The sequence below is a fragment of the Oncorhynchus kisutch genome, linkage group LG17 (assembly GCF_002021735.2).
Source record: "Oncorhynchus kisutch isolate 150728-3 linkage group LG17, Okis_V2, whole genome shotgun sequence".
Lineage (NCBI taxonomy): Eukaryota > Metazoa > Chordata > Actinopteri > Salmoniformes > Salmonidae > Oncorhynchus > Oncorhynchus kisutch.
The window spans coordinates 56,580,519-56,641,466 of record NC_034190.2 but is presented as its reverse complement, the minus strand read 5'-3'; the positions used below and the strand labels follow the sequence as shown (position 1 = coordinate 56,641,466).

General features: G+C 42.5%; 2 protein-coding genes across 7 annotated transcripts in view; one reads left to right on the top strand and one right to left on the bottom strand.

Annotated features, from left to right (window-relative positions):
- Positions 1-6,382: 6,382 nt before the first annotated feature.
- Positions 6,383-36,593, bottom strand: klhl17 (kelch-like family member 17). 6 transcript variants are annotated; one of them, XM_031794127.1, is made up of 13 exons: positions 36,062-36,593; positions 28,458-28,722; positions 27,949-28,017; positions 27,263-27,384; positions 23,824-24,045; positions 19,484-19,600; positions 19,069-19,312; positions 15,824-15,968; positions 12,921-13,088; positions 12,699-12,787; positions 10,641-10,714; positions 10,100-10,281; positions 6,383-9,223 (listed from the first exon to the last, which is right to left on the bottom strand). In XM_031794127.1, the coding sequence occupies exons 2-13, from the start codon at positions 28,669-28,671 to the stop codon at positions 8,995-8,997; spliced, it is 1,875 nt and encodes a 624-aa protein (XP_031649987.1). In that variant the 5' UTR covers positions 28,672-28,722; positions 36,062-36,593; the 3' UTR covers positions 6,383-8,994. The 6 variants fall into 6 exon arrangements, with proteins under 6 accessions (XP_031649987.1, XP_031649989.1, XP_031649988.1 ...); XM_031794129.1 differs by having other exon boundaries at positions 19,099-19,312; positions 36,062-36,406; XM_031794128.1 differs by lacking the exon at positions 36,062-36,593 and adding an exon at positions 29,378-30,100.
- A 5,692-nt stretch (positions 36,594-42,285) lies between these two features.
- Positions 42,286-60,948, top strand: part of noc2l (NOC2-like nucleolar associated transcriptional repressor) — a 31,794-nt gene continuing 13,131 nt past the window's right edge. The window contains exons 1-13 of the mRNA XM_020506271.2: positions 42,286-42,558; positions 43,061-43,201; positions 43,329-43,515; positions 43,812-43,928; positions 44,291-44,405; positions 44,509-44,599; positions 46,719-46,797; positions 47,021-47,131; positions 47,621-47,734; positions 48,076-48,264; positions 52,776-52,915; positions 53,396-53,507; positions 59,253-59,366. Coding sequence (XP_020361860.1) covers positions 42,533-42,558; positions 43,061-43,201; positions 43,329-43,515; positions 43,812-43,928; positions 44,291-44,405; positions 44,509-44,599; positions 46,719-46,797; positions 47,021-47,131; positions 47,621-47,734; positions 48,076-48,264; positions 52,776-52,915; positions 53,396-53,507; positions 59,253-59,366 — 1,536 coding nt within the window. The 5' untranslated portion in view covers positions 42,286-42,532. The remainder of the gene's footprint in view (positions 42,559-43,060; positions 43,202-43,328; positions 43,516-43,811; positions 43,929-44,290; positions 44,406-44,508; positions 44,600-46,718; positions 46,798-47,020; positions 47,132-47,620; positions 47,735-48,075; positions 48,265-52,775; positions 52,916-53,395; positions 53,508-59,252; positions 59,367-60,948) is intronic.

Sequence of the window (60,948 nt, the reverse complement as noted above, 5' to 3'; positions counted from 1 at the left end):
TCTATGGAGATAACATGGCTGTGTGCTCAACGGGTGTGGCTGAAATAGCCAAATCCTCTAAATTGAAGGGGTGTCCACATACTTTTGTATATATAGTGTATGTCACAGAGAAGTTGTAACACTGATAGTGTGGGTTGTAAAAGTGTTGCCAGATATTACAACACCTGGAGCAGACAAGAGAAAGGGGAGTTGGTGTCACAGGAGGCTGCTGAGGGGAGGACGGCTCATATTGATGGCTGGAACAGAGAAAATGGAATGACATCAAACATATGGAAACCATATGTCTGATGTATTTGATACTATTCTACTAATTCCGCTCCAGCCATTACCATGGGCCCATCTAGTGTTTACAGCGTTGGGCAGTAACTGGATCGAATCCCCGAGCTGACAAGGTAAAAATCTGTCGCTCTGCCCGAGCAAGGCAGTTAACCCACTGTTCCCCAGGCGCCAAAGACGCGGATGTCGATTAAGGCAGCCCCACGCACCTCTCTGATTCAGAACACATTGTTGGACAACTGACTAGGTATCCCCTTTTCCCCTTTCCTCTATAAGTAAGAGGCCACCAACCTGACGGGTATAAAGCATAATCAGAAGTGATGTCTTGACTGTGCAGTGTGTATGTGTGAAAGATGAGTCTAATCATATGGTGTCATGGAAAAATGTATTTGCATACTCGTCTGCAACTGCACACAAAATGGTGACTTACCTACACTCAAGGCTCCAGTCACACATGCCTATCCTTGAAGAAAGTAGAGGAAGCGGCTACTTGGGAAAATAAACCGTTTGTGGTGATGGATGGGAAGTTTTACTGACTCTTTTTACTGACTCAGATCATTTCGACTCGTTCAGTCAAAAGAAAGAATCATTCTACTCATTTTGTTCATTCGAGTCAGTAATGCCCAGAGTATGCAGGATCCTACACCGGCAATGGATTCACTTAAACTAGAAAGAGTCATGATTCCACAAATCTCTTGTTCACATCTCATTCACAATAGGGGTCTTATTGGACCTGTAATTTGTGACTGAGACATGTAAACGTTTGCTTTAAACAATGTACATTTGTTGATTGCTAGGCATAGAAATACAATTATTTCTTGATACATTTGAAACGAGGTCTAGATGTAGCCGCAACCGTACTAGATTGTGAATGACTCTTGGCAGAATGCATAGCTTAAATGACTGCCGTGAGGGTGATAGGCACAAATCGCAAACTATTAAGAAAGAACAAATCTTTCACAAACTGCACATTACTAACAGTTTGGGAAAGTTCTCTCAGCCGTCATTTCGGTCTCTATCGAGTTTCCATGGGATTTGTCAGTTTGTTGGTGATGTGGACACCAAGGAACTTGAAGCTCTCAACCTGCTCCCCGTTGATGAGAATGGGGAGCAGGTAGTCCACAATGATCTCCTTGGTCTTGATCACATTGAGGGAGAGGTTGTTGTCTTGGCACCACACAGCCAGGTCTATGACCTCCTCCCTATATGCTGTCTCGTCTTTGTTGGTGATCAGGCCTACCACTGTTGTGTCATCGGCAAACTTAATGATGGTGTTGGAGTTGTGCCTGGTCGTGCAGTCATAAGTGAACAGGGAGTACAGGAGGGGACTGAGCACGCACCCCTGAGGGGCCCCTGTGTTAAGAATCCGCGTGGTGGATGTGTTGTTACCTACCCTTACCACCTGGGGGCGGTCCATCAGGAAGTTCAGGATCCAGTTGTAGAGGGAGGTGTTTAGTCCCACGGCCCTTAGCTTAGTGATGAGCTTTGAGGGCACTTTGTGTTGAACGCTGAGCTATAGTCAATGAACAGCATTCTCATGTAGGTGTTCCTCTTGTCCAGGTGGGAGAGGACACAATCTCTATTGCACTGCCATCTGTGGATCCATTTGGGTCGGTATGCGAATTGGAGAGGGTCCAGGGTATCTGGGATGATTGTGTTTATGTGAGCCATGACCAGCCTTTCAAAGCATTTCATGGCTACAGACGTGAGTGCTAGAAGGCAATATTCATTTAGACAGATTACCTTTTGGGCACAGGAACTGTGGTGGTCTGCTTGAATCATGTACGTATGTATGTATGTATGTATGACAACCTGGGTCAGGGAGAGGTTAAAGACAAAACAATGTCAGTGAAGACAATTGCCAGCTGGTCATCGCATGCTCTGAGTACACGTCCTGGTAATCTGTCTGGCCCTGCGGCCTTGTGAATGTTAACCTGTTTAAAGGTCTTACATCGGCTACGGATAGCGAGATCACACAGTCATGTTCCCACATCGGTTTTCGGAGATTGATGACTCATTACTTATTCCACATACTTTCGTATATAGTGTATGTGGACCCCCCCCTTCAAATGAGTGGATTCGGCTAGTTCAGCCACATGTTGCTGACAGGTGTATAAAATTGAGCACACAGCCATCTCCATAGACAAACATTGGCAGGAGAATGGCCTTACTGAAGTGCTCAGTGACATTCAACGTGGCACCGTCATAGAATGCCAACTTTCCAACAGGTCAGTTCGTCAAATTTCTGTCCTGCTGGAGCTGCCCCGGCCAATTGTAAGTGCTGTTATTGTGAAGTGAAAATGTCTAAGAGCCACAACTGCTCAGCCACGAAGTGGTAGGCCACACAAGCTCACAAAATTGGACCGCCGAGTGCTGTAGTGCGTAGCGTGTAAAAATCTTCTGTCCTCGGTTGCAACACCCACTACCAAGTTCCAAACTGCCTCTGGAAGCAACATCAGCACAAGAACTGTTCGTTAGGAGCTTCATGAAATGGGTTTCCATGGCCGAACCGCCGGACACAAGCCTAAGATCACCATGCGCAATGCCAAGCTTCAGCTGGAGTGGTATAAAGCTTGTGATGAATCACAACATCCAGCATCCGATAGACGAGTCTGGGTTTGGCACTATTTTTCATGGTTCGGTCTAGGCCCATTAGTTCCAGGGAAGGGAAATCTTAACACTTATGCATACAATGACATTCTAGATGATTCTGTGCTTCCGACTTTGTGGCAACAGTTTGGGAAGGCCCTTTCTTGTTTCAGCATGACAATGCCCCCATGAATAAAGCGAGGTCCAAACAGAATTGGTTTGTCGATCAGTGTGGAAGAACTTGACTGACCTGCACAGAGCCCTGACCTCAACCCCATCAAACACCTTTGAGATGAATTGGAACGCCGACTGCGAGCCAGGCCTTTATCGCCCAGCATCAGTGCCCAGCCTCACTAATGCTTGTGGCTGAATGGAAGCAAGTCCCTGCAGCAATGTTCCAACATCTACTGGAAATCCTGAAATCCTGCAGCAAAGGGGGGACCAACTCCATATCAATGCCCACGATTTTGGAATGAGATGTTCGTCGAGCACATACTTTTGGTTATGTAGTGTAGTGTATCATGTAGTGTATCAAATAACCAACAACCAATTTCACAATGACTTAACATCATTTTGTTTCAAGCGGTTTAATCCACCCAAACCTAGTCATGCTGCCACATCTTTTTCAGAAAACATCAAACAACCAATATTTACTTCAGTCTGGTTTTAGACCCCATCATAGCACTAAGACTGCACTCACGAAGGTGGTAAATGTTGTTTTAATGGCGTTAGACCAAGGCTCTGCATCTGTGCTCGTGCTCCTAGACCTTAGTGCTGCTTTTGACCCAAAGCAATCACCACATTCTTTTGGAGAGATTAGAAACTCGAACTGGTCGACACAGACAAGTTCTTGCCTGGTTTAGATCTGTTAGAAAGATATAATTTAGTCTCTGTGGATAGTTTGTCCTCTAAATCAATTGTACGTTTCGGTGTTCCTCAAGGTTGTTTTAGGAACACTTTTGTTTTCACTACATATTCTACCTCTTGGCGATGTCATTTGGAAACACAATGTCAACTTTCACTGCTATGTGGATGACACACAGCTCTACATTTCGATGAAACCCCAAAATTGGCTACCCTGGAAGCCTGTGTTTCAGACATAAGGAAGTGGATGACGGCAAATGTTTTACTTTTGAAGTCGGCCAAAACAGAGATGCTAGTTATAGGTCCCAAGAAACAAAGAGTTCTGCTGTTGGATCTGACAATTAATCTGGATGGTTGACAGTCGTCTCAAATAAAACTGTGAAGGACCTCGGCATTACTCTGGACCCCGATCTCTTTTTTGACGAACAAGAATATTTCAAGGACAGCTTTTTTCCATCTTCATAACATTGCAAAAAATCGTAACCTTTTTATCCAAAAATGATGCAAAAAAATGAATCCATGCCTTTGTCACTTCTAGATTAGGCTGTCATGCTCTACTCTCCGGCTATCCGGATAAAGCACTAAATAAACTTCAGTTAGTGCTAAACACTGCTGCTAGAATCCAGACTAGAATCCCAACATTGTATCATATTACTCCAGTGCTAGCCTCTCTACATTGGATTCATATTAAGGCTAGTGCTGATTTCAAGGTTTTACTGCTAACCTACAAAGCATTATATGGGCTTTCTCCTACCAATCGCTCTGATTTGGTTCTGCCGTACAAACCTACACGTACGCTATGGTTACAAGATGCAGGCCTCCTTACTGTCCCTAGAATTTCTAAGCAAACAGCTGGAGGCAGGGCTTTCTCCTATAGAGCTCAATTTTTATGGAATGGTCTGCCTATCCATGTGAGAGACGCAGACTCGGTCTCATCCTTTAAGTCATTACTGAAGACTCATCTCTTCAGTAGGTCCTATGATTGAGTGTAGGTTGGCCCAGGAGTGCAAAGGTGAACGGCAAGGCACTGGAGCGACGAACCACCCTGGCTGTCTCTGCCTGGCAGGCTCCACTGGGATTCTCTGCCTCTGACCCTATTATGGAGGCTGAGTCACTGGCTTACTAGTGCTCTTCCATGTCGTCCCTAGGAGGGGTGCGTCACTTGAGTGGGTTGAGTCACAGACGTGATCTTCCTGTCCGGTTTTGTGCCCCCTCGGGCTTGTTTCTGTGGAGGAGATCTTTGTGGGCTATACTTAGCCTTGTCTCAGGGTAGTAAGTTGGTGGTTTGTTGATATCCCTCTAGTGGTGTGGGGGCTGTGCTTTGGCAAAGTGAGTGGGATTATATCCTGCCTTGTTGGCCCTGTCCTGGCGTATTGTCGGATGGGGCCACAGTGTCCCCTGACCCACCCGTCTGTCTCTATGCTGCAATAGTCTATGTGCCGGTTGTGCTGCTGCTCCAGTTTCAACTGTTCTGCCTGTGGCTAGGGAACCCTGACCTGTTCACCGAACGTGCTACCTTGTCCCGGAACTGCGGTTTTTCGACTCTCTTTACCACACCGGCTGTCTCAACCCCTAAATGCTCATCAATGAAATACCAACTGACATTTACTCCTGAGGTACTGACCTGTTGCACCCTCTACAACCACGGATTATTATTTGACCCTGCTGGTCATCTATGAACATCTTGAAGAACAATCTGGCCTTAAATGGCCATGTACTCTGATCTCCACCCGGCACAGCCAGAAGAAGACTGGCCACCCCTCAGAGCCGGTTTCCTCTAAGCTTCTTTGTAGGTTCCTGCCTTTCTAGGGAGTTTTTCCTAGCCACTGTGCATCTATATCTGTATTGTTTGGGGTTTTAGGCTGGGTTTCTCTATAGCGCTTTGTGACATCTGCTGATGTAAAAAGGGCTTTATAAATACATTTGATTGATTGACATTTGAATGTGGGTGACAGTGACAGGGGACGGTCTCGGTCTCTGCTCCACTGTGTGACTGGCTACATAGCGGTGCCTGCGAGTGTGCGCCAGGCTGTAAACTCATTAACACCCACAGGACCACAGGGGACAGAGGGCTACAGGGCAATTGACTTGTACAGACTGCAGACACATCATTTAACCCACCCTTTAAAAACTGTCCACTCTATATGCCCCCAAGAGACATGAATAGGCTTCCATTTGACTTTTTACAGCAGAAACCTCATTAACAACAGAATTCTGACACGTTGCAGTGTACCAGTTTTTCTCATGGCTAACAGTAAGCTTTATCGTTAATATTCACTGCAATGCCTGTGTATTGAGTAGATGTTGAGAGTGTGTGTGTGTAGAGGTTTGTGTGAGTGTACTCTGTGTGCACACGCAAAAGCAGCCACAGGTGTGCATACTATGTGACTGAGGTCATGAGGGGTAAAGTGAGAGTGCTCAGCTGTCCACTCAGATCAGTGTGAAAGGAGAGCATACTGGGATGATACTAACCGATACCGTAGTGGGCATAGCAACACACACAAACACACACACACGCTGTTAGCAACGCAACCTTCAACTGAACTTAACCTATGAACACAAAATGTTGAAAAGACGTTGAAAAGTAGTCTTTTTTGGGGGGAAAGACGTTGAAAATACATATTTCAAACAATTTCTCACTCCAAAAAACAACCTGGGTTCTCACACCTGAAAGCATCTTTATTTATTTTCTATACAGTGTATTGCTCCATTTCACAATAGTGCAACGTTTCTCCATACATTTTCTCGATAAATATAACATATTAATAAACGATGCAGGTCACATTGAACAATAATGTGTTAACTAAAAAAGCTACAGTCACATCGACAATGCATTCAATCTGAGAATTTGGCCAATTCCTTCGTTACATTTGATTCAACTAAATGGAGGCCAAGTTCTTGTGTGGAGATTTCACTCATGGTACATTATGAGCTCACACGAACCCACCGTGTAAAATTTGGCATGGAATGTTATAATGACGTCATTTTCTGGTTGTAAATAGGTTTTCTGGTTGTAGAGACGCCTGGTTAGATACCAGATTACAACCAGCTAAATACGTTTTTTTCTGGTCGCTAAATTCTTGATTCTTGAAACAATCTATATACAACCTGACCATGACGTCACAGAAGACATCACTGCAACCACTTTTGCGATTTGGGGACAAAACACTTCACCATATCCGGGGGGGTGGGGTTCGGTAAAAACAAAACCAGATCAACAAAATCCTTTGAAAAAAGGAAAATAAATTACTTCTCAGAAGTTTTACATTTGATCACACTGCTCTACATAGCCTATTTATTGAACCTAGCTAACTGTGACGAGTCAAAAACTAAAATTAGGACATGTTGTGGCTGACACAGCTCTTTAACCTCAGGTAAAGTATCAGTATTGAGTATGTAGAAACAGCTTCATTTCCTTAACCAATCAGCCTTTGCTTTGATGTGTGCCATTTTGTGGAACTTCCAAAGAATGGTATTATCTGATAGTGTTCCAGAGTATCGTTAGAGCTCAGAGTTATACTACATGTTGTCACACGTTTACTATGTAAACATTGCTGTGGTAACTTTGGATCCTTTTCAACAATACAGGAAGAGGTATGATGAGGGAAAGTACAAAATGATGAGTAAAGTAACACAAAATGAAAGCACCATAAATGTTTCCACATTGACATTGCCGCAGCTAGTCTTAAGTTTTAAAACTAGTGTTGTGTTCATTTGCCTACACATTACTTGAACCTTCTGCTCTTTAGCCATTTCAAAGCTGTCATGATCGTGATACCACTATGTGTTTATGAATGATAATGATCTATACAATGGATTGGGGTCTTCTAATTAGCTAGCGGACAAGCAAGCTTGCATACCATAGCCTTCCATACAACCGCATTGGACATCAGTTGCCATAACTACTAATGACATCGGTTGTGAAATACATGTGGCAGTGACAAGGCTACTTTTGAAAAATATTTCAAATTTTCAGTCAAGGTACCAACCGGCAAAAGAATAAATACTGCATGAACAAAATAAACCTCTTTCTTTTAACTGTTGTCCTTTACAAATAATAAAGATATTTCAGTTGACCTCTGCCTGTCTTCAAAAAGTGTCTCAGAGTAGGAATGCTGATCTAGGATCAGTTTATCCTTTTAAATCATTATGAATAAGGGGGAACCTAGATCAGCATTCCTACCCTGAGACACTTTATGAATACGGGCCCTGATATCTTCATCAGTTGAAAAAATCCTTATCAATCCTTCACTCTGATATACTCAACGCTCAAACTGAACAACTTCCCACTTTTGACATCCTCTCGGACACACTTCCATCAATGATATGCACGACGTTAACACAACAAAATAAAAATAATACTGCACTCGAGTCGTAGCAGTGGTCCATTTGCTTTTCACAAAGCATCTTTGAAATTGTCGGAATATATTAGCTATATATATATATATTTTTTTTTTTACATTTAATAAATAATTCAACATCATATTATCTGTTCTTATATATATTTTTTTTAAAGAAATTAAACGAATTTACAGTTTAGAGTAACGATAGATCTCGAATCAATAGCTATTCTTTTTTTTCTTCTTCTCCATTGGTTGGTTGAAGTTTTCCTTAGGTACAGATCTACGATCAGCTTCCCCTCCTCAATACTAACCTTAACCATTTAAGGGGAAATGCTGGAAAATGTCTAGGGGCAACACTATTACACAAGGCTCGTCCGTAGGGTAGGACGGTAAACAACATTGCCCGTTAATGCCACCTAGTGTGACACATACAGCTGCACTACTCATTTTTATTCCTGCCTGCCAGGACACAATGTCAGTAAACATGCATGGCAGAACCAGTCAATAGCTACATTCCTAAGTTAAAATCGGTTCAGAGACGGTATTGGATTGCAAATGGTGTTTTTTTCCCAACCTCTTTATCTGAGGAAAACTCTCCTGTGTTCTTCAATAGACTAGAAGCTGGTATCTTTATGGTAATACAGTGAGACTTCAGGGAAAGAGACCAGATCCAGCAGTCCCCTCTGTGCATTTCTCTCTCCATCTTTCACTCTTCCCATCACCTCTTCTCCCTCTAACTGTACCCCTCCCAGTCTCTCAAGCCCTTCTCTCCACTCTCCCTCTCGCTACCTGATTCAAGTATATGCATCATCTCACTCCCTCCTCTTCACACAGAGCAGTTGCGTCTCTTGCTGGGGCCTGGCTGTGCGGTGGCAACCAAGGCCGAGGTTGAGGCTGAGGTCAGCCAGAGCTTAGCCCCGTGTCAAAGGCTGGTGGAGGACACAGACAGTGTGGGCGACGAAGGCGGCGGGAAGTTGAGCAGCTCTAGGACGGCCACCCCCACACTGCTGCGCCGCGTGAACATGCAGGAGGCCGCCACCCACTTGTTGCTGCGCGGGTTGTACTTCTCAATGGAGTTGAGGCTGGAGCTGCCGTCATTGCCGCCCACCGCGTACAGCCAGCCGTCCATAGCCACCAGGTCGTGGGTACTCCTGCGGGAGGACAGGACAACGTGCAGACTCAGTAGTAGCTCAGGCACACCACAAAGACTAACAGCTAAAAGCAGCGGGTGTGTTAGCGATCACCTGCTGGGTGTCGACAAACAGTGATCCAACATGTAGAAGAATTGTTCTGTGGTCAGAGGTGATAGGATGGCAACCCGCTTTTTCCCTATTGGTTCCATTGCAACAGGCAAGCTCAATCAAGCACAGTGTTTCAAATGAACTCAGATAGTATTTTAACCCAGTTGGTGGCCATTCATTAACATTAACTGATCAATTAACTACTAGGCAGAAAAGAAAACCAAAACGACTTCCCTGACTAGCCTGTTGCTAAAGACTGACCTCACTGCAGTGTAAATGGAGGCCTGTGGGGCATATTCATTAGTGCACAACGCAACAAAATGTTTTGTAACGGAAAGCGAAAAAAGGTGTTTCTTCTGTACAAACTAAGGTAGGTCCCTCCTTTGCTTCCATTTGGTTCCTATTGAATATGACTCTGCTGAGACCAGATCAGGCTCTAGATAAATATGAGCCATACTACTGATTACAGCAATGGTTTATTTATAGGGCCGGGAGCATCCACTGTTGTCAGGTTCCCTGCTCAAATCTCCCATTGTGTGCATGTTTGTGTGTGAGTGAGAAACTAATTTAATTTGAATCTTCAAGTCCTGGTCTCTGAGGCCCATTGTGTATGCCGGTTCCTCCAGAAACTCAGATAATTTGCTGAGCAAGGGCTGGAATGAAGGAATGAAAACCTGAAACCAGCCATTTATGAGGAGCGAGAAGGCTCTATGCATGCATTGACTATGCAGTTAGTTATAGCTACAGGTGATTGGTAGTAATTGTGACGTGTCTGGCGGTGCCCACCTGCGGATGTTCATGGGCGCCACGCCCTCCCAGGCGTTGGTCTTGGGATTGAATCGCTCCACCGAGTTTAGGCAGCTGGTGCCATCGTTGCCCCCGGCAACATAGAGCATGCCCTCCAGCACGGCCACCCCGGCACTACTGCGTCGACTCAGCATATTGGCGATGGCTGTCCACGCGTTACTCTGTTCCGACCAATCAGAGGGTTGTTGGTCAGTTTTGAGCAACTTATCAGTGCTGGTTGAGGTTGAACTCAAAACTTAGCTTCTCCTTTTTGATCTGGGCAGAAGTTCAGCTTCATGGTCCGGTTTTAACCAGATTAAGCCTACTCATGGACTTTAAATATAGCCTGGTGGAACAAGCCTGATCACTATGTTCACCATTCTACTTAACTGAATGGTGAACGCAGTGATCAAATTCGTTCCACCAGGCTACTGAAAACCATGCCTAGTTGAGATTCTTCTATAGGCTTAATCTGGGTCCAGGAAACTGGCCCAATGTCTTAATGTGCATATTGATAGAGATCTGTCTGTTTGTTTATTACCTGTGGTTCATATTTTTCCACTGTTGCTAGGTGTGAGGAGCTATCATATCCTCCTACTGCATACAGACTGCCATCTAGAGAGAGAGAGGGAGGGGGGAGAGAAAGAAAGAGGGAGGGAGTGAGGGAGGGAGCGAAAAAGAGCGCCAAAGAGTGAGAGAGTGCTGTGACAATAAGCTCAAAACTCTACATATCAGCTCGCAAATATAAAATATGTTTGATGTGGCCCATATTTACTAGGAAGCGAGTAGTAGGCTAGGGATGGCCATATTTGAAGGGGGTGGGGGCCACAAAAAATTTGAACTCATCATGAGGGGCCGCAGTGGCTCGTGGGTCTGCGTACCCACATCCATACCCATACATGCAGTCAGACCGGGCCTAGCCTTTTGGGGCCCCTAAGCGAAATTTAGTTGGGGGGCCCTCCCCACTTCGTGAGCAAAACATTTTAGCGGTCCCCTCTAGACAGCAAAGAGATCATTTCCTGCAATTCTATTCATTTTGCCATGGGGCGGAGACAAATGTTTGCAGTTTTTAACATGACATCTTTTGATCAATGGGGAGGCCCCCGGTCAGTAATTCGACCATGATTACTACAAGTTAAGCAGAAAGTTTAGATAGCCGGCTAAAAATGTTTGCCGAAATGGGCTAATTGAATGATTGTCAGTTATTGACATAACACAAGAACTGCTGATGCACAAGCACATTTTTAAATTGCACCATGTATATTCCATTGATGTCTAATATTAAAGAAGTCTCAAGGTATTGCTCGTCTGAGGTAGAGAACCTTATGATAAGTTGTCGCCCACACTATCTACCAAAAGAGTTCTCATCTGTATTATTCGTAGCCATCTATTTACCACCAGACCGCTCTCAAAACAACTCTATAAGGCTATAAGCAAAAAAGAAAATGCTCACCCAAAAGTGGCGCTCCTAGTGGCCGGGGACTTTAATGCAGGCAAACTTAAATCAGTTTTACCACATTTTTACCAGCAATAAGGGGGAAGAAATCCTAGACCACCTTTACTCCACACACAGAGATGCATACAAAGCTCTCCCCCGTCCTCCATTTGGCAAATCTGACCACAATTCTATCCTCCTGATTCCTGCTTACAAACAAAAACTAAAGCAGGAAATACCAGTGACTCGCTCAATACGGAAGTGGTCAGATGATGCGGATGCTACACTACAGGACTGTTTTGCTAGCACAGACTGGAATATGTTCCGGGATTCAGCCAATGGCATTGAGGAATACACCAACTCAGTCATTGCTTCATCAATAAGTGCACCGATGACATCGTCCCCACAGTGACTGTACGTACATATCCCAACCAGAAGCCATGGATTACAGGCAACATTCGCAATGAGCTAAAGGCTAGAGCTGCCACTTTCAAGGAGCGGGAGACTCATCCGGACACTTATAAGAAATCCCGCTATGCCCTCAGACAAACCATCAAACAAGCAAAGCGTCAATACACGATTAAGATTGAATCCTACTACACCAGCTCTGACGCTCGTCGGATGTGACAGGGCTTGAAAACTATTACGGACTACAAAGGGAAACCCAGACGCGAGCTGCCCAGTGAAGCGAGCCTAGCAGAGGAGCTAAATGCCTTTTATGCTCGCTTCGAGGCAAGCAACACCGAAGCATGCATGAGAGCACCAGCTGTTCTGGATGACTGTGTGATAACGCTCTCGGTAGCTAATGTGAACAAAACCTTTAACTTCTTATGGCTTGGGGACAGTATTTCGACGTCTGGATGAGAAGCATGCCCAAAGTAAACTGCCTGTTACTCAGGCCCAGAAGCTAGGATATGCATATAATTGGTAGATTTGGATAGAAATCACTCTCACGTTTCCAAACCTGTTAAAATGATGTCTGTGAGTATAACAGAACTGATATAGCAGGCGAAAACCTAAGGAAAATTCATCCAGGAAGTTGGATTCTTTTGATGTGGGTATTTTCAATTGAATGCCTATAGAGTATCTAATGGGTTAGATATAAAGTATATCCTTTCTCAATAGATTACATAATCACACAAGAGGTGGACAACACTTGCTCACCTAGAGTGGCCACACGGACGTATCTCCTTCGGGTGCTCATGGCAGCGATGGAGGTCCAGGTACTGGTGAGAGGGTCGTACCGCTCTGCACTGTTGGGGTGGAGGGGAGCATTCATTATATACAAATGTCATCTCAGTATTTGCATCCGTGACGGTCAGAATCTGTTGTGACAAAGCTCAAAAGTACACATGGCTCATAATTATCTATATATTTTTTATGTACCTGTTGAGACAGGAAGCTCCGTCGTAACCACCGGCGGCGTACAGGAGGCCGTGCAACACTGCCACGCCCAAACAGCTCCGTCGCGTCCCCATTGAAACCTCAGGCTGCCAGGAGTTGGTGACAGGGTCGTAGGACTCCACTGTGGCCAAATCTGAGGTGCCGTCATACCTGAGGGAGACCAGAGTATATCAGAAAGAGAAGTGTATCGAAGCCAGGTGTGGGCCACTGGTGGCCCGCGGATCAGTCAGACTCTCAACTTACTGTTGAGAGTTAGAATAATAGAATACACAAGGTGCCCTTTTGAAAATTGGCTGTGCATCAGCAGTCAATCAATTAGCCCATGTCAGCAAAACATGTTTTAGAGTTAGTCTAGCTATCGAAACTTAAACTAGTAAGCATGGTCGAATAACCACCAGGGTGGGACCCATTGATTATCAGTCATCATATTAAAAACTGCTAACATTTGCTCCACCCTTTGACAAAATGTGTAGAATTGCAGGAAATTAGCTGTAAAACTGCACATTTTCTCTCTGCCCCCTGGCAAATTGAGTAGAATTGCATGAAATGAGTTCTGAAATTGCTAAATAGCTTTCTCTTCACTGTCACGAGTTGGGCCACTAAAATGTTTTGCTCGCAAGGTGGGGGCAGGGTATATGGATGTTATATACAGACCCACGAGCCACTGTGGCCCCTCATGATGAGTTCTGTTTTTTTGGTGGCCCCACCCCCATCAAAGTTCCCCATCCTCTTATGATTGGCCTAACCATAAGAGGATGGGCTCTGTCGCTAGGGTCTGGGCACATATTCACAAAGGTATCAGAATAGAAGTGCTGATCGAGGATCAGTTTTGCTTTTTCATCATATAGAATAAGATGGAGGGGGGCTGATCCTAGATCAGCACTCCTGGTCTGAGACCCTTTGTGAATAAGGGGCCTAGTTCCGATTTAGGTTTCTTCCTTTAATCTCATCTCAAAAGGAGGGTTTCTTTGTTAAGCAAGTCTTCACAACTGTACTGTGTTAACAGTTACATTCAAGAAACTTTCTTTAAATAAAATACATTTGAATTAATTTATTATCTGTTTATCTATTTGACAGGGTAGATGTGCAGGAGTTTCTCATCTAGCTAATTTCCACCAGTAGCACCTGGATAAAATGTTGCCATTGCAGACAATGAGAGTAGTGCATCAGATACTATTTTGTTCCATCTTTCTCTTGATTTACAAAGGCATCTGTTTTGTTTCCCTCCCGGGTAGAGAAGACGTGCCTTGGCTTCAAAAGTCGGAATTTGAATAATTACACTTGAGGGGACCGCTAATATTAGTCTTCCAACAGTTTCCTCCTACCACAGTTAACTGTTTAACTGTTTATCTTATTATACCCAATGCCAATAATTCAATGTGTTTGCTTGAATGAGAAATTGGATTACAATATACTGTATCTTCCCTAATCCTAGTTTCTCTTTCAGACAGATTGCAAACTTGATAACACTTTACTTAACACCCAACGTCATAAAATGTTACGACACGGTCATAACAGCTGACACATATACTCCAAAAACATGCATCCTGTTTGCAATAAGGCACTAAAGTAAAACTGCAAAAAATGTGACAAAGAAATTAACTTTATGTCCTGAATACAAAGCATTATGTTATATTTGGGGAAAATCTAACAACACATCACTGAGTACCACTATCTATACTTTAAGGTATAGTGGTGGCTGCTTCATGTTATGGGAATGCTTATCATCAGTAGTGAGATTTTTGGGATAAAAAGAAAAAGAATAAAGCTAAGAAAAGGCAATATCCTTGAGGAAAGCCTCGTTCTATCTGCTTTCCACCAGACACTGGGAGATTAATTCACCTTCCAGCAGGACAATAACCTAAAACACATACATATACACTGGAGTTGCTTACCAAGATGACATTGAATGCTCCGGAGTGGCCTAGTTACAGTTTTGACTTAAAATGGCTGCCACGCAATGTTCAACATCCAACTTGACCTGTTATAACATGGTCATAACACTCTCATGACACATATGTTGACCTGTTGTGACATATATTGCATTATTTTATGGCTGGTTATGACACTTACAGAAATGTCAAAGCCCACAAAACCTAACACACAAGGCAAAACATTCCATTACACCATAAACATACTGTTGACACAACATATGTTATATGTTTTTTTTTAAAGTAAATTGACCATGTTAAATTATCATTGTGATTGCAATCACCTACCCCAATGCTCTGTTGCAGATAACTGGGATGAATGCACAAGCAGATTTCAGAAGGACAAGACACCTTTTTAACTGATGACTGACATAAGGGCATGTACGTGATTGGCCTATCTGGCTTATATGATTATGATGGTCATAATGCTTCTTGACAGTGTCATAAAGTGTCTTCTCTACAAGTTATTTCAAATACGATGAAAAAAACATGACCGTAAAGAATTCAATACAACAAAAACAAAGGATTTAAGAGACAAACTTATAAACGAAAACAAACTTCTTGGCAGGAAAAAATGAATTTGAAAAAAATGTGGGTTTTGACACTTATGTAGGTGTCATAATCAGTCACAACAGGTAGAAATACATGGGTCATGACAGTGTTATGACCATATGACAGGTTATGACAAGTTATGTCAGCTGTTATGACATGACATGGTTATGACCATGGCATAACGTGTTATAACACTGGGAGTCATGTAAAGTGTTAACGTAAACTTAACCGAGCTATCTAGCATAATTAACACGAGTGTACTCTTCCAGTGTTGAGGATGGTTCCATATCGAAGCCATAACTAATGTTGTGCTAGCTAGCACGACATTAGTTATGGCTTCGATGATACCCGAATCCAAACCATATAGAGGTTTAAGAATGGTCTGACGAGGTCATTTATTACCCTCCCACAGCGTACAGCTTGTTGCCAATGGCCGCCACGCCCACACGTGCCCGCCGAGTGGACATGGATGCCACCATGTGCCATCGGTCAGTCCGCGTGTCGTAGGCCTCACAGTCACCGTGGATAGCAAACAGACTGCCGCCACCTGGGCAAAACACAGACAAAAACAATGTCATCTAAATATCTGAAGCGGCCATTTAAATACACTATATATAAAAAAAGAATATGGCCGCCCCTTCAAATGAATGGAAGGGGTGGCAATCTCCATTGGTAGTAGAATGGCCTTACTGAAGAGCTCAGTGACTTTTAACGTGGCACCGTCATAGGATGCTACCTTTCCAGCAAGTCAGTTTGTCAAATTTCTGCCGTGCTGGAGCTGCCCCGGTAAACTGTAATTGATGTTATTGTGAATTGGAAATGTCTAGAAACAACAACGGCTCAGCCGCAAAGTGGTAGGCCACACAAGCTCATAGAACAGGCCCGCCGAGTGCTGAAGCGTGTAGCCGTGCAAAAATTGTCTGTCCTCTGTTGCATGCAATGTTTTTGGTCATGTAGTGTATCTATAGATATATGGGTATTAAAACACAGTGGCCTAAAACACAATGCCCTAAAAAAATACACTAATATTTCTAGACATGGTAAGCGCCAAACTTCTTTAGAATAATTGCTGCATCCAATCTATTTCAAATGTAATGTTTGAAAATGTAATGTTTTATGTATCTGTGAACAAGTTAGCTTTTAACCAAGGGCCAAATTCAGGATCCCTGTTTCCTAATGGCACTCTACAGATTCAGAAATGAAAGAATGTGTATTTGTTGGGCTTGTATAGTATAGTATAGTATAGTATAGTATAGTATAGTATAGTATAGTATAGTATAGTATAGTATAGTATAGTATAGTATAGTATAGTATAGTATAGTATAGTATAGTATAGTATTGTATGTATGTATGTATGTATGTATGTATGTATGTATGTATGTATGTATGTATGTATGTATGTATGTATGTATGTATGTATGTATGTATGTATGTATGTATGTATGTATGTATGTATGTATGTATGTATGTATGTATGTATGTATGTATGTATGTATGTATGTATGTATGTATGTATGTATGTATGTATGTATGTATGTATGTATGTATGTATGTATGTATGTATGTATGTATGTATGTATGTATGTATGTATGTATGTATGTATGTATGTATGTATGTATGTATGTATGTATGTATGTATGTATGTATGTATGTATGTATGTATGTATGTATGTATGTATGTATGTATGTATGTATGTATGTATGTATGTATGTATGTATGTATGTATGTATGTATGTATGTATGTATGTATGTATGTATGTATGTATGTATGTATGTATGTATGTATGTATGTATGTATGTATGTATGTATGTATGTATGTATGTATGTATGTATGTATGTATGTATGTATGTATGTATGTATGTATGTATGTATGTATGTATGTATGTATGTATGTATGTATGTATGTATGTATGTATGTATGTATGTATGTATGTATGTATGTATGTATGTATGTATGTATGTATGTATGTATGTATGTATGTATGTATGTATGTATGTATGTATGTATGTATGTATGTATGTATGTATGTATGTATGTATGTATGGTGCCTTCAGAAGATATTCACACCTTGACTTTTTCGACATTTTGTTGTTACAGCCTGAATGTATTACATTGAGAATTTGTGTCACTGATCTACACACACTACCCAATAATGTTATTGATTTACACACAATACCCCATAATGTCACTGATCTACACACAATACCACATAATGTCACTGATCTACACACAATACCCCATAATGTCACTGGCCTACACACAATACCCCATTATGTCATTGGCCTACACACAATACCCCATTATGTCACTGGCCTACACACAATACCCCATTATGTCACTGGCCTACACACAATACCCCATTATGTCACTGGCCTACACACAATACCCCATTATGTCACTGGCCTACACACAATACCCCATTATGTCACTGGCCTACACACAATACCCCATTATGTCACTGGCCTACACACAATACCCCATTATGTCACTGGCCTACACACAATACCCCATTATGTCAAGGTGAAATTATGTTTTTACACATGTTTTGAAATGTATAAAAAATGAAAAGCTTAATTGTCTTGAGTCAATAAATATTCAACCCCTTTGTTATGGCAAGCCTAAATAAGTTCAGGAGTAAAAATGTGCTCAGCAAGTCACATAATGAGTTGCATGGACTCTGTGTGCAATAATAGTGTTTAACATAGTGTTTAACATGAATTTGGAAATGACTACCTCATATCTGTACCCCACACATACAATGGTTCCTCAGTCGAGCAGTGAATTTCAAACAGATTCAACCACAAAGATCAGGGAGGTTTTCCAATGGTTCACATCCTGTTTGCAATAAAGCACTAAAGTAAAACTTTAAAAAATGTGGCAAAGAAATTAACTTTATGTTCTGAATACAAAACATTATGTTTGGGGCAAATTCAACACAACACATCACTGAGTACCACTATTTATATTTTAAAAAATGGTGGTGGCTGCAACATGTTATGGGAATGCTTATCATCAGTAGTGAGATTTTTGGGGAAAAAATAAAAAGATTAAAGCTAAACAAAGGCAATATCCTTGAGGAAAGCCTGGTTCAATCTACTTTCCACCAGACACTGGGAGATTAATTCACCTTCCAGCAGGACAATAACCTAAAACACATAAATATTCACTGGAGTTGCTTACCAAGATGACATTGAATGCTCCGGAGTGGCCTAGTTAGTTTTGCCTTAAATTGCTGTCTAGCAATGATCAACAACCAACTTGACAGACCTTGAAGAATTAAAAATAATAAATGGGCAAATATTGTACAATCCAGGTGTGCAAAGCTCTTAAAGACTCACCCAGAAAGACTCACAGCTGTCATCGCTGCCAAAGGTGATTCTAACATGTATTGACTCAGGGGTGTGAATACTTATGTAAATGAGATATTTCTGTCATTCATTTTCAATACATTTGCTAAAATTTCTAAAAACATGTTTTCAATTTAAGAGAAAAAAATATATTTAATCTATTATGAATTCCAGCTGTAACAAAAAATGTGGACTACGTCAACGGGTATGAATACTTTCTGAAGACACTGTGTGTGTGTGTGTGTGTGTGTGTGTGTGTGTGTGTGTGTGTGAGTGAGTGAGTGAGTGTATGTACCCTGGTGGGTAACCTCGGGGGCACACTGACCGACGGCGAAGAGCACGGGGCTGGCGCCCTCGCAGCGGCGCGGCCGGGTACGGCTGTTACTCAGCACACCCCTCTGCTCGGGCATAAGATGGTACTTGAGGGCCTCGATGAGCAGGTCCTTGCACTCAGAGTGGTGGCGCACCAGCAGCTCCGTGTCCACGTTGCTCATGAGGAAATCCCTCCGCAGCAGGGGCAGACGCACGCACTTCATCAGCTAGAGTGGGAAGGGGAAGGGGGGGCAGACGCTTTTATCCAAAGCGACTTGTAGTAGTGCGCGTATACATCTTGGTACGGTGGCCTCAGCAGGAATGGACACCCACAATCCTGACGTTGTAAGCGCCAGGGTTCACCAACTTAACCACACAGCTGCACGTCTAAATCTTACCCAGGGTACGTGCTGCCTGCGCCCATCTATGTCGTGTTTGACCCAGCTCAGCACGGCCCGGTATACCTCCTCTTCTGACGGTACGTTCAGGTTGTCACTGGAGATCAGGTCTAATACCTTAACAGAAAGAGGGGGAGAGAGAGAGAGGGACACACTCATAACATGTGGGCCACCACAGTTTGCATGACACAAAAATAAAACATTCATTCATTCACATTTACCTTGGCATGTTCATTTTGGAATTACTCGAAAAAAGGTCCATTTCACTCCCAACTATTTTTTAGAATGAGCCGAGGTAAATATGTGCATGTATATGTGCAAATTGTCATGATGAAAATGGCTATGAATCATAATCCCAGCACCACAGCGAGAGACAATGTGGTGGTGTATCTAGCCTACAGTAGGAGTTCATAACTTTTCTGTACCCATATAACTGTAGCTATGGGTAAGGGTGTGTCCTGCTATATTAGATCATGACTATGAAGTACGCGGGTGTACGCTTCAGTGCGTGTGTATTGCAGAGAGGCTAGCACTGTTCCTAGACTGGGGCAAGGCCGTAGTGGCCAGCTGCTGCTGAGATCAGTCGAATAGCAGCAGCCTCAGAGGAAGAGCATCGGCTAATCCACAGGAACTACAATCCCCACAGCACAGTCGAGCATAGTAGAGCACAGTCGAGCATAGTAGAGCACAGTCGAGCATAGTAGAGCATAGTAGAGCATAGTACAGCATAGTAGAGCATAGTAGAGCATAGTAGAGCATAGTAGAGCATAGCACAAAATGAACAGCCTCCGTTCCTCTAGTAGTATTATTGCCCTGTATCCCCCTCAACATAACACATAGGCTACTGTAGCATATACTGACACAATGTGTGTGTGTGTGTGCGCGCGCAAGCGTGTCTGTCTGACATGTGAAGTGTACCTGTCACAAGTGTGTGAGAGAAATAGCAAAAGACAGTAGCTACACAACAAATGTCTGTGTACATCAGTCATGATGACAATGTGTAGTAGAATATGACTAGGAGATCCAGTCAGAACAGTTGCCAGTCCCCTCGTCTAAAAGGAGGAAATCACGAGTTTCACAGCTCTGTGAGCTCAAATATGCTCAGAGCAGTTGGTTAATAAATCCTACCCTGCTTGCAGAGCTCGGTGACGGGCACACGACAGCTGCAGAGGAATAAAAAGAGAGCGAAAAGAGAGAAAGGCAATGAAACTAAAGAGATCGAGAGCGTTAGAGAGAGAGAGGGGAACGAGAGAGAAGCACCACAGCTGGCTACCCCGCAGCTCTGTTTCAGACGTCCCCTAGCCATTTTACTCTTGGCTAATGGACTGTGCCCAATAAAATGTCACAATGGCTTGACAATCTGGGAGAGATGTGCTGTGTTCCAACTCATGGAGGGGATCCACCCTATTCATATTGGGATTGGTTTGTTTGAGGTGAGGAGGTAAAAGTGACGTCGTCGCTCTCGTAGTTAGTGGCTACCCTATCAAAACTGTTTGATTTTGTTAAGTTCAGGTCATTCATTTCCCAAGCATAAGCTGTGAGGGGTTGTCGTCTCTTGGTGCACTCCCAAGAGAGACAGGTCAGTAACATTAAGATGGTAGGGAATGAAAGAGTGTAGTGTAGAGTTCTGATCAGCTCACTCAAGACAAGTGAATGAAAGAGGATAGTGTGGTGTTCTGGTCAGGGAGAAAAACATTTTATAGCCCCCGCCTAACAGCTGGTGCTGTCACAGCTGTCACATATCCTAACCTGGTGTTCCCCAACTGGTGGCCCAGGTGACTATTTGTCCCCCCAAGTTCTGAGCAAAAAATACTAGAATAATAATTCAAAAGAAAAAAACATTGTTTGACATAAAATACTCTAAAAACACCAGCAAATCAACTCCAATCTGTTCCAAAGTATAGTTACGCATGATAGAGAGAGATACAGTGAGCTCCAGAAGTATTGTGACAGTGAAACGTGTTGTTGTCCTTTTGGCTCTGTACTCCAGGACTTGAAAGGATACAATGACTTTCATCCAAATCAGGTGAACCGTTTAGAAATGACAGCACTTTTTGTAAATAGTCTCCCGCCCCTATTTTAGGGGACCAAAAGTACTGGGACAAATTCAATTATGTGTATTAAAGTAGTCAAAGGTTTAGTATTTGGTCCCATATTCCTAGCACGCAAGGATTACATCAAGCTTGTGACTCTAAAAACTTGTTGGCTGCATTTGCTGTTCCTTTTTGTTGCATTTCAGATTATTTTGTGCCTTATAGAAATGAATGGTAAATAATGTTATTTACCAACAAATAACACATTCATTTTGGAATCACTTAAAACAAGAACATAATATGTTTCTAAACATTTCTACTAATGAGGATGCTACCATGATTACGGATAGTCCTGAATGAATCGCGAATAAATATGAGTGAGGAAGTTAGACGCACAAATATCATAACTCCAAGACATGCTAACCTCTCACTATTACAATAACAGGGGAGGTTAGCATTTCATATCAAACCCCCAAGACATGCTAACCTCTAACCATTACAATAACAGGGGAGGTTAGCATTTCATATCAAACCCCCAAGACATGCTAACCAATCACCATTACAATAACAGGGGAGGTTAACATTTCATATCAAACCCCCAAGACATGCTAACCAATCACCATTACAATAACAGGGGAGGTTAGCATTTCATATCAAACCCCCAAGACATGCTAACCTCTCACCATTACAATAACAGGGGAGGTTAACATTTCATATCAAACCCCCAAGACATGCTAACCTCTCACCATTACAATAACAGGGGAGGTTAGCATTTCATATCAAACCCCCAAGACATGCTAACCTCTCACCATTACAATAACAGGGGAGGTTAGCATTTCATATCAAACCCCCAAGATATGCTAACCTCTCACCATTACAATAATAGGGGCGGTCAGCATTTGTGGATGAAAATGGATGAAAATGCCCTCAAATTAAAGCTGACAGTCTTTAACCTCATAGTCATTGTATCATTTAAAATCCAAAGGTGCTGGAGTACAGAGCCAAAGCAAACAAAAAAATGTGTCACTGCCCCAATACTTTTGGAGCTCACTGTATGTGATTGTATACAAATGTAAACAAGGTTTGAAAAGACAACATTTTAGTTAAATGTTATACAGTATCTGGGCTTCTTGCAATCGATTTGCAGTCTACATATTATTTGTAATTATGTTCCGGCCCTCTGATCATCCACTCAATATATATATATATTTTATTTTATTTTATTATTATTATTTATTAATTTAAACGGCCCATGGCTGAATCTTTGTTGATGATCCCTAGCCTAACCTGTCATGTCTGACACCATCTCTCTAAACTTATTTTCACTAATAAACACACCTAGGTATGCCTCTAAGACCAACTCAGACCCTAACACAGACTATTGACTTCAACACCTCAAATCTTCCCAAAGGATCCATGGAGCGTTCTATTCTTTCCACATGATGCTAGGTTGCTAACTGTGCCATTCACTTCTAATGGTCTCCTGGCATCTTGTAACAACACATACACCATGGCTGTGTTCCAGGCTGACTACATTGCAGAAGCATGCCAGATCTCACAATGCCTAACTAGCTAACCACATCGCATGATATAGCAATGAGATGCACGACTGCGCAGTCGATGACATGACAAGCAACCATTGGTAGCGAGCAACGTCTGCAATGTAGTCGGCCTGGAACGCGCCCATCTTTGGAAGTTCTCTGCCTGATTACCATTTTGAGGGTATGACCCCCAACAAGGCTGTCATTGGACAAGTCCAGACACTGAGTTGACGTGACATAAAACTAGTCCGGGTCAGGGAGGCGGAGATCACGATGAGTTAAACTACAAGAGACATTGATTGACAAGGAGCTGAGGATTTCTGTCTAGTGAGTGTTGAAAGGGAACTACGCACTTGTCTTTGCTGCTTGCTCTTTGAAGGCCCTTGAGGGGGTTGAGGAAAGGTTACAACACGACCAGATGTCCTCCTCTTTTTTCCGGAAAAGGGGTGAGAGAGAGTGTCAGAGAGGGAGAGTCGGAGACTAATGCTAAGCTAACCTATCTCAGTGTGTCTTTCAATTTACCATTTGAAATACTAACTACCAGAGAAGTGGACAGCGTGTATTTTCCTAGCGTGTCTACAGCTTGCAGACTCCCAACATCAGTACACAAGTCAAAGTGCACCAAAAGTGCCCTGATAGCTTTCAACAATTCCAATGCAACTCATTAGCTAAAGGAGATCCCAACGCTGCCACCAAATTCAACATCAAGTCGTTCTGTGCGGAAAAGCATATAACATGCTATTTCAGGACTCTTTCTGGCCCCTACCTGCTTTAGCGGCAGCAGCATGAACTCCTCAGTCTTGGACACCTCCACAAAGTGCTGCAGGACGTACTTGTGCGCCGACTTGAGCAGGTCGCTGCAGGAGTGCGTGTCGGCAAAGCTGCGGATGCCCAGGCAGTTGGAAGGGTCCAGCTGGCTGAGGAGGAACTTACAGCAGGCGTCCCTCACCCCGTTGAGCTGCAGCAGGCTGGCCGCTGGAAGCAATGTCTGGAAGCAGATGGAGTGATATAAAACAATATGTAAAATGTGGCAGAATTATATGGGATAGGATGTGAGGAATGGTATAGGAATGTACAGAACAGGGTAGGTTTATGGTGTGATGGGAAAGGATGTGACAGATGGGATGGGATTTGACGGTACTACAGTTGAAGTCGGAAGTTTACATAAACTGAGTTTAAATCCATTTGGCTAAGGTGTTTCACAATTCTTGACCTTTAATCCTAGGAAAGAATCCCCAGCTTAGGTCAGTTAAGATCACCACTTTATTTTCAGAATGTGAAATGTCAGAATAATAGTAGAGATAATTTTTTATTTCAGCTTTTATTTCTTTCACCATATTCCCAGTGGGTCAGAAGTTTACATATACTTAATTAGTATTTGGCAGCATTGCCTTAAAATGGTTTCACTTGGGTCAAACATTTCAGGTAGCCTTCCACAAGTTGAGTGAATATTGGCCCATTCCTCCTGACAGAGCTGGTGTAACTGAGTCAGGTTTGTAGGCCTCCTTGCTCGCACACGCTTTTTAATTTCTGCCCACAAATTTTCTATAGGATTGAGGTCAGGGCTTTGTGATGGCCACTTCAATACCTTGACTTTGTTGTCCTTAAGCCATTTTGCCATAACTTTGGAAGTATGCTTGGGGTCATTATCCATTTTGAAGACCCATTTGTGACCAAGCTTTAACTTCCTGACTGATGTCTTTAAATGTTGCTTCAATATATCCACATCATTTTCCGGTCTCATGATGCCATCTATTTTACTGCGTGGTCCCATGGTGTCTATACTTGCGTACTATTGTTTGTACAGATGAACGTGGTACCTTCAGACATTTGGAAATTGCTCCCAAGTATGAATCAGACTTGTGGAGGTCTACAAAAGAATTTGAGGTCTTGGCTGATTTCTTTTGATTTTACCATGATGTCAGGCAAAGAAGCACTGAGTTTGAAGGTAGGCCTTGAAATACATCCACAGGTACACCTCCAATTGACACTAAAGCCATGACATCATGTTCTAGAATTTTCCAAGCTGTTTAAAGGCACAGTCAACTTAGTGCATGTAAACTTTTGAACCACTGGAATTGTGATAGAGTCAATTATAAGTGAAATGATCTGTCTGTAAACAATTGTTGGAAAAATGACTTGTGTCATGCACCAGGTAGATGTCCGAAACTATAGTTTGTTAACAATAAATTTGTGGAGTGGTTGAAAAACAAGTTTTAATGACTGCAACCTAAGTGTATGTAAACTTCCAACTTCAACTGTATATATAAAAGGTATAACAAGGGTATAAAAGGAACATAAATACTTTTACGAAGTCATGTACAGTGCATTCCGGAAGTAGTCAGACACTTTGACCTTTTACACATTTTATTACGTTACGGTCTTAGTTCCAAAATGGATGGAATAAAAAAATCCTCATCGATGTAAACACAATATCCCAATATGCCAAAGCGAAAACAAGTTTTTAGAAATGTTTGCAAATGTATTGAAAATAGAAAACAAAAGCCTCAGACCCTTCGCTATGAGACTTGAAATTGAGCTCCTTGTGCATCCTGTTTTCATTGATCATCCTTGAGATGTTTCTACAGCTTCATTGGAGTCCACCTGTGGTATATTCAATTGATTGGACATGATTTGGAAAGGCACACACCTATCTATATAAGGTCCCACAGTTGACAGTGCATGTCAGAGCAAAAACCAAGTCATGAGGTTCAAGGAATTGTCCGTTAAGCTCAGAGACAGGACTGTGTTGACGCATAGATCTAGGGAATGGTACACATACATTTCTACAGCTTTGAAGGTCCCCACAGTGGCCTCCATGGAAGAAGTTTGGAACCACCAAGACTCTTCCTAGAGCTGGCCGCCCGGCCAAACGGAGCAATCAGGGGAGAAGGGCTCCAGAGTTCCTCTGTGGAGATGGGAGAACATTCCCGAAGGACAACCATCTCTGCTGCACTCCACCAATCAGGCCTTTATGGTAGAGTGGCCAGACGGAAGCCGCTCCTCAGTAAAAGGCACATGACAGCCCGCTTGGAGTTTGCCAAAAGGCACCTAAAGGACTCTCAGACCATGAGAAACAAGATTATCTGGTCTGATGAAACCAAGATTGAACTCTTTGGCCAAAATGCCAAGCGTCAGGTCTGGATGAAACCAGGCACCATCCCTATAGTGAAGTATGGTGGTGGCAGCATCATGCTATGGGGAAGTTTTTCAGCGGCAGGGACTGGATCGAGGGAAAGATGAACAGAGCAAAGTACAGAGAGATCCTTGATGAAAACCTGCTCCAGAGTGCTCAGGACCTCAGACTGGGGTGAAGGTTCATCTTCCAACAGGACAACAACCCTAAACACACAGCCAAGACAACGCAGGAGTGGCTTCGGGACAAGTCTCAATGTCCTTGAGTGGCCCAACCAGAGCCAAGACTTGAACCTAATCGAACATCAGTGGAGAGACCTGAAAATAGCTGTGCAGCGAAGCTCCCCATCCAACCTGACAGAGCTTGAGAGGATCTGCAGAGAAGAATGGGAGAAACTCCCCAAATGCAGGCGTGCCAAGCTTGTAGCGTCATACCCAAGAAGACTCAAGGCCGCAATCGCTGCCAAAGGTGCTTCAATTAAGTACTGAGCAAAGGGTCTGAATACTTATATAAATGTGATATTTCAGTTTTTATTTTAAAATATATTAGCAAACATTTCTAAAACCCTGTATTTGATTTGCCATCTATTGTGTGTAGATTAATGAGCGGGGAAAAAAAACTATTTAATCAATTTTAGAATAATGCTGTAACAAAATGTGGAAAAAGTCAAAGAGTATGAATCTGAATGCACTGTAAGTATCAGTATCTTATTGTGGAATACTTTAAAAGGTTTTGAAGGGAAATTATTTAGCGAAATGATTTCAGAGCTAAGAAGACAAAGATATTACAACAAGAGTCAAATACATCTTAAACCCTGACCGATTTTGTGCCTTCCACAAACTTCTGAGTAACTCTGACGCTAACCCTTCGCTAGGTACCAGCGGTCAGAGAAAAAGATACGCTTAAAAAAAAAAATGTTCAAGACTACCATTTAGAATAATAACGGTACATTAACGTCACAAATGGCAGTCTTCCCTACATACTACTTTTCACCAGAGTACTATGCAATGCACATAAGTAGTGCACTCTATAGGGAATAGGGTGTTATTTTAGACACTTTTCTCCCTACCTGCACGTTGCCCTCCCCCACCACGATTTCTGCCGTGTAGGCATACTGAACCAGCTGTTCCAACGCCTGGGGGTCAATGTCATGCAGGGTCACGTGGGTCTGACGACTCTCCGACATCTCATCTGTATGACCAGAGGCAGACAGAGTTTTCCACTTAATAAAGTCTGCAATACATGTGCCTGTGTCTTTGCGGACAATCCAATACAACACTCATCTCTACGTACATTTAACTGAAAAGAAAAGAGAGAGTGTGGTGTGTGTGTTTAACATGGTATACTCTAATTGTCACATACAGTATATCTCACATAGAGCACTTCTATCTCCCATAAGACACACATTCTTATACGGCAGTCACTGCATAGCACTCATTAGTAGCAGTCTGTGTGATCAATTGTTTTGACTCTCAGACAATATTTGTGTAATTCTGATCCCTGGATCTATGCAGCGCTTGCACTAAGCCAAACGCTGGTGAAGAAGCATGATCACAGCAGCATGGAAGGGAGTTCAATTGTCCCAAAGGTCAAAAAGAGCCATCCCGCAGCACGCACAGGCACACCACTGTTTTGTTTATATTGATTAGATTTGTCAGCTATATCAGCAGATTTGTATAGGCCTAGGTTTAAAGCATGGTCAGTTGAAAAGAAGCCTAGTGGGAAGTCTTAACACCTCTCTCTCCAGGGACATACCCTCACAAAGCTCTAGTCTGAGCTGCAGGATGGAGGAGGAAAACTTGGACACACACCTCACCTGGTGACCTATGACCCCAACAGGAAAGAGAACGCACACAAACAGGGAGGAGGAAGGAAGTGGTCACTGGTGAGGAAGTAAGATCAAACAAATGAGGTGTTGCTCACAAGGTGAGATGCCACTCACACATTGAGCGAAATGTAGCACAGTTCAAAGCACAATTCATTTAAGCATCAACCAAGAATCGCCAAAAACATGTCACACACCACTTTGTTCATGGTTCTAATAATTTAAACACATCCAATTTGTTTATATTCCGTAGCAATGGAGAATCGTGCAAGCTTCAATAGTGTAATGAGGCGTGGAAGAGAGACAGCTAGGGTAAAGAGAGTAAGACGGTGGCTAAAAGGGGGTGACTAACACGTGGGGTGAACACTTGTGAAGGCGTGGAGGAACGGAAGAGCAGTCTCAGTAGCAGGGAGAGCGAACTCCGTGGAGGGATACTTACTTGTAAACATGGCATGGAAGTAGGGACTGCAGGAGGCCAGCACCACCTTGTGCGCCTTGATCTCCTTGTTGGAGACGTGAAGCACGATGTCGCAGAGCAGGCCACGCTGGCGCATCCTGTTCATGGACACAAATGAGTCGTGGTAGTGGCGCTTGGAGTTGTGCGAGATGCTGTGGCCGTCACGGTTCAGCAGCTGCATGCCCCCCTCCATCATGGTGCCGTGGTCAGCAGCAGCCGGCTCCTGCCTGGGCCTCACTCTGGGCGACTGTGACACACAAGAAGAGCCATTTTGGTTTATTCCATACAAATACAACGCAATTCAATTGACCCCGATTTGATACAATTACCTCCTGGCTGAATTATTATTATTTTATCTAATAGGCTACTGATTGTGTCATAGATCAGCAGATTGTGTTAGTGTTGTCACGATACCAGAATTTTTACTTCGATGCCAGTACCAGGTTTAGTGTCACAATACTCTATACCAAAACGACACCACGGCGGCATAAACAAAAAAGGCATATTAGCCAAAGTCACAGAATGGCACTTGATGCAGACAGATAAACTCAGCTACTGCTCTGTTCAATTGTTTGGCATCTTCTGTATCATTATATTACATTTTCTTTGAGTCAAAATTCTTCAGAGACAGCATTGTATGCATTAATGAATCAATTATACAATCAATTTGACTTTGTTTTTACCGATCTAACAACATAATGGTAATCATTTATTTGTATGGTAAATCTCTATAGATGACAATGGCGCTGCAATGGATAGCTGCCGTTTTACAGGCTCCTGATCAATTCTGCTATTTTGTGAGTATTTTTGCGCTGATCTGAACTTTTTTTGTACACGAGGTTTCCGCCATCTTTTCTTCTGACCGAAAAGAGCTTCTGGACATCAGAACAGCGATCACTAACCTCGATTTGGATGATGATTTCTACTTCAACAAGTCGGCAGTGCAGGATAATCTGCTCACCCCGGACAAGGCCCTAATCCCTGAGACTCGGGAAAGGAAGGTACTGTGTTAGAGAGGCCAACTTGCAGGCACCCTGACAAAACTACGTTGGCGAGTAAATAAACCACCTTTTCCCTCCATTCTATTGGCAAAATAACTCATCACTGGAGAACTGTATTATCCTATATTTCTCAGAGTCGTGGCTGAACAAGGACATGGATAATATACATCTAGTTGGTTTTCTATGCACCAGCAGGACAGAAAGGCTCCCTGGGGGAGGTGTGTCTCTTTGTTAACAACAGCTGGTGCGCAATCTCTAAAATTAAGTCAATCTCGAGGTACTGCTCACCCAAGTTAGAATACCTCATGATAAGCCGTAGAACAGGGATCATCAACTAGACTAAGATTTTTTATTGAGTGGATGATCGGAACATAATTACAAATAATTTGTAGACTGCAAGTTGACTACAAGAAGCCCAAACAGAGATAATATTTGACTAAAACATAATCATTTCAAACCTTGCTTATATTGGTATATGATCACGTGTCTCTCTATTATGCGTGGAAATAATTGGGAACAGATGTCCCAATTAGAGGAGCGGATTTCCTGGTGTTAAAAAAAGCATGTAGAGGTCTGTAATTTTTATCATAGGTACACCTCAACTGTGAGAGACGGAATCTAAAACAAACATTTTTTTTAAATCACATTGTATGATTTTTAAGTAATTAACTTGCATTTTATTGCATGACATAAGTATTTGATCACCTACCAACCAGAAACGGGGGTCCACATACTTTTGACCAAGTAGTGTATTTACTACAGAATAAACATAACAGGATAAAAACAAAAGAATAACAATAAAAAATGTAAGACTCAAAAAAGCACCCTAATGAAAAGCCAAGCTAAAAAGGTGTGTTTTAAGATCTCTTTGAAATATGTCCACAGTTTCGGCCCCCATCAGGTGCTCTGGCAAGCTATTCCAGACGTGGGGGGCATAGTAACTAAAGGTAACTAAAAGGCCAGTGCCTGGGAACCTGAGAACCTGAGGGACTTACTGGGTACACAACTCAACAGCACGTCTGATATGTATTGGGGTGCACAATAGGAGATTGATTTCAAAACCAACTGGATAACAGTAACACTATCTTGCTTTTGTCGTGTCTTTGGCTATGCCGGATTAAGTGATATGACATGCTATTCTATAAAATCCTTTCTCAGTAATTAATATTACCTGATTGAGCTAATCATGTAAATGTAATTAACTAGAGAGTCGGGGCACCACAAAATAATATTTATAGAGCTGTTATCTTCCGAATAAACTCTTAAAGACCTAGTAATATTTTACATCAATAGCAGTCAATATTAATCGTCACCTTAAGTTGTGAATTCTTGGTTATCTTCACGAACCCTGGCTAACAAGTTGAATCAGTAATACAAAATTGGGTTTAATTATTTATTTACTAAATACCTAACTAAATCACGCAGAATTACATATACACAGAATGAATTATACCTTGATTACAAATTATGTCATGAAGGAAAACGTCCCTGGTGGACGGAACAGATATTACAGCTGGTTTGAGTGAAAGAGCGGGAAAACTGAGGAACAAAGGGCGAAGCTGTGCTATCGTAAATACAGTAAGTATCTTATGCATTCTATCTTATGCATACCACCCATTTGGAAAAGGAAAATGCAATAAATATTTTCTCTGAGCTGCGCCTCGGTAGGTTGGTGGTAAATGGAAGGCCGTGTTGCCCAACAGAGTCCTTTGAAGAATGTCTCTGGTGGTAAATTGGATATGTTGTAGTAACATTGTTGTGTGGTAGACGGGTTACTCTGTCTGTTCTTTCCTAGCCTACGTTTGCAGCTGCTGTTGCTAACTCAATGGCTAGGAGGTATCACTTCTGTAGTGAATAAGAGTTCAAAGTTCATACCATTCGCAACCAAAGCTCACGCCGAGGTTGGCTTCGTTCTGTAGTTATTATCTGAACCATTCTGACATCGGACCGTCATCCTCACATCCTCGGAACAGGAGGTTACATTTTCATCAAGGCTTTATATAGTGGAGCGAGAAGGGTGTGTTTGAAAAGTTTTATAACCCATGTCTCTTCACAGGGGCGGGCCACTGACTGAGCAGAGCCCTAACCTTATAAAAACCCAAATCTCTCATTTGGAAGCTAAAATTACATTTCATCTCTTCACCAATAATTTTATATTCAAACATTTAAATTGAACAACAATTCCATGTGACTCCGATAACTACAATGTGCAGACTTTCCACTGTAGAGTTTATGTCATCCTGTCATTAATAAGAATGTCTCAGATGACAACCGAACTGACATCATATTCATTAAGTACCACTGCATATGTTCAATTGGTCGGATTACCAGAATATAGTTCAATTCCCCCCACCTTCTGATGTTCCCAGAATCTCTATGTTAACCAAGGGGTTTTCAAATGTCACATCAGTAGGGTAGAGAGAGGAAAAAGGGGGAAGAGGTATTTATGACTGTCATAAACCTACCCACAGGCCAACGTCATGACACTTTGGATCTTCATGACTGATAACCTAGGGCCTTTAAGAATCCACTGTCTATGTGTGCTATAGATTCCATAGACTCTATGGAGACGTTGTACTAAATATATCAGTGTAGGATGCATTAGTTTTAACTGTGCAGTGCACAAAAATATCCTTTAACAAATTCATTGTTTAACCATAGACGGAGAAGCATGTAAAATGTCACCACTGCTGCATAGGGCTTCTGTCTCACACACACACACCACACACACATCATGTTCTAATGCCCAGGGCAAATAGCTGGCATCAGGCTATTTTGCACATTTGCAAACGTTAAAATGACATTTAAGCAGCAGAGGCTCCTTGGGGGAGGACTGTCAAGCTCTGAAGAATTTCAGATTTTTTTTTTAATGTTCCTTTTTAGATAACACTATACTAAATATATTCATGTCACCAAATAAGTGATTAAAACATATTGTTTTGCAATGAAGGTCCACAGTAGCCCCAACATCAGTCTGTAGGGTAGCACCATGTCGTAGCCGAAGGACAGCTAGCTTCCATCCTCCTCTGGGTGCATTGACTTCAGCACAAAACCTAGAAGGCTTGTAGTTCTCACCCGCTTCCATAGACTTACACAGTAATTATGACAAAACCCTCCAACCCATATTGAGCTCTTGCAGCATGAACTGACATGTCTCCACCCAATCAAAGGATTCTAAAATGAATCTAGTACTGAAAGCATAAGCTATAGCTAGCTAGCACTGCAGTGCATAAAATGTGGTAGCAAGAAAGAGACAAATAGTTATATTTCATATTTCCACTTACTTAGCTAGTGAATGCAGCTAGCTAGTTTAGCCTACTCAAACACCTGGCTCAAACAGAGAGGGATGCAATGTTAGCTAGCTTCCTATAGCTATCCAACACTTGAAGTCTTCCAAGTCAAGGTAAGATTTTGGTTTTATTAATTTATTGCCACCGAAGCCTGCCAGTGCAACTGCTAAACTATTTTCTGACTGTATACAGTACTGCATGATTGTAGCAGGTTTACTAACACTTTAGATCTAGTAGCTATGTTGACTATGGCGTTATAATATGGTAACAACGATGTAGGCTGTGTGTAGAGGTTATGAAGGTTTGGCTTGGAAAGGTTTTTTCGCATGGTCACAGATTGCTGATGTGTTGTGCACTGAATTCCACAAGAAAAGGGAGAAGGTGAGGGAGAAGAGCACATAGACGCAAGAAGAAATTATAAAACAATCAAAGAGATCATCCTGTAACGCATTCAGAGTCTATTGTAGCGGTTTCAGGGGTTGTGTTGTGGATGGACAGTATGTGCCTGCGAGGTTTCCGTGTTTTCTGGCTACCAGGACCACAGACAGCAATGGGAAGTATTCCCCAGACGCAGGACCATGGACAGCTCAGGCGAAACTTCAGGACTGCAGCAGAACAGCCACACCTGTCTCCAGTTGTATAAACTGCTGACATGTGAAACCAATCAGGGCCTCTACTTAAACACGTCCTGGGTTTGCTTTCTTGCCCTTTTTTTTTTATTTGACCCCAGCTGGTGAAGGAACAGAAGGCTATTGGAGAGACTGAGCATACAGTGGAGAAGGTGGTTTACCGGAATAAAGGATCTGATGATTTCAACACGGAGTGAACCCCCAAAGACCAAGATTGGAGGACCTTCCACTGGTGACGATGTATTTACTTTGCTTGTTTGAGTTTTGTATATCACAAACTCTGCCGGTACCTGATAAAATAAACCGTGTTAACCCTTCACGTGGACTGGTGGTATGTGTTTGTGTAAACCCTGCCTTGCAAAGATCATGCCGCTGAAACCGCCACAGTATTCAGACCCCCTCCAAATTTCCACATTTTGTTACTTTACAGACTTATTCTAAAATGTATTAGATAAATGTCCTCAATCTACACACAATACCCCATAATGACACCCTGAAAACAGGTTGAGATTCTTGCTAATGTATATAAAAAATGATACCTTATTTACATAAGTATTCAAACCCTTTGCTATGAGAGTCAAAATTGACCTCAGGTGTATCCTGTTTCCATTGATTATCCTTGATGTTTCTACAAATTGATTAGAGTCCACCTGTGGTAAATTCTATTGATTGGACATGATTTGGAATGGCACACACCTGTCTATATAAAGGTCTCACAGTTGATAATGCATCTCAGAACAAAAACCAAGCCATGAAGTCAAAGGAATTGTCCGTAGAGCTCAGAGACAGGATCGTGTTGACACACAGGTCTGGGGAAGTGTACCAAAATGTTTCTGCAGGACTGAAGGTCCAAGAATATAGTGTCCTCCATCATACTTAAATGGCGGTTCCAAACTAATTCCAAGACTCACCCTAGAGCTGGCCGCCCAGCCAAACAGAGCAATCAGGGAAGGACCTTGGTCAGGGAGGTGACCAAGAACCCGATGGTCACTCTGACATAGCTCCTCTGTCGAGATGGAAGAAACGTCCATAAGGACAACCATCTCTGCAGCATTCCACTAATCAGGCCTTTGTGGTAGAGTGGCCAGACGGAAGCCACTCCTCAGTAAAAGGCACATGACAGCCTGCTTGGAGTTTGCCAAAAGGCACCTCTGGTCTGATCAAACCAAGATTGAAGTCTTTGGCCTGAATGCCAAGCGTCACATATGGAGGAAGCCTGGCACCATCCCTATGGTGAAGCATGGTGGTAGCAGCATCATGCAGTGGGGTTATTTTTCAGCTGCAGGGACTGCGAGACTAGTCAGGATCGAGGTAAAGATGAAAGGAGCGGCGAGATCAAGTATGGCGAGATCATTGATGAAATCCTGCTCCAGAATGCTCAGGACCACAGTCTGGGGTGAAGGTTCACCTTCCAAAAGGACAATGGTCCTAAACACACAGCCAAGACAATGCAGGAGTGGCTTCGGGGACAAGTCAATGTCCTTGAGTGGCCCAGCCAAAGCCCAGACTTGAACCCGATTGAACAGCTCTGGAGAGACTGGAATATAGCTGTGCAGCGAAGCTACCCATCCAACCTGACAGCACTTGAGAGGGTCTGCAGAGAAGACTGGGAGAAACTCCCCAAATACAGGTGTGCCAAGCTTGCAGTGTAGCACCCAATCTGACACGAGACTGTAATCATTGCCAAAAGTGCTTCAACAAAGTACTGAGTAAAGGGTCTGAATACTTATGTAAATGTGATATTTCCGTTTTTTAAAATACGTTTTTAAAATTCTAAAAACCTGTTTTTGCTTTGGGGTATTGTGTGTAGATTGAGTTTCAAAAAACGATTCAATCCATTTTAAAAGTCAAGGGGTCTGAATACTTTCCGAAAGCACTGTTTGTAGCCGCTATGAAGTGAACTGTTTGCGTGTGATCAGGGATGTATTCATTCCGCCGATTCTGTTAAACGTTTGTTAAACGGAACGAAACGGGCTGAACATTCCTGACTGTTGAACTAATGATTACACCCTATATCAGTTAGATGCAGTCAATAGCGTGCAAGGCGTTAACGAATGTGTCAATGTCTGCCACCTTGATTACTCAAATTTCTCTCGACCTATGAACCTTGCGTACGTTGTAAACTTTCATTCATAGGCTAGGTTGTAGCAACTTCATGATGGGCATAGGGAAAAACCACCTAGACCTATCGATGTTTCATTGAGCTGGGTGAATATGGTGTAATATAAATGAGGCTGTTTATAAATCAATTTAAAAAAATCTCGTCCGCCACTGCATTCAATACCATTGTATTTTTAACGCATACAAGATTGCCACCACACATGAGAATGCATTTGGTCACTGCAGTAAAAGACACACCGACTGCATTATCCGCGGCCATGCCACACAAAGCTATTCCACATACACATGTCCTTTTTCGGACTCATTCAGCATTCTGGATGGCTGCTAGACATACGGCTTCAATTCATGCAGGCCATTTCCCCGTTGTGACCGTCACCATCTTTGTTCGTTTAACAACATGCATGCTGTCATCACGCCTTCATACTTGAGCTTGTTTCTATTCATTTATATTCCTAAAAGATGTGGTACTGCACCCCAACTCCCACACCATCTACTTCGAATGACAGTATCATCAGCAAGAAAATGGAGTGAAAAAAGTCAATTACCGGTGATAAACGTTGCGGTTTCGTCGCCCCTCTTCACTGAAATGATGGGGAACGTGAAAACAACACGAGATGCATCCAAATTGATAAACTCTACTGCCTGTCTCGGTCCATATGAGTAAAGCATACGACAGGAAGAAAGCCTCTATTCAATCATGTTGTTGACGTACGTAAATGCAAACTGCATGAGCAATGAGTGACATCAAATGTTAAGGTGGACCTGCAGCAGTGATGCTTAGATACTATCTTGCCGCGTGGATAAAACGAAATTTAGGCAGGAAATGTTTGTTGGCTGTGTAATTGTAAAACGCGTTTGTGACGTTCATAAATTTTAACTACCGGTATGTCCAAGTTGCTATCTAGACCACCTTAAATCGACAGTGCGGCTGCAGCCCAGTGAGCACCGTCCGACGCAAACGTCCATGGACCTTGCGATTTGGTCCGTCCACCCGTGCCTTGATTTCAACGTCTACAGACGTTTTCCGGACTCGATTTGGCCCAAACGTAGACGTCTATGTTTGGGAAGTTTGGACAGCAAAGTACAGTGGAGCAGTTTTTGCCCTAGCATTACACAGCTTTTTCAAATAATCAATGCTTGATGATTAGTTGGTTAATTGAATCAGCTGTGTAGTGCTAGGGCAAAAAACAAAATGTGCACCCAGAGTGGGCCCCAGGACCAAGTTTAGGAAACCTTGCAATAGAGCACAGCAGAGTACAGTACAGTAGAGCAAAGTATAGTTCAATACAGAAGAGTACAGTATAGCTCAGTACAATACAGATGAGTACAGTATGAGTAAAGTACAATATAATATACTATATTGTACAATACCCTACTGTACTGTTCTGTACTCTACCAAAATAAACTGTTCTGTACTGTACTGAACTAAACTCTACTGTGCAGTTCAAACTTGTGAAATAGACTTCTATGATTGGTTCAGATTTGGTCCGGTCCAACCAAATGTGGTCTTGTTTGGGTGATGGAGCTCATTAGAATAATATCCAGCTGGCTTTGCAAGAGTTAATTTACATTTACAGCAGATGCTCTTATCCAGAGTGAATTACAGTCAGTGTATTCAACTAAGGTAGATAAACAACCACAGATCACAGTCATAGCGAGAAAAACGTTTCTGTAACAGTTACTGAGAATGTTATAAAAGTATTTTTTCCCCCTGTTGGTCTGAAAACTTTGAACATGGTCACTGCCAGTTCTAAAACAAGCAATAATAAATAGTCCATACTGCAATCTTCAGTTTGCTGCATTTTCCTATTTTATTGGAATTGTGATTTTTTTTGTGATAATGCTTTCTTCATTGACATGTAGAGATATGTGAATGTATGTAATGATGCAGAAAAATGTATCCATGCTTTTGTCACTTCTAGGTTAGACTACTGCAATGCTCTACTTTCCGGCTACCCGGATAAAGCACAAAATAAACTTCAGTTGGTGCTAAATACGGCTGCTAGAATCCTGACTAGAACCAAAAAATTTGATCATATTACTCCAGTGCTAGCCTCTCTACACTGGCTTCCTGTCAAAGCAAGGGCTGATTTCAAGGTTTTACTGCTAACCTACAAAGCATTACATGGGCTTGCTCCTACCTATCTCTCTGATTTGGTCCTGCCGTACATACCTACACGTACGCTACGGTCACAAGACGCAGGCCTCCTAATTGTCCCTAGAATTTCTAAGCAAACAGCTGGAGGCAGGGCTTTCTCCTATAGAGCTCAATTTTTATGGAACGGTCTGCCTACCCATGTCAGAGACACAAACTCGGTCTCAACCTTTAAGTCTTTACTGAAGACTCATCTCTTCAGTGGGTCATATGATTGAGTGTAGTCTGGCCCAGGAGTGGGAAGGTGAACGGAAAGGCTCTGGAGCAACGAACCGCCCTTGCTGTCTCTGCCTGGCCGGCTCCCCTCTTTCCACTGGGATTCTCTGCCTCTAACCCTATTACAGGGGCTGAGTCACTGGCTTGCTGGGGCTCTCTCATGCCGTCCCTGGAGGGGGTGCGTCACCTGAGTGGGTTGATTCACTGTTGTGGTCATCCTGTCTGGGTTGGCGCCCCCCCCTTGGGTTGTGCCGTGGTGGAGATCTTTGTGGGCTATACTCAGCCTTGTCTCAGGATGGTAAGTTGGTGGTTGAAGATATCCCTCTAGTGGTGTGGGGGCTGTGCTTTGGCAAAGTGGGTGGGGTTATATCCTTCCTGTTTGGCCCTGTCCGGGGGTGTCCTCGGATGGGTCCACAGTGTCTCCTGACCCCTCCTGTCTCAGCCTCCAGTATTTATGCTGCAGTAGTTTATGTGTCGGGGGGCTGGGGTCAGTTTGTTATATCTAGAGTACTTCTCCTGTCCTATTCGGTGTCCTGTGTGAATCTAAGTGTGCGTTCTCTAATTCTCTCCTTCTCTCTCTCGGAGGACCTGAGCCCTAGGACCATGCCCCAGGATTACCTGACATGATGACTCCTTGCTGTCTCCAGTCTACCTGGCCGTGCTGCTGCTCCAGTTTCAACTGTTCTGCCTTCTTATTATTCGAACATGTTGATCATTTATGAACATTTGAACATCTTGGCCATGTTCTGTTATAATCTCCACCCGGCACAGCCAGAAGAGGACTGGCCACCCCACATAGCCTGGTTCCTCTCTAGGTTTCTTCCTAGGTTTTGGCCTTTCTAGGGAGTTTTTCCTAGCCACCGTGCTTCTACACCTGCATTGCTTGCTGTTTGGGGTTTTAGGCTGGGTTTCTGTACAGCACTTTGAGATATCAGCTGATGTACGAAGGGCTATATAAATAAATTTGATTTGATGTACGGTTAAAATTTGGCCATAGAAACAATGACCAACAAAATATGAAATTTCAACATCTGTAAAATACACATTTTCAACATCTGGAAAATACATATCCCCAAAACACATGTAACTATAAATTGTGCCTTCCTGTATTATACTAAAATGTTTATTCTATTCTACTGAGCCATTTTATGTCCGTATTCTTATCTTGTATTATTTATCATTGTTGTTGGATTGTTGAGAAGGAACCTGCAAGTAAGCAATTTGTTGGTTTGTGTATACCATGTGTATGACTAATACAACTTGAAACTTCTATAAAAGACGACTTTTAGAAGTCTTTTTAATATAATGTTGCTCACTGGGAGGCTACTGTGGACCTTCTGGCCACTCAAGAAGGCACATAACATTATCACAAAACATAACCTCCAGCAAATGATCTTCCTCTAACAAGTCCAGTGGTATTGAAACTTTTTCAGTGGGGACCCAGTCTTTTCCGGAAGAATTTCTGTATACACCATTTTTTCAGCAAGAATTTCTTGCGACCCCACCCTACCCCAAATCTAATAACCATAAACCTTTCCAACCATCTAATAACCATAAAATTGGTACATAAACATATATTTTACCTGCGTGCTCAGTCCCCTCCTGTAGTCCCTGTTCACCCACGACTGCATGGCCAGGCACAACTCCAACACCATTATTAAGTTTGCGGTGGTAGGCCTCATCACAGACAAGGACAAGACAGCCTATAGGGAGGAGGTCAGAGACCTGGCCGGGTGGTGCCAGAATAACAACCTATCCCTCAACATAACCAAGACTAAGGAGATGATTGTGGACTACAGGAAAAGGAGGACCGGGCACGCCCCCATTCTCAACGACAGGGCTTTAGTGGAGCAGGTTCAGAACTTCAAGTTCCTTGGTGTCCACATCAACAACAAACATGGATAGTCCAAACACACCAAGACAGTCGTGAAGAGGGCACGACAAAGCCTATTCCCCCTCAGGAAACTAAAAGGATTTGGCATGGGTCCTGAGATCCTCAAAAGGTTCTACAGCTGCAACATCGAGAGCATCCTGACCTGTTGCATCACTGCCTGGTACGCCAATTACTCAGCCTCTGACCGCAAGGCACTACAGAGGGTTGTGCGTACGGCCCAGTACATCACTGGGGCTAAGATGCCTACCATCCAGGACCTCTACACCAGGCGGTGTCAGAGGAAGGCCCTAAAAATTGTCATAGACTGTTCTCTCTACTACCGCATGGCAAGTGGTACCGGAGTGCCAAGTCTAGGACAAAAAGGCTTCTCAACAGTTTTTACCTCCAAGCTATAAGACTCCTGAACAGGTAATCAAATGGCTACCCCAGACTATTTGCATTGTGTGGCCCCCCAACCCCTTTTACACTGCTGCAACTCTCTGTTTATCATATATGCATAGTCACTTTAACTTTACATTCATTGGGGCAGCAGGGTAGCCTAGTGGTTAGAGCGTTGGACTAGTAACCCAAAAGGTTGTAAGTTCAAATCCCTGAGCTGACAAGGTACAAATCTGTCGTTCTGCCCCTCAACAGGCAGTTAACCCACTGTTCCTAGGCCGTCATTGAAAATAAGAATTTGTTCTTAACTGACTTGCCTAGTTAAATAAAGGTTTAAAAAAATGTACATACTACTTCAAGTGGCCAGACCAACCAGTGCCAACCAAGATGTACTACCGGGCTATCTGCAGTGTCTCACCAACCACTCTATTATGCTACTGCAACTCTCTGTTCATCATATATGCATATTCACTTTAATCATTTCTACATGCACATACTACCTCAATCAGCCTGACTAACCGGTGTCGGAATATAGCCTCGCTACTGTTATTTTCCACTGTCTTTTTACTGTTGTTTTATTTCTTTACTTACCTATTTAAAACAATAAAACAAATGACTGAATAAAATTTTATTTTTCGAATTCATCTTTCTCAAAAACGTTTGTATATTGTCCCATAAAATAAGATGTACTATTTTTTGTTTCGCTGACCCCACTGCACTTCCCCCGCGACCCCAACTTTGAACACCACCGGTCTAGACAGACAAGAACTTCGATAGACCAGTGACGCAATCAGGACGTCCGATCCGATATATCCGATTTGTCAAGATCAAGTTCCAACAGAAACGAGTCTGGTTTACCACGAGATTAACATTAAAGAAACTAGACTACAGTCTTCCAGATGGCTAGCTAAAGGTTTCTCCTTTCATCTGTGGCTAAAGCATAAGTAGCATCGATATTGCTGCAATAGCTATCTTCTTACCTAGCTAGCGAGACACCGGCGGCCTTGACAAATTACATGGCGATGTTGGGATTCAGCTAGTTAGCTTGCAATCAAGACTCACCAGCTGTCGTCTGTGTCGCAAGGACAGCACAAATGTATTTCTATTCGTAACCTTTTGCAGTTACTCGCTAACCCAACAATATGGTGTAGTCCAAAAAGTGCAGCATGTAAGAGATTCAATTTATGAGTCTTGAATTGTTAATAACTTCAACATCCCATGTCGCATCAAAGCAATGCGTTTTATCTATAAGGTTACAGTATATCGCTGCACACACAAATGACACCGAAAAGTAACGTTACTTCGCCTGAAAGGGGAAACTAGTTAACGTTAGCTATGTGCATTTTAAACCCGTATTTATATTTTGCAACAAAAAAAAAACACAGAAAGTAAACTGATACATGTTGTGCTATTGCTCATGATAACGATTGAGAAACTGAATACAAAATATATTTTGATTAATAACCTCTGCAAAATCTACTGGATTTGCTAACACATTTTAGTTGTAACGTCACATAACATGCGTCAGAATGGTGACGTTCGAGGTCGTTTTGTTGTCACCCTACGCAGATTATCAATCTCAATGACTGGGTAATCATTTAATGCCTCAAAAACCACATTCATACGATACAAACAATGTGAACGACCAGTGGGTTGCAAACCCGGATTTCATGGCAGAGGAGCGCATAAACCTGCTAAACTATACCTGAATATTAATACATCCGAGCCTCCTGACACCAGGACAGTTTCCCCCACACAAGACGACCAACAATTTACATCGGCCCAATTAAATGGTTACCGTGGCATGCCCAAATTTCACCTACGGGACTCCAAACTGAAATTCACATACAAGGGACAGTACTTAAATAGGCCCACCTTGAAGAAATATAAATGTATCGACTGGGGGAGCAGTCAATACAACTCTCCAGGTCAAAGCAGGCAACTGATGCAAGGTATAATAATATAACCCAAGTGTGGTCACCAAACCACCTCTGTTACCATTTGATCTTGTACTCAGGGTAGACCACACATATGTTATATCCCATAATTACATATCGCGCCATTGTCTTTTCAACAGGAGCGTGGCCACCTGTACATGTGTGCGATAGACTCATCGGAGTCACACAGAGCTCCGCTGTGACGATCAGTGTTTGCACCAGCATCTCCTGCCCACCAGAACTGTCTTTCTTTTCACAAACTCTTCAGGTCACAGGTAAATTAATCTTGAGTGTATGGTCATCAAACCATCTGTCTCGAGCAATTTTGACGCTGGTGTGCAGCGCGACATAAAAAAAAAGACGAGCTGGAACGCCCCTACAGACTAACACCATTGCATTGTGGGAACAGAATTGGTAGTCACGTTTTTGATCCAGCATGGCAGGAAAACAGAAAATCAAAAGGTAAGTTGCTCACATTGAAATATGGGTACTGAACACATTTGTTCTATGAAATAACAATGTAGCGAGTTTCTTTGTATATTGTACATGTCTAGTGTTTTGTGTCATTCTTTATTTGCCTTGGAATGTTAAAAGTGGAGTTGATCGCGCACTTTAAATAATCGTTAGCCTTTGCTAATAGTTAGCTAGTTTGCTTGGTTAGAAATGGTTGGCATGCTCGCTAACCAAGTTAGTTGAGTGATCAACATGTTACTTCCCCTGTTCAGTTTTCAAGTTTGTTTTGGCATGGTTTATTGAAATGTACTGTTAAACGGATCCAACTAACTAGCTAATTTAGCCAACTAAACTAACTTTACTCGCCATCATTGTCACTGCAGAGAGACTTGTAACGTATCTGATTAAACTCGCTAGCTTGTTTAAATATAGCTAAGTAACTGATATTTGACTTTGTTATTAAATATCTTAATGTTTGCTAAATTGGCTGTTTATTGTTTCTATGTTGCAGGAAGTTGGAGGACCTCAGTGTGGACGAGTTCCTGCTATCTGGCTTTGACTCGGCAGGTGAGGCTGATTCTGAGGATGACACTCCTACCCGGAATGGACAGAAATCGAAGAAGAAAGCAGGGCAATCCGCAGCTCAAGACAAGTAAGTGTTTCTCACTTCTTCAGTCAGTGTCTGCCCCAGATACTTTAGTATACCCTAAAAATACAAATGTCCTCCCAGGTCACCTGGTCGAATGTTATTTAATAAATGAGTATGTCCTGTCTTGCAGGGGTGATGACAAAAAGAAAGGCAAGGCTTCTCAGCACAAAGACTCGCTGTCAAGGCTAAAAAGTAAAGATCCAGAGTTCTATAAGTTTTTGCAGAAGAACGACCAGACCCTGCTCAACTTTGACGACACCGACAGCTCCGAGGATGAGGAAGAGCGGAAGTACCACACGCTGCCCAAACAACTGGAGGTACCAGGGCTTTGATTTTGACAAATGTTTAATGATCTGAAACCGTAAATCAAATTATGTATAGAGTGACTATAGAGTGAGATTCCTGATCTAAAAGGGTAGCCTATGCTTGACTAAACCAGCAGCATTAGAGAGGAACATCTAATTTTACACTTGTAAATGTCCAATTTGAGGGGATGTGGATTTTACACTCCACATGTATTCGTTAATTTATATTCCTTAGCATGTTTTCTTTGTCTCTATAATGCCATTTACATTTTTCAGAATGTTAACTTTAAGGTTATGTGTGACTGTAGGAGGCCAGTTCTGATGATGATGAGGAACAAGGAGAGTCCACCAAGAAATCCAAGAAGACAGCAGAGGCCATCAAAGTCACAGAGAAAATGGTTGACGAGTGGCAAGCCGCAATCAAGGTAAGACTTACCTACAGACTATCCACCGAGCATAGACCTCAGCCTTTTTCCTCTACCAGGCTTTGGGTGTAGTCATTGTAAACAGACTATGCCGGTTTTCAATAACCAACATTTGATGCATATTTTGTCTCTGCAAATAGAATAGGGCTTTGTCCCATCTTCCACCTCTCAAACCTCTGGGTTAACTACCGTCCCATGAGTGTTGTGATTAAAAAACTATGCCTACCAGGCAGCATTAATTAGAAAGGAAAAACATATTATTATATGAGGTCAAGAGGCTTTTGTTTCTACTCTACCACAATACCAGTGCTTTTGCCCTTCATTCTTGTGTCTTTTCTTGCCTCCCATCCCTTTGTCTTCAGGATGAGCCTACACCTCGCCTCTTCAGAGAGATCACACAGGCCTTCAAGGCTGCCGTGGCGACCACCAAAGGAGAAGGGGGAGATCCGTGTCGATACAAAGTGGCCGACAGTTCAGGTAGGGATCATACCCTCCATGAGTGTGTATTTAGTAGTGTCAACATACTTTAGCCCCAAGGACGATGATATAATTTGTGGTGTGTGTGTGTGTTTTCCAATAGTGTTCAACGCCTTGGTCCTGTTCTGTATCCGAGACGTGTACGTGGCTCTGCAGAGGATGCTCAACCTAAAGCCAGATAAAGACCAGAAGAAGTAATAAATGGAGACCTTTCTTCTTTACATAAGCTTTAACCATTTTGAATAGTTTTTCTATTTTGATATGCACTTGTTGGTTGAAAGTAGCACAACATTTATTATTTTAGATAACCTGCAGAATGTAGGAGCATTTCTGACTTCCACGAACAACGATAATGATTCAAATGTAATACACTTGAAATGACCCCTGATGCTTAGTTTTGAATAGAAAAATTGCTACCCCGATTAACCAACGAGCCAATTTATTTTATTATTTGTGCCAAAGTGATTTAATTTGTTTTAGGTGTATCCATTTTAGAGGTAGACCGATTATGATTTTTCAACGCTGATATAGATTATTGGAGGACCCCAAAAAAGCCGATACCTATTAAACGGCCGATTTATATGAAGAAAAAAATATTTATATATATATTTTTTAACAATTATTTGTAATAATGACAATTACAACAATACTGAATGAACACTTATTTTAACTTAATATAATACATCAATAAAAATCCATTTAGCCTCAAATAAATAAATATGTTCAATTTGGTTTAAATAATGCAAAAACAAAGTGTTGGAGAAGTAAAAGTACAATATGTGTCATGTAAAAAAGCTAATGTTTGAGTTCCTTGCTGAGAACATATGAAACATGAATGTTGGTGGTTCCTTTTAACATGAGACTTCAATATTCCAAGGTAAGAGGTTTTAGGTTGTAGTTATTATAGGAATTATAGGACTATTTCTCTCTACCATTTGTATTTCATATACCTTTGACTATTGGATGTTCTTGTAGGCACTATAGTATTGCCAGTGTAACAGTATAACTTCCGTCCCTCTCCTCGCCCCTACCTGGGCTCGAACCAGGCACACATCGACAACAGCCACACTTGAAGCAGCGTTACCCATCGCTCCACAAGAGCCGCGGGGAATAACTACTCCAAGTCTCAGCGCGCGTGACGGTTGAACCCCGCTAACTAGCTAGCCATTTCACATCGTTTACACCAGCCATTTGGCTGATAGGCTTGAAGTCAAACGGCGCTGTGCTTGCGAAGAGCTGCTGGCAAAACGCACAAAAGTGCTGTTTGAATGAATGCTTACGAGCCTGCTGCTGCCTACCATCGCTCAGTCAGACTGCTCTAACAAATCATAGACTTAATTATAACATAGTAACACACAGAAATACGAGCCTTTGGTCATTAAATGGTTAAATCCGGAAACAATCATTTCGAAAACAAAACATGTATTATTTCAGTTAAATACAGAACCGTTCGGTATTTTGTCAAACTGGTGGCATCCCTAAGTCTAAATATTCTTGTTACATTGCACAACCTTCAATGTTACGTCATAATTACGTAAAATTCTGGCAAAGTAGTTTGCAATGAGCCTGGCTGCCCAAACTGTTGCATAAACCCTGACTCTGTTTGCAATGAATTCAAGAAAAGTGGCCCAATTTCACCTGGTTTATATTGCCTGCTAACCTGGATATGTTTTAGCTAAATATGCAGGTTTAAAAATATATACTTCTGAGTATTGATTTTAAGAAAGGCATTGGTGTTTATGGTTAAGTACAGTCGTCCAACGATAGTTCTTTTTTCGCAAATGCACTTTTGTTAAATCATCCCCCAGCTTTGCATCGATTATATGCAACGCATATAATATCATCAACCATGTGTAGTTTACTAGTGATTATGTTTGATAGTTTTTTTATAAGATAAGTTTAATGCTAGCTAGCAACTTACCTTGGCTTCTACTGCATTCGCGTAACAGGCAGTCTCCTTGTGGAGTGCAATGAGAGGCAGGTGGTTATAGCGTTGGACTAGTTAACTGTACGTTTGCAAGATTGGATCCCCTGAGCTGACAAGGTGAAAATCTGTCGTTCTGCCCCTGAACAAGGCAGTTAACCCACCGTTTGTAGGCCTTCATTGAAAGTAAGAATGTGTTCTTAATTGACTTGCCTAGTTAAATAAAGGTATATATTAAAAAAACGCTAAATCGGCACCCAAAAATACCCATTTCTGATTGTTATGAAAACTTGAAATCGGCCCTAATTAATCGTCCATTCCGATTAATCGGTCAACCTCTAATCCATTTATCAATTTCGGGCTTTCCTCTCTCATTTTCTCATCTTCAGGCCAGTGCTTCCATCTTCCAGTCCTAAGTGGCAGAAGTACCAGGTGGACATCAGGATGTATCTCAGTGGGATCGTTCAGGTTTGTCCAGCTATTTATTTCATCCTCCCTCTTCTCCCCCTCTTGTCTGAATTGTCACTGTTACCTTTCCCTTTTCTTGCATACAGTACTTGTGTTGGATGTACCCTAGTGTTTTTAAAATGTTTCTATCATTTTTACTCTTATCGAAGATACATTTCATTTGATGTACCTCTACTTACAACAGCAAATAAATGGAACTTTAACTCTCCTCCTCTGTTCACAGCTCTTGTCATGTCTCACAGAGGCCACCGTCATCAGTGCAGTTCTGAGGCACGCCAACCAGCTGGTTCCCTACTACCTGTGTAACCCCAAACAGTGTCGCCACCTGCTCAAGGTGACTTCCAGTTACCACAGCAACACCTATATGTAGGCTGACCAAACTGCATTGATGATCATCGGGGGAATTAGGCAAATTATGTTTTTGTAATGTCAAGCCGTTATGATTTGGTTCAAAGGATGATAACCCTGCAGAGATAAACCACATTAATATCGGTTGAGTATATAAACAGTGTTGTGCGGCACTGGAGGATCCCTTCCTAGGAAATGGCCTATTACCACTGTCAGAACCGTGTAACTCCATTTTGTCCCCGTATTGTTTTTTTTTTATTACGTTCATTGAAAGTAGTAGCACTGATGTTTCATAATTGTATTTTCATAAATGGTCAAATATTACTGTCTTTGTCATTTCCTGAAAAGCTTTTAACGATGCAAGACTTCCGACAGCGACACTATGCTCTGGAATGGTAGCCTTGCTATTGGGAACTGGGTCCTCCATTCCCAACGCTAGCTCTCACAGTCCACCTCTCACCTTTTTTCCCCCTAGCAACTGATCAAGCAGTGGAGCACCGGGGAGGAGACGAGCCGCGTGCTGGCTTTCCTGGCCCTCAACAAGATCTGCAGACAGAAGCAAGACACCAACCTCAACCCCATCCTCAAGGTATGTTCTCTATGTCTCTCTCTGTTCCATCCTCTGGGGAGGTGAGACCATCGCGGGTGAAAAATGCTTAATTCATTTGACCCACGGTAGTTAATACCCGTCAGGAGTGAGTAAGTAAGGTGTATGTCTCCACATCTGCTTTAAAAGTGCTAAACAAATATCGCTTCCCAGTTAGTGGCAAGTGTCTGCACATAAAAATTCCTGAAAGGTGGCACATAGCAGTACAAGGTGAAAGGTGTAAAGTTGCCTGCACAACTGTTGGAACTCCCCAAAATGAACATTTAAAAAAATATATTTTTAACTGAACTCGGACACCCTTTAACCTCGTTTTCTTTCCTCAGCAAATGTACATCTCGTACGTGCAGAATTGCAAGTTCACGTCGCCCACCGTTCTGCCTATGATCAACTTCATGCAGCGGACGCTGACGGAGATGTACTCGCTGGACACACAGGCCTCCTACCAGCACGGCTTCATCTACATCCGCCAGCTGGCCATCCACCTGAGGAATGCCATGACCATGAAGAAGAAGGTTAGCAGTTAGTCGCACATCCATTCATACACTAGGACCTGAAATCACTAAGTGTCTCCAAGTAGAAGGGCTGATCTAGCATCACGTGCCCCCTTTATAATGTTTTGAAAGGCAAATCTGACCCTAGATCAGCACTGGGGAATTTCGGGCCCTGGATGTTGGAAATGAGTATAAGGCAATTATGTTGTAGAACACCAGGAAGTACAGCTAATGATGATGATGATGATGATAATAGAAGGAATAATGTTACCTATAAAGGTTTTTATACTGGCCTGTGATATTCTAACATCGGAGCTAAGCGTTTCAATATTGGTCTATCTCAGTGGTTCCCAAACTTTTTTTCTAGTCCCGTACCCCTTCAAACATTCAACCTCCAGCTGCGTACCAGCGCACTCTCAAATGTTTTTTGCCATCACTGTAAGCCTAACACACACACACACACACACACTATGATACTTAAACAATTAAACAATAGAATGAGTGTGAGTTTGTCACAACCCGGCTCGTGAGAAGTGACAAAGAGCTCTTATAGGACCAGGGCACAAATAATAATAATAATCCATAATTTTGCTCTTTATTAAACCATTTTACATATAAAACCTTATTTGTTCATCAAAAATTGTGAATAACTCACCACTGGTTAATGAGAAGGTTGTGCTTGAAAGGATGTGCATAACTCTGCAATGTTGGGTTGTATTGGAGAGAGTCTGGCTTAAAAAAGAATTCACACAGTCTGTGCCTGTATTTAGTTTTCATGCTAGTGAGGGCTGAGAATCCACATAGGTACGTGGTTGCAAAGGGCATCAGTGTGTTAATAGCGCGATTTGCCAAGGCAGGATACTCTGTGCGCAGCCCTATCCAGAAATCTGGCAGTGGCTTCTGTTTAAATTACATTTTCACAGAACCGCTTGTTGCAATTTCAGTGAGGCTCTCTTGCTCAGATATCGGTATGTGAACTGAAGGCAGTGCATGAAAGGGATAACGAATCCAGTTGTTTGTATCGTCCGTTTCGGGGAAAGTACCTGCGTAATTGCACACCCAGCTCACTCGGGTGCTTCGCTATATCACATTTGACATTGTCCGTAAGCTTGAGTTCCATTCCACACAAAAAAAATATTTAATGATTGGTAGACCTGTGTGTTGTTCTTGTTTAGATACTACCCATCCCGGGCCCAGGAGCGTAATCATCAACTGACACTAATTAGCATAACGCAACGGACATAAATATTACTAGAAAATATTCATATTCATGGAATCACACGTGAAATATATTGAAACACAGCTTAGCCTTTTGTTAATCACCCTGTCATCTCAGATTTTCAAAATATGCTTTACAGCCAAAGCAAGACAAGCATTTGCTTAAGTTTATCGATAGCCTAGCATAGCATTATGACTAGCTAGCAGCAGGCAACCTGGTCACAAATCAGAAATCAAATTAAATTGTTTACCTTTGATGAGCTTCAGATGTTTTCCCTCACGAGACTCCCAGTTAGATAGCAAATGTTCCTTTTTTCCAAAAATAATATTTTTGTAGGCGAAATAGCTCCATTTGTTCTTCACGTTTGGCTGAGAAATCGACCAGAAATTGCGTTCACTACAACGCCGAAAAATATTCAAAATTAGCTCCATAATATCGACAGAAACATGGCAATCGTTGTTTATAATCAATCCTCAAGGTGTTTTTCAAATATCTATTAGATAATATATCAACCGGGACTGGTGGCTTCTTAGTAGGATAGAGAGAAACAATGGCCGCATTTGTCCTTTACGCACAAAACACTCTGAGAGACTTCAGCTCACCACTGACGCAATGTTGACGTTCAGGCTCATTTTGAAACGATGTATTGTGACACTAGACACATTAGGGAAGCCATAGAAAAAGGAATCTGGTTGATATCTCATTCACTGCTCAATAGGGACGCATAGGAACGCAGAGCCTTCTAAATAAGAGTCCCTTCCTGTTTGGATTTTTCTCAGGCTTTCGCCTGCAATATAATTTCTGTTATACTCACAGAAAATGTTTTTACAGTTTTAGAAAATACTCTAAAGTTTCCATCCTAAGCTGTCAATTATATGCATATTCTAGCATCTTGTCCTGACAAAATAGCCGTTTACTTTGGGGACGTTATTTTTTCCAAAAATGAAAATACTGCCCCCTAGATTCAAGAGGTTAATGCAGAATGAAAAGAGCTCCAACTTCTTATTAATGACGAGTTTTTGTCCCACCCCACATGTTGAATATAGTTGCGGAGAGTCCCTGTAATCCTAGATTCAGATCATTAAGGTGAGATAAAACATCACCCAGATAGGCCAGTCGTGTGAGAAACTCGTCATCGTGCAAGGGCTCAGACTTAGACAAGTGAAAATTAAAGAACTTTAAGCTCGTCTCTCAATTCCAAAAAAACGTGTCTATACTTTGCCCTTATGTTGTAAAAGTCTTACATGGTCGCTTGTATAGTGCAGAAAATACTCGAGAGTTCAGGGGCCTTGCTTTAACAAAGTTAACCATTTTCACTGTAGTGTCCAAAACGTCTTTCAAGCTGTCATGCATTCCCTTGGCAGCAAGAGCCTCTCGGTGGATGTTGCAGTGTACTGATTGCACGCGCGTTACCACTCCACTATGTCTCCCTATCATGGCTTTTGCGCCATCAGTACAGATACCAACACATCTTGACCACCAACGTCCATTTGATGTCACAAAGCTATCCAGTACTTTAAAAAATGTCCTCTCATATTGTCCTGGTTTTCAGAATAGGATGTCTTCCTTAACTTCTTATGGGCAGGCACTGGATGGCCAACATCTGGTGAAATTGCAGGGCACCAAATTGAAAATACAGAAATACTCATATTAAACATTCATAAAATTACAAGTGTTATGCATCGGTTTAAAGATGAACTTCTTGTTAATCCAGCCGCTGTGTCAGATTTCAAAAGGGCTTTACGGCTAGAGCATACCATGCAATTATCCGAGGACAGCGCCCCGCTTACAAAAGCATACAAACATTTTCCGGCCAAGTAGAGGAGTTACAAAAGTCAGAAATGGCGATAAAATTATTCTCTTACCTTTGATCTTCATATGGTTGAACTAACAAGACTCCCTGTTACACAATAAATGTTCGTTTTGTTCAATAAAGTCCCTCTTTATGTCCCAAAACCTCAGTTTTGTTGGCGCGTTTTGTTCAGTAATCCACTGGGATGGTCAAAACATGCAGACGAATACATCCCAATAGTACCAGTAAAGTTTGTTGAAACATGTCAAACAATGTTTATAATTAATCCTCAGGTTGTCTGCAAAGCAGCTCTGCATTCATCCTTTGTCCTCTGACCAAAAGGTGTTTTTACTCCTTGTTTTTCAAAATACAAGCCTGAAAGCATGTCTAAGACTGTTGACATCTAGTGGAAGCCATAGGAACTGCAATCTGGGCCCTAACCCATAACAGACATTCAATCGCAAAAAAAATCCACTTCCTGGATTGATTGTCCCCTGGTTTTCGCCTGCCATATCAGTTCTGTTATACTCAGACATTATTTTAACAGTTTTAGAAACTTCTGGGCCTGAGTAACAGGCAGTTTACTTTGGGCATGTTTGTCATCCAAACTTCAAAATACTGCCCTCTACCCAAGAGGTTAATTGACCCCCATAAATATAACGGCCATATACCCGGAGTTGTGGCAGGCCTGGCACATCTGTTGACTCATCCAGCTGTAACGCACTGGCTTGTATGCGAAGCAGTAATTGTTTCAAAACATCTCCTGCCATGTCAGTGATGCATCGTGAAACAGTGTTGTTTGATGAAGTTATTGTCTGTATAGTTTTTTGGGGGGGCCTTTTTCCCCCAGCATTGTCCCAGCCGTATCTGCGGCAGCAGGAAGAATTAAGTCCTCTACAGTAGTATGGGGCTTGCCTGTCCTAGCCACTCAGTAGCTCACCATATAAAACACTTCTAGCCCCTTCTTATTAATCTGTTGTATCTGTTGCTTTAATACATGTCTTACTACTCGAAAGTCGTCTTTATTCTCGCTCAAAAAACTCATGTGGCTTATTTTTCATATTGTCATGTTTCTAAATGTCTGCGCAAGAGGGAAGGTTTACTGTGAGCGCGTGACGGTTAATGTGATTGAATGTTAATTATTTAACTAGGCTACCTGTATTTGACATTGTTGTTATTTCACTGAACACTAGATGGTTTCATTTTATTTTTGGCAGTGAAACGAGGCTACTCAGGCGAGGGGGGGGGGAACTCACCTAAATGTATAGCCCCGTTTGAAAATGTGAATAAAAAAATGCATTTAAAAAATAATTTGAATCACATTTTTATTTGGTGTACCCCCGACAGCAATGTAGCCCTGGGGAACCCCAGTTTGGGAATACCCGGTCAAGACCATTGCTCATCTAACTGTATCCCAGTAATAATTTAGAAACAACCAGCAATTGCATGTAGATCAGTGCTGATGTTAAATGTGATGTACTTTAAGGTGTGTGTGTGTGTGTGTGTTTTTGATCCCTGCAGGAGACGTACCAGTCGGTGTATAACTGGCAGTTTGTCCACTGCCTGTACCTGTGGTGTCGTGTGCTCAGCACCCTGCACCCCAGCGACGTCCTGCAGCCCCTCATCTACCCACTGTGCCAGGTCATAGTGGGCACCATCAAGTGGGTACACGCACACAGACCTATGGGCTTAACTTGGGATCATACTGTTTCATGGGCTCTGCTACTGTAGAACACACAACCAGGATATCACACAGAGATCTATGGGGAAGGAGAATACTGCATCTCTTTTCTGAAAGTTTAACATAACATAAACCATCTGTTTTTCACCTAGTTGTATAGATCAACAATGACGCGTGCTTTAGTGTGTATACCCTCTGTTAGGGTAGAATGTCTAGTTAGCATGATATGACCAGCCTATGGTCTGTAGATTTTCTATTGGTTATCTGTCTTTGAATTGAAATACAATCACATAACATAACAACGGACACAGACTAAGCCTAGACTAAAAAGCATGCTCAATGGAGAATATCTAGGCTTAATCTCTCTGTGAAACTGCACCAAAAAGTTTAACTTCACACTTTCACCAGCAGGTGGTAGTGTTGACCGCTGTTGTGACTCTCTATCTGTCTTACTGTGCAGGTTGGTACCCACTTCCCGCTACTACCCTTTGAGGATCCACTGTGTGCGAGCCCTCACCCTCCTCTCTGGCAGCACCCACACCTTTGTGCCCGTTCTGCCCTTCCTACTGGAGGTAAGACCCCTTACCCCCTGCCAGAGGTGCTCATCTCCTCCCAGAGCAAACCCTCATGGGCCAATATTTACAAAGTCTTCTGATCTGGGATCAGTTAGGTCTTCTTCTTTTTTTAACTTGATAATGAATAAGACAGCAGGACCTGATCATAGATCAGCACTCCTGCTATTTGTCTCCACACCCTACTGTAGCTCAATTAGCTACTGTAGCTCATTTAGCTACTGGAGAGCTACTGTCCTGTAGGTTTTCACTCCAACCCTAATCTAGCACCTGATTGTAATAATCAGCTGGTTGATAACGGGGTTAGTTACACCTGGGGTTGGAGTGAAAACCTACGTTTTTTTCTGTTTTCTTTATTTAACTAGGCAAGTCAGTTAAGAACAAATTCTTATTTTCAATGACTGCCTAGGAACAGTGGGTCCTGTTCAGGGAGCTCTGGGGTTTGAACTTGCAACCTTCCGGTTACTAGTCCAACGCTCTAACCACTAGGCTACCCTGCCGCCCCTCTACACGAGGGTAGCTCTGCAGGAACAAGGTTGGAGAGGCCTGAACTAGTTCATCGCTAACCAGGACCTTGATCAGCTGAGTCCGATAACAGGGTCGGCATGCATTCTCAGTAGCTCACTAGGATGAGGGTTGGCCACCCCTGCCGTAAGCACTTGTGTGGCCTAGATCAGAAAAGGTTGAATAGATGTGAGCAATACGGTGAGAGGACAGCATTGGGCGACAGACCCAATGGAAACACAATGTGGTTTCCATTGTAATATTTTGTAAGGTGTCAGTGGAAAACAGTCTAGGTCTCAACAGCTAAACACGAAGTAGGTTCTGAAAGATGAGGGGGTGGAAGTAAATGTGAGTGGTTTGTGACATCAACCTTAACCCCTGCACTAGTCTCTTCCTACTAGCAGACTTTGCTGATAGCTTCTTTATTGAGGGAAAGTGGACTTACTATGTGATACGTGGTTGTCTCACCTAGCTATCTTTAAATGAATGTAGTAGCTGTAACTCGCTCTGGAGAAGAGCGTCTGCTAAATGACTACAATGTAAATGTCAAATGTTAGACACCTTTGTTATTAGGGCAGGTCCCAAACTGTCAACGTTTTCAGTTTGGCGCGTGTGGTGTGCGTGTTTGTCAGAGTTTCCATTAGCCGGCAATTGAACAGTACGTTCGCGCTGCGAACAGCCCATTCCATCTCATCCCGAAGATGCTCTATAGGGTTGAGGTCTGGGGACTGACCAGGCCTCTCAAGTAAACTGAACTCGCTGTCATGTTCCAGGCAATGTTTTTCCACTCCTCAGTTGTCCAGTGTTGATGACTGCGTGCCCACTGGAGCCGTTTCCTCTTGTTTTTAGCTGATGGGAGTGGAACCCGGTGTGGTCGTCTGCTGCAATAGCCCATCCGTGACAAGGATCGACACCCAGAGATCGACGTGGACTGGGCTCTTATTTGCCTGTTTGTGGGCCCGCCTGTTAGCTTGCGCGATTCTTGCCATTCTCCTTTGACCTCTCATCAACAAGCTGTTTTCTCCCACAGGACTGCCGCTGACTGGATGTTTTTCTTTGTCGCGTCCTTCTCGGTAAACCCTAGACACTGTCATTTCTGGAGACCGTCCGTTTCTAAGATGCTGGAACCGGTGCACCTGGCACTGACTATCAAACCACGCTTCGGTCACTCGTTTTGCCCATTTTAACGTTCAATCAAACTGTAACTGAATGCCCCTGACTGATTTTATATGGCAAGCCACGGCCACTTGACTCACTGTCTATATGAGTGAATGGGGTGAATGGTGCACCTAATTAACTGGCCACTGAGTGTACTGTTAAGTGAAGTGTCATAGTTGGATGTTGTGACAAACAATGGGATGGGAATTAGGGATGGGAATTGCCAGAGGCCTCGCGATACGATATTAACACTACTTAGGTGCCGATATGTATTGCGATTCGATACTGTGATTTTTATTGCAATTCGAAGTCCAAAATATGTTGCTCACAAGATGTCCCTCTGCAGCAGACAAGGGAGAGCATAAGAAAACAAGCTTTCATCAGTCATGGAAATTAAGGTGCTGAAAACAAATTGGCTCCCTACTTTAAAATAAGCTGGAGAACAAGCTATGAAGGAGAAATACTGGGGTTTTGTTGCAGGTACAACCAACTAGTGCAAAATAATGTGATATCTCAAAATGATACCTCGTCAAAAATAGTATCCAGATATGTAACGATCGATAAAACCTTATTCCCCCCCCCCCATCATTAGATGGTACGGCCAAATGTAAAGCAAGTGCCGTGCTACAAAGGTTCAACTCTGGTAACGTTTACAGCCCTTTAGTGAAGCCTGTGAAAACTGGTGCGTTATATTTGCTCTTTGCAAAAGGTGTTCCTCAAACTCTGGGACAAAACAAACCTGGCCATTTACAAAGTAGTGATACGCTATGTGATGTTCGGGTTGTCCGTTTGTCAGGGACTGGGTCAAATTCCCTTTGCGCCACCCCCATCTAGCTAGCTAAGTAGCCCCGTGAGAGTACTTGTTATAGCTCAGTGAGTTGTTTACATGCGTGATGGCAAGACAAGTGTCTGGCACGAGAGCGGGCGGAGGAGGTTTGCCTTGACGTGTTGGGCGTCTTGTGATGACATGCATTATCTGAATTAGGCCCACAGAATTATACCTAGTAGAGGAGCTGCTTCTATGGAGGAACTTTGAATGTTTTTGAACTTCATAGTTGACTTAACATTGGACCAAAGAAGCTAGCTAGCTAACAAGCTTGTGTGTGCAGAGTGACACCAGAATTAAAAACACGTCTTATCTTTTTTTGTAGTTAATAAATCCAATGTGAAATGTGGTAACTATAGTATTCCTAACTAGCTTTGAAAAAGGTTTTGGTTCTGTTCTCTGAACAGGTTCCAACCCCTGATCTCTAGAATCGAATCCAAAAATCCGCTGTCTGTCAGTCAGTGGGTGTTAGCCTCCTGTGGTGGGGAGTCAACTCCAAAATAATAGATTCCTTGCCCGTTGACTCTCATTTCTGTGTCAAGCTTCGATCCCACTAGGAATCGACTCCTAAGATTCAGTATTTTTGCAACGGAGTAAACGGATGTCCGTAGTCTACTTCGAGGACACACTCTTGCATCTTTCTCAACCAAGAAAGAGCCAGCTAGCAAGAGCTGGAGGGGCACAGCAAGGCATGTCAGACATCCGGCAGACCGTCAGACCTGTGCATCGGTAATCGAAAGACCTAGGCTATTGCAATGCTGTATTTCGCAATGTCTCGCACAAGTTCACTAAAGCAGAGGTAGTCAATGTGTAGGCTGAGCAGTTCTACAAGCAACAGACCGAAGACCAAACGCACACTAGTGTTTTTATAGAGAAGAGAGAGAGCAGTGGGGGAGGCAGAGAGATGGTCAAAACAGCGCACATCTTGGTAATCTGTATCTAGCAATGCCTCTTAAATTCACCTAACGTGGATATTAAAAATTGAAGTTGAACTTTATTTTATTTAACTAGGCAAGTCAGTTAAGAACAGATTCTTATTTTCAATGACGACCTAGGAACAGTGGGTTAACTGCCTGTTCAGGGGAAGAACGACAGATTTGTACCTTGTCAGCTCGGGGGTTTGAACTTGCAACCTTCCGGTTACTAGTCCAATGCTCTAACCACTAGGCTACCCTGCCGCCCCAACATTGCCAAATGCATCAGTTTAATTAGGCCTAAATGTGCAATAAAAAGTATTTCATGAAAACATAGACTGGTACCTCTCTACGAACAGGGTTGGAGAGCCCTGTGCTAGGCAATAGATCGCTAAGCAGCATCCCCGCTGAACTTTTAGAAAAATGGCAGGTTTACTTTCTCATCCATAAATAGCCAAGTGCAAGTACGGTTCAGCAGCTCAAATCGGCAGGATGTGGGGCATTGTTATTAGGAAGGACGTCTTCCATGGATGGATCGCTAAAATAATGATTGTGATCGCACTTCATCAATTTAAATATTATGGGGAGCCCTATACATTTGGCAGGCAAGCACAAGTTATCAGTGTGTGGCCTATTATGGTCTAGACACGACGTTGAAATATCTTCACGCCTACATAAGAAGCGATTCAATTTGGGAAAAATGTGGAATTACCGTTTTAGAAAAACGAATCCTATGTGACTCGTCCTCTGGAATAACACATGCCTGGATAATAATAACAACCAACGTCTCTAGTAATACCCGTCCGAATAGGGCTATAACATGGCAAGGAATGGGCTTATCAGCATGGAGTGTGCCGCATCATCCCATGGGATCCGTCAAGGCTGCACACAGCGGAAATATTCTAGTTCCTACACATCACCTTCTACATTCAAACAAAGTAGGCTTTTTATAGGCAAATGGGCAGCGTCAAGCTCCTGTCAATCCTCTAGAATGCAAATGTAGTCTTTTATAATGAGGTGGTGTGTTTGTGTGTGCGCGCATCCGTTTCAGCTTGTTTTGGGAGTCGAGCAAGGGTCAAAATATCCGGTACTCGTGCACCACTAGTGGTAAGCTAGCATGAGAACGGCAGTATGGAAGCGACAGCTTGGCCTTGTGGGAGTGGTCACCGTGTTGTGTGGACGGTTTGACCAGAGCGATGAAGACAAGGCTGTGGTTTACGCTCTGCTCCTAAAGCGCTCTGCAGACCACATCCTTTCTGCCTATAGCGCAGCCGTCCACCCCCCCACCCCAGCACACACACACACACTCCAAGACCCCCTAGCAGCACACAGTGTTTATTTGTGACACACTCCATTTCCTGTCTTCTCTTTTACTGTTCCCCTCGTTAGAGAAAAGCGAGGCTGATGTGCTCGCTGCTATGGTTTTAATTGGAGCAGCAGACCCAACCACGTTATGCTCCTCCGTTTGTGTCTGCTGTGGGGTGGACGGCTGCGCCATAGGCAGAAAGGATGTGGTCTGCAGAGCGCTTTAGGAGCAGAGCGTAAACCACAGCCATGTCTTTATCGCTCTGGTCAGACTGCACACACGTGTACGCACTCCAGACCATCACGGTGACCCCCCCCACAAGGACAGACAAGCTGTTGCCTCCTTACTGCCGTTCTCATGCTAGCTTACTGCAGGAGGTCAACACTCACTAAGATGCGCGCACACACCATATACAATAACACAGACTACACACACGTCCATACACACCACACATACTCGTGCGTGTGTGCGTGCGTCTCTCCAAGGGGGGTGGTATATATGATTTGGTGCTTCCTGCTCCAGTGGCTCCCTCTGTATCAGGGCTGATCCATGCCTTCCCACTTCCCCCCTGGCTCCCCCGCAGACCGCCACCACATCCGATGTTTGTACAGACAGACTGGGCCAAGAGCGCTCCACTCGCCTGGTACCAACGACCTCACACACACGCACACACACAGCAATACGTAAAAACACAAGATAATATACAGGGCTAGGCCTATCTATCGCACCTAAACACACAGTGAGATGTACAAAATATAGGTAAAAACACAAATGTACACTTACATACTATGCCTTTTTAAGCTTTACTTTGGCTGTATCTTTACGTTGAACATTTACGAGTGTCTATTGTCAGGAGTCTTAGTGATTTTCCATGAGACAAGCCATGGAATGATAACCAAATGATGTGGAGGTCTGGCTTGTGTGTTTGAGGGCACTGTCGCTGTTTTGTTTTCACGTTGTGTAATCTGTGTTATGTCTTTGCAAATGTTGCATGATTTCTGAACGCACTCATTTTGTGTTCATTGCTTGTTGTTTAGATCATTCATCAGGTGGACTTCAACAAGAAGCCTGGCCGGATGAGTGTGAAGCCCATCAAATTTGATGTTATCCTGAAGCTCAGCAACACCAACATGCAGGAGAAGGCCTACAGGGTGAGTACTGCTAGCTTAGCATGCCAGCTAACTAGGCTTGTCTGCCACAGGAGAAGACTTAGACTGGGGGGAGTACTGCTAGCTTAGCATGCCAGCTAACTAGGCTTGTCTGCCACAGGAGAAGACTTAGACTGGGGGGAGTACTGCTAGCTTAGCATGCCAGCTAACTAGGCTTGTCTGCCACAGGAGAAGACTTAGACTGGGGGGAGTACTGCTAGCTTAGTTAGCATGTATTATTTGTGGCAGGAGTAGCCTTAGAACTGGGTAAATCCATTTGAATTCAATCACTTTTTGATAGCACCTCTTTTGATTTGAACAAAACCTTACATATTTACTCATTTCTACAACTGCTCAAAGTGACTTTTTGGACCTGAATGCCCAAACATTCAAGAGATTAAGGTGCTAAAAGTTAACCCGTTTTACATACCACACCATACCATGAGACATGCATGGTCTTTATCACTGGAAAAGATCATCGGTTGTGATTGATAGAATTTTAAAAGGTTACTAACAGCATTGTCAAACTATTTGAATATTTCTAGAGAATTTATATAAATTGTCTTTTTTAAACCTTGAATGTCAATTCTCTAAAAACGTGTAAATGAAAAAATCTTAATTTCAAATACAGTGCATTCGGAAAGTATTCAGACCCCTTGACCTCCACATTTTGTTACTTTACAGCATTACTCTGAAATGGATTATGTTTTTCTTCCTCAAATCTACACACAATACCCCATAATGACAAAGCGAAAAACAGTTGAATACAATTTAATAAATTTTAGAACAAGGCTGTAACGTAACAAAATGTGGAAAAGGTCAAGGGGCCTGAATACTTTCTGAATGCACTGTATGTTGTAGCTTAAAACCTGTTTTACATCATCTAAGGCTTTTGTGTTGTGCCCTACATCGGTGCTCTGGAATACAGGGTGGGTGTCATGTTTTGGCTGATAAATGTACTAAAATGGGAGTAATATATTTTCTATTTCAGCGTGGTACCACAAAGTTGGTTGAAGGTCCACACATCAGAGAATTTTGGCTTGAATGGGAATATCTGTTTTAAATGATACTGTCAAGACTCCATATGAAACCTATTGAAATCATAGTTATAGATAATAGAACAGACATGACCATTTTAAGTTGACGTTTTGCGGTGGGTGGACCCTTTGTGGTAATAATTAGAAGTAAACATTTCAATTGAAATGGTGTACCATCAACATTTCAGTGGTCTGAAGGCATGGGTCACATCTATTAATTTTATGTCTATGATTGAAATGACACCCACTCTGTTTTCAAGAGCAGTTTTTAGGTAATTGACATTAAAGTTTTAAAAAATTACATTTTTATATAAAATAAAATAAAAAACTTTTTCAGGAAAAATAAATACATTTGGCAACTGTTTTACGCTTTTAGATTATGTCAAATTCAACATATTTTCTAGTGATGAAGACATGGATGCTTTATGGTAGGGTGGGGTGTAGAAAATAGGTAAATGTAGAGCACCTCTATCTCCTAAATGTTTTGTCATTCCGGTCCAGAAATTAACGTTCTGACCACTTCTTACATGGGCAAACATGTATGGAAA

Excerpts from the sequence above, each read along its gene's own strand:
- klhl17 (XM_031794127.1), bottom strand. The coding sequence starts at position 28,671 with ATGATGGAGGGGGGCATGCAGCTGCTGAACCGTGACGGCCACAGCATC. Across the intron at positions 28,018-28,457 it reads CTTCCATGCCATGTTTACAA|GTCACCAGGTGAGGTGTGTG; the intron begins GTAAGTATCCCT and ends TTGGGGTCATAG. Across the intron at positions 15,969-19,068 it reads CCCCGAGGTTACCCACCAGG|GTGGCGGCAGTCTGTTTGCT; the intron begins GTACATACACTC and ends TGTTTTGCCCAG.